The 72,089-nt window shown below is 34.2% G+C and overlaps 4 protein-coding genes across 12 annotated transcripts in view; 1 reads left to right on the top strand and 3 right to left on the bottom strand.

The window, feature by feature from the left end:
* LOC117929689 (LEAF RUST 10 DISEASE-RESISTANCE LOCUS RECEPTOR-LIKE PROTEIN KINASE-like 2.4) overlaps positions 1-6,703 on the top strand; it is an 8,359-nt gene extending 1,656 nt beyond the window's left edge. The window contains exons 1-3 of one of the 3 annotated variants that reach the window (XM_034850067.1): positions 2,905-4,395; positions 5,183-5,218; positions 5,405-6,703. In XM_034850067.1, coding sequence (XP_034705958.1) covers positions 3,609-4,395; positions 5,183-5,218; positions 5,405-6,573 — 1,992 coding nt within the window. In that variant the 5' untranslated portion in view covers positions 2,905-3,608 and the 3' untranslated portion in view covers positions 6,574-6,703. Of the gene's footprint in view, positions 1-2,903; positions 4,396-5,182; positions 5,219-5,404 lie in introns of those variants that run through there. The other 2 variants (XM_034850066.1, XM_034850068.1) reach the window with 2 other exon arrangements.
* A 2,405-nt stretch (positions 6,704-9,108) lies between these two features.
* On the bottom strand, positions 9,109-12,398 carry LOC117930450 (uncharacterized mitochondrial protein AtMg00810-like). The gene is made up of 2 exons (XM_034851111.1): positions 11,865-12,398; positions 9,109-9,162 (listed from the first exon to the last, which is right to left on the bottom strand). Exons 1-2 carry the CDS (start codon positions 12,396-12,398, stop codon positions 9,109-9,111), a joined length of 588 nt encoding a protein of 195 aa, XP_034707002.1.
* Positions 12,399-29,202: 16,804 nt separating this feature from the next.
* On the bottom strand, positions 29,203-45,982 carry LOC117930743 (chloroplastic group IIA intron splicing facilitator CRS1, chloroplastic). 7 transcript variants are annotated; one of them, XM_034851424.1, is made up of 9 exons: positions 45,133-45,982; positions 43,669-44,200; positions 42,130-42,260; positions 40,601-40,951; positions 40,375-40,531; positions 33,637-33,929; positions 33,451-33,510; positions 33,008-33,204; positions 29,755-29,841 (listed from the first exon to the last, which is right to left on the bottom strand). In XM_034851424.1, the coding sequence occupies exons 1-8, from the start codon at positions 45,928-45,930 to the stop codon at positions 33,040-33,042; spliced, it is 2,487 nt and encodes an 828-aa protein (XP_034707315.1). In that variant the 5' UTR covers positions 45,931-45,982; the 3' UTR covers positions 29,755-29,841; positions 33,008-33,039. The 7 variants fall into 7 exon arrangements, 6 of the variants coding, with proteins under 6 accessions (XP_034707317.1, XP_034707315.1, XP_034707316.1 ...); XM_034851426.1 differs by lacking the exon at positions 33,008-33,204 and having other exon boundaries at positions 29,754-29,841; XM_034851425.1 differs by lacking the exon at positions 29,755-29,841 and having other exon boundaries at positions 33,080-33,220.
* A 1,742-nt stretch (positions 45,983-47,724) lies between these two features.
* Positions 47,725-59,958, bottom strand: LOC117930782 (delta(7)-sterol-C5(6)-desaturase-like). Its single transcript, XM_034851510.1, has 3 exons — positions 59,604-59,958; positions 56,683-56,988; positions 47,725-48,374 (listed from the first exon to the last, which is right to left on the bottom strand). Exons 1-3 carry the CDS (start codon positions 59,818-59,820, stop codon positions 48,082-48,084), a joined length of 816 nt encoding a protein of 271 aa, XP_034707401.1. The 5' UTR covers positions 59,821-59,958; the 3' UTR covers positions 47,725-48,081.
* Positions 59,959-72,089: the final 12,131 nt, after the last annotated feature.

Genomic DNA, 72,089 nt, shown 5'->3' with positions numbered 1-72,089 from the left:
CCATAAAATTGAATATATGTTAAAGGTGTCTCTTCAAAAGACATTTTTTCATAATTTTTTTATTAGTCATACACATTAAAAAAAAATTGAATTTATATTAAAAAAATATCATTTCCACAATACCATAAAATCAAATTAATACTAAAAGTGTCTCTAGAAGAAACATCTTTGATAATTTTCATATCAGTCACATAGTGAAAAAAATTGAATTTACATTGAAGGAGTCTATATAATTCCCCAAAATTAAATTTATGCTAAATGCGTCTTTTGAATAAACACTTTTTACAATTTTTATATTAGTCACCTATCAAAAAAATTAAATTTATACTAAAAGTGTCTCTATAAGGAAAATCTTTCAATATAAATTTAATTTTATGGAATTGTGGAATATATATTTTGAAAATACACTTTTAGTATAAATTCAATTATTTTAATGGATGACTGATGCGATAACTGTTGAAGGTGTCTCTTCAAGATACACCTTTAATATAAATTTAATTTTGTGAAATTGTAGAAAGTGTCTTAAGAAGACATCTTTAGTATAAATTCAATTTTTTTATTATGCAACTTATATGAAAAATGTGAAAAATGTCTATTTAAAATACACTTTTAATATAAATTCGATTTTGTAGAATTATAAAAGGTGTCTCTTAAAGAGACACTTTTAATGTAAATTCAAATTTTTTTAATGTGTGTTATTGATATAAAAATTATGAAAGGTGTCTCTTAAAAAGACACCTTCAATGTAAATTCAATTTCTTTAAACGTGTATCATTTATATAAAACTGATGTAAAGTGTCTTTTCAAGAGATATCTTTAAAAGTGACAAAAAATACAATAAATTTGGAAATAGTTTTCATTGTACTATATCTTAAAAAATTAATTTTAAATTCACCGTACAATTATCAAAAATCCCCTTATGGGGTCTTTTTATTAAGTAGTGCAAGTCATGGGATTTCACAAGTGGATGTAATTGTTAGAAAGAACCAATATATTGTTAGAACAGCTATTGTTCATTGGGTTTGGACATTGGATGTTGCCCGAACTCCTTTGGTTACTACGGATACAACTATTATTTACCAAGTTCGGATACTGGATGCTTCCCAAACTTCTCTTCTTTGGCCATTGTTGGTGCAACTACTAATATTTACCAAGTTCAGACGTACACTAGATGGTACTTGAATTTCGGTTCTTTGGTCACTGTCGGTGCAAATATTGTTTGTTCTTTGGTCACTTTTTGTCTAGTTTGGATGATGGATGCTGCTAAGAAAATATTAAAACTATAACTCTACACTGCTTGCCACATTAGGGGACTCGAGTCCCGGACCTCTTATTGCCCCCCCAAAAAATGATAACTCCGGACCATTGGGCTAAAGCCCACATTTGTTTCTAGGGTTGCCCCACTTGAATTAAATTGTTGGTTTCACTGCTACTAGAGCTTCTAATCTTTGGTCACTATTGATGCAATCACTATTTGTCAAGTTTGGACACTAGATGTTGCTCGAACTTTTGTGCTTTAGTCAATTTTCTATTAGGTGAACCTTTGCTCCTTGGTGGTTTTGTTGTTGAGTGTTGGGATAATTTTGGTTGGGTTGATTTGGACATTAGGGTGTTGGCCAAACCTTGGCTCTTAGGTTGCTCCACTCGATTGTTGAAGAAAGATCCAAGGAACCTTAAAGTTCCCATTTCCACAGTGAAGTGAAACTTCAAACAAAGAGTAAGAAATGAGAAAATGAAGTAAAGAGAGAGCATTTTTGGAGGAGAGATCACCCCCCTCTTCCTCATTTTTTATCCCTTTTATATAGCATCTTTGAAGAGGTAAATTAGGAATGTTGTTTAGGTCGATCACATGGGACAAGTGACACATTCTGGTTGGATAGGCAATTCCATAACATATAAAGTGAGGTTGTTGATGGTTCCTGTAAGGGGGCACCTATACTCAAGGTGGTAGTTTCGTTGCCCTATCAATCGAGAGGATGGCCAACTTCGAATGGTCATGCCTAATCATGATGTCCGATCAAGACATACGATTTGCATTCCGGAAATTGTTTGGAAGACCAAGGTGATTAGTGTTTTTAACCATCCCCCTTTTTTTCTACATAGTGCCCACAGTGACGAAGCCATGGGAGGGAAAATTTGTTTTGAATAATTTTCTTTCCTTTCACACCCCTAATACTTTGCATGTTTATATGTTGGCCATTAAGTTGCCAAGGAGCTCTTAAGCTTTTGTTTGGCTATTAGGATTATTAGAGGCCTTAAGAATTAAGTTGTCACAAACCTCTTAGGCACGTGATCTCAATATCTTGGATTGGTATTGGGTGATACACAAAAAAAATTAATTTAAGAGCTCAAAACAATTTTAAAAAATTATGAAAATTATTATATAAATAAATAGAGTAAAAAAATAATAAAATAAACTTCTATTATATTAAAATTATTCAAATTGTAATAAAATCATATTTCGGGATTATTTATAATAATATTAAAAAAAATTAAAATATTTTAATTTAATCACTTGATGGTAAATGTTTCTTATTGAAGATGAAGATGAAAATAATAAAAGATAAATTTATTTTTTCTAAAAAATTGTTTAATATTTTTATTTTAAAAAAACATTTTCAATTATTAAAAAAATAAAACCATGATTCATCTTTAAAAAAATAAATATTATTTTTCTTATCAAATATATCCATTAATTTTAATTTTTATATAAATATTTATTTCCTATTTATTTTATATAAACCCAGTATTCATTATTCATTTTCTATCATTCTAATTTTCATCAAATTTATTTGATTACACTAATTATACCGTCATCACCAATAAATACTACTTATTTGTCCCATTGCAATAGGTTCTATTGCAATTATTAGAAAGAACCAATGTATCAAGTCCATATTTTTAGCATAGAGATGTAGACAGTGACCTAATCTAATGTATCAAGTACATTGAGTTGTTTCATCCTAGAGCTTGATTGACTCCAAACTCCATTTTTTTAACAGCATATATAGTATGTTGAAGAATACCAATAGACTAAAGTCACCTGGGTTGAACACGTTTAATAGTTTGAGGTGCCACCTTTGGTAAAAAGCTAGAATAGAAAAACGCATTCATTTATTGGAGGTATTTTCTTGGTATTTTTCTTTGGGAAGTGAAGATGTGGCTGGTACCACATATGTTTCCACATTTCTACTCGTCTTGAATAAGGAAAAATGAATGGATGTGGGTCAGCACACGCCACTCTTCACATGCCTACTTCTTTTCACATTGAAAAATGGGGTTCTCTTATCCTGAGATTTATCAGAGGCAATTCTCAAAACTTCAACCATTGACTCTTTTCTGGGTGGTTGAGATGGATTTTCATGTGGCCTACTGTCTATCAAAGACCCCGGTTGGATTATCTAGCTTGTCTTCATTTACACGAAATACAGGAATGGAGATGCTTTGGCCATTCATGACCAGTGATACCCAACCAGACAGTTAAAAGTCAACACAAGAAAATTAACAAAGATGATTACTTTTCACTTGAAGACTCGTTCACCTCCAGTATCACTTCTCTTTTAAACTCACCTTTCTCCAGACCTGAGGCAAATTATGAAGTCAGCCAAATGTTTCACCAACTCTCTCGGCCACTCCAGCTTCTCCTTCTCGCCTTCATGACTGTCATCTTCTTAGTTTTTCCAGTACCTTTATGGGCTAGCGATGTGCGATACACAGAGTGCGGTCGTCCAGTCCAATGCGGAAGCATCCAAAATATTGCCTACCCTTTCTGGGGGAGTCCCCGGCCACCATACTGTGGCCTTACAGAGTTCAAGATCGAGTGCCAAGACGAAGTCCCAGTGATACAGATTATGTCTGAAAGCTTCCGGGTGTTGAAAATCAATCATGACAATCATATTCTGAGGCTTACTAGGCTAGATTTATATAACGGTACTTGTCCCTCAAGATTCTTGAACACCACCATGAATTACCTGTTTAGTTATTCTCCCCATTTCGGGAACCTCACCCTCTTCTTTGGTTGCTCATCTGCAAGTCCAGCCTTGGCCTCAAATAAATTTAGCTGTCGCAGAAATAATACATCCAGTATTGAAACTGGCTATTTCACAATTGGCTCCATTCCAACTGATGGAAACCTTGGCAATTGTAATGTTAGTATCACTGTTCCCGTGCTTCCATCAGCAGTGTCGGCTCTCATAAACAATTCGGCATCTCTGGAACAAGTTTTGAATGATGGATTCGAAGTGCTATGGATTATTGACGACACAGCTTGTTCAGAATGTATGGGATCTGGTGGGCGGTGCGGATATAATACTAGTCATTTCCAACCCATCTGTTTTTGCTCTGATCAACCTTATCTATTGCGGTGTCCAGCCCTACCGGGCACAACTGTACAAGGTACATATGCCTTTTCTGAGAAATTTCATGAGTTTAGGCTATTTTCTATTGCTTTCTATGAAGATATTCTATGAAAGTGCCCTGCTCTGCCTTATCTGCTGCAAGTTTAGCCCCATAAGACACAATTGCACAAGCTACATATTTATTTCCTATTCTTTTAAATTTCCTGCAGCAACTGTAATTTTAGATTATTCTTTATCCTGATGCTATTAAGAAGATATTCAATAGAAGTACAACCCCTTTCTCCCCCTTGGTTTAAATGCATTTCAATCTTGGATGGAAAATCTTTGCCTTTTGTTTGTCCAAATGGATTTGACTCAGGTTATGCTGCAATTAATTCGTTGATCTACCCAATTGATAGTGGCAATTGAATTCTGTTTCCTCCAAAGGAGCTTGGTTAAGTCTCAACAAGATTTGAGTGCCCAACTGACCTCCTACTTTGCATATACATCGTTTCCGTGATCCAATAGGCTCTGAGACACTAATTGGATGGCTGCAAGTAGGCTCTGGGTCATTTATCCTATCAAAGAAATAAGTGCCCAAAAGGTTACTGCAACCATTCAATTTCATTCTCATTAGCCAGAGGCCTCTGTAGAAGTATAGCACTTGCCATCAGCACCTGTTTGATATAATCCCCTGAAGACACTAAATCCATTGAGGGGTGTAACTTCAGCTACAAACAAGGACTATTCATTCACTTTTCCCTACTGCTAATCCATGACAGAATTTTAATTAAGAATTTAGTTGATGATGTATATTATTTGATTCTTTCATGCTCATGTTGCAGACCACAAGCCTGATGTGGGAATCTTGATTCTTATAGGTAACTACATCCATCTGAATGATTCTTCCTCTTGTGCTTTCATTTAGCTTTTTGATGTGGGAAGCAATGTTTTCAGGAGTGTTTCAAGTAAAAACTGCCTTGTGGTTTACTTCTGTAGAATAGAGATTAGTTTTTTTTGTGTACACATCTTAACATCCAGAATTTCATTTCTTCCTTTGCCCACAGCTGCATTGTTGTTTGGGGTTTGCAGTATTATGGTGGTAGCAGTTTTTATATGGAGCTTAAGAAGAAAATCTTCATCAAATACATGGAGAGTCTTTTGGAAGAAAACAAGGAATTCTCAAAATGTAGAGGCTTTTCTAGAAAAATATGCATCCTTGGCTCCAAAAAGATATAGTTATTCAGATGTGAAGAAAATGACCGACTCATTCAGAAATAAATTAGGCCAAGGAGGCTATGGCATTGTGTACAAAGGAAACCTACCTGATGGTCATCTAGTGGCAGTGAAGGTCTTGAGTGAGCCCAAAGGCAATGGAGAAGAGTTTATTAATGAGGTTGCCAGCATTAGTAGGACATCACATGTAAATATTGTAACCCTTCTAGGCTTCTGCTTTGAGGGACACAAAAGAGCTCTCATCTATGAGTTCATGCCCAATGGATCACTCGAGAAGTACACATATGATGAGAATAAACCAAGGAAAATGCCCCCCCTAGGATGGGAAAAAATCTATCAAATTGCAATTGGCATTGCTCATGGTTTAGAGTACCTACACAGTGGCTGTAATACCCGAATACTCCATCTGGATATCAAACCACAAAGCATCCTTCTAGACCAAGATTTCACCCCAAAGATATGCGACTTTGGTCTGGCAAAACTGTGCCCCACCAAAGAGAGCTCCATGTCATTGTTGAGTGCAAGAGGAACAGTGGGGTATGTTGCACCAGAAGTATTCTCAAGAAACTTTGGAGTAGTCTCCCACAAGTCTGATGTTTATAGTTTTGGAATGATGATTCTAGAAATGGTTGCAGGAAGGAAGATCATTGACACTGGAGCCAGCTGCAGCAGTGAAATATACTTTCCACACTGGATCTATAAGCATCTGGAGCTCGAAGATGATCATCTAAAGCTGCAACATAACTTCAGTGAAGGAGGGGAACCAGTTGCAAGAAAGATGATTTTTGTGGGGTTGTGGTGCATACAGACCAATCCAGCAAATCGACCTTCAATACATAAAGTAGTAGATATGTTAAAAGGTAGTCATGAAGATCTTCAAATCCCACCCAAGCCTTTTCCTTCTTCTCCTGTAAGAACACCACCAGGTACTCCAACTACATCCTCTACCAATCTTTTCCAAAGTAGTGATGAATGTACCTCTACTATCACATTGGCATAAGCCATTTATTATGTAAGCAAATGTAGAATTCTCTCTTTGAAAGAGCAAAACTTGACTGTACATGTTAGAGAAAATTGAGATTGCTTTACTAGTTATATCATATATGGGAGGAGAATCAACATCTTGTCAATGTCTTTGAATTTTCCTTTTTTTTGTTTTTTTTGTGTGTGTATGGAATTGAGATTGCTTTACTGGTTATATCATATATGGGAGGAGGATCGAGGATCTACATTTTGTCAATGTCTTCAATTTTATTTTATTTTTTTTTGAATTGAGATTGCTTTACTAGTTATATCATATATGGGAGGAGGATCTACATTTTGTCAATGTCTTTGAATTTTATTTTTTATTTTTTTTATTATTATTATTCTTATTTTTATTTTGTGGAATTGAGATTGCTTTACTAATTATATCATATATGGGAGGAGGAGGATCTACATTTTGTCAATGTCTTCGATTTTTATTTTTTTATTTTTTTATTTTTTTGTGGAATTGAGATTGTTTTACTGGTTATGTCATAATATGGGGGGAGGATAGCACTGGGTCACAGCAATTCCACTGCTGCCAATTTGTAGGCACTACGCATCTTCACATAGCATTCTACTATTTTAACAATTTTTAATCATGTTTTGAACCTTTTACAAATATTAAATATGTGTAGTGTTACAATTTTTTAAAATTTTTACTAAAAATAAAAAATAAAAACATGTTTTGTGATCATATAACAAGAAACAATGGTAAAAGCAATGATTTTGGGATTATTTTTTTAAGTGAATCTCGATGATTTGTTATGTTCGACTATTCTTTTAGTAAGACTACGTTTAGTTCTTAAAAAATTTGAGAAAAAATATGAGGTAAAGAAAATAAAAAAAATAGATTCAAAATCAATAAATTATTTTTGAATATTAATCCACACTCATTTCACTCGTTTTCTTCTATTATATAAATACTAAATAATTTTAAAATATATAAAATTTTAATTAATTTTAAATATATTTATTTTTTCTTTTATAATAAAAAACATAAAAATATTTATTTTTCTTAATTTATTTTTTCCTTCTACTTTTCAAACCAAACATAGTGTAAAGAAAAAACAAAAGTCCAAAGATAAAAGCAAACATAATGCTTTCTAGTAGACCTCGTTTTGGGTTGCCATTGCTGGTGGACCTTTGAGTTCCCATGCGCATACCGCGCATAAGATGTTGATTTAAGTAGTAGGACTTGGCTGCAAGCTTATCTTTAACGAGCCAGCCAAATTGGAAGAAGCTATTATAAAAAATAAAAACAAAAAACAAAAATTAAACATTAATAAAAAAAATTAAAAAATATGGATGCGAGTGCAGTTGTGGCGTGGAAATTAATGCTGTGGGAACAGAACAATTTTTTCAAAAGGCTCAATCAGTAGGCACAAAAGCCACCAATTTGGACTAAATCAAAGCCTATCAAACTTGGCCTCCAATATTTGGAAAATTCAGACACTGGACAAGGCTTCTCACAATCAAAGCATAGGCTTGTCAGCCAACATACTCATAGTTTTCCACGTTAGAGACCCTTCAGACTCCACTCCATTAGTGTTTCAAACCAAAGATTGGTTCAATTTGTTAAAAGTCATAAGCATGACAAATATTAAATTTATTGAGTGGCAATGTCTTAGTAATAGGTATGGAATTGAATTTTAAGATGTATTTTCAACAGAAACATATTAAATGTACATGCCCATTTCAAGCATTGCAAGCAAAGTGTCCATACATGTCACAGAGATGATGAGCTATTGAATTAATTACTCCTTAAGGTCCATGCCTCTTCTTAAGTCTTTGTGCATAAAACGTGATCAGCCATGCTTTATGAATATGTCAACTGAATGGATCAAGTCAATATAATTAGGTTCCCACTTAGAAAACTTAAAGAAATTAAAGGAGAAAATAATAAGATATTTGTTTCATCATACCTTATTTATAATAAGAGAGGAGACCAATGAAAATAAGAAATGAAAATAATATAAAAAGTATTTGATGAAATTTTAAATCAAAGTTAAGTGTATTTAGTTAAAACTTCGGAGAAGTGAACGAAATTAATCTTATTTCTAATAAAGTTTAGCTAAAAAATAATGAGTCGAAAGTGTAATTGCAAGCAAAGTTTTCTTGTGAAGGTAGCTTATGGAAAAGTTTAAGACATTCATAATATTATATTTGTTAGATTTCAGATGGTTTTGGAGCCTATCCGCATCTGACATCCATATTTGGATAATGGTTTTGAATTCAATTCAAAATATGTGTTTGAATTGATATGCTAATACTTCATACTGTTTGAATGGAATTCAAAATATATTATTTTGAATTCATATAGTTGGATAGAGAGACATACTTGCATTTGAATTCAAATAGATCATAGCCTATCACTACTCACTAGACTGCACTCTATAAGTCATGAGTTAGCTATTAGTGAGGGTTAGCATCCATCTAGAATGAAAGTGAGTAATTGAAGTCTAGAGTGGTTCTCTTTCAGAGTCTTTTATAAAGCAACTATCTTTTAGTTTTAGTCTTGGAGGACGAAAAGATTCAGAGAACTCTTGTAGCTCTTTATGTATATCTATTTTTTGCAGGCTCAAACAGCAAGCATAGTTGAGATCAACCTCGCTTTCACTAAAAGGTATTTAATCATATGATAATTGTTTGTATTATTATATCTCTGATGTTTTATTACAGAATTTATCTCCTCATACATGAAAACCCATTTGAAGAGTCCAACCTTAAGATGTAGCATTATTTGTAGCATTCAAATGAAATTAAATATGTGGCACACTTATTTTGTTATGCTATAATAATCACTTATGTAGTTACAATACTTGACAGTTTTTACAATATGGATCTTAAGTATAAGGTATGATTATTGCCATATTTTGAAGAAAAAAAAAACAAAACAAAAAAAGGCCAATTATTGCGTCTTAAGCTTGAATATACTATTAAAAGCACCCTTCAACTAAACAATTGTATATCATTTCTAACTTTCTCATGTTTTCTTTGAGTTTTTAATGTTTACTGACTTAAGAATAATGATGACATTAAAATCCTCTTGGCACATCCCAGATGTGAGGATAAAGGGTGAATTAAACTAAAAAACCAAAATTGCAAAGAATTCTAAGTGTAGTCTCTTTTCGACCAATAAAATGTTTTGAGGTGGTTGAAGGGGTTAGAATGTCCAATTGAGTTAAAACAAATTTTGTTGGATTCCTTGCTTTCCGAAATTAAATTTAACCAAATTTTGAAATTTTCGGAGTTCATTTGCTTGAGGAATAAATTACATAAATATGAGAGATATTCCAACTCAAAATGGTGCCACCAAGGGCTTCATGAGAACACCACTCCCTAGTGATCGCCCTCTTATTTTAAGGAGCATGTGATTGCCACCCATAAGTGACATTTTTTTATGCTTAAACCCTAGGAAATGGGATAGGCCTAATAGCTTACTAATTCCAAACCATCCTTGGGCCTTTTTCACATGGAGGAGAGATGTTCTCACATGAGGAAAACTTAAGGCTTGCTGAGAAAGGATATAAAAGGAGCATTGACATCCATTAAAGGGGTTTGGATCCTCTCCCTAGGGACATGCTAGCTAGTTGGTTCTTAGAGTTTACATTGGCAAAAAGAAGACCTTGGAATTATTTACATTCTTATTTTTATTAAGGTTATTTTAGAGTTTACCTTGGAAAAAAGAAGACCTTGGAACTTTTTTTTCATGTTTTAGGTTTTTTCTTTACATTCTTATTTTTATTAAGGCTATTTTCTTGTCTTGAATTTGATTTCTTTCAAGAAGTATTAAATCTTTTCATTATTATTGAATTTATACAATATCAATTTTGAGTTTTAAGATTTCTAAGCTTAGTTGTCTAGTCTTTGTTCTATTCATTCAATTTAACTTTCTTTCAATATTTAATGAGTAGTCACCTAGATTGAGGAAAGGGGGCCCTAAGGCATCCCCTTCCACCATTGGAATGGCTTTACTCATGAGATTTTCATAGTTTATATTCACTTGATTTTTGGATTCCTATCATCTAAATTTTGAAACCATTTCTTAACATTTGGAAATTAGATTTTAGGTGTTGTTTAAAGTATTTTAAGTGCTTAAGGGTTATACCCTTTTGACTTGGAATGATCATTATTGAACTTTTAATGTTGCAATTTAATAAATAGAAGACTATAGGGATTAAGCAAAATAACCAAACTTTTTAGATATTTGGAAATTAGAGTTTAGGGGTTGTTTTATGGTATTCCAAGTGCTCAAGGGTAATATCCTTTTGACTTGGAACGATCATATTGAGTCCTTAATATTGAGATTTAGCAAATAAATCAGCTTTTATGAAAAGGGTATATATACATGGGGATCTAACTAACAAGTTGAGATTTTCAATTCAATGTGAATGATATTGGACATTTTTTGACAAAGGAAACATTAGGATATCTTACTTGAAAAAATAATAATAGCAAAGGTCATTCAATGGTGAGAAAAGGGAACCCATAGGGTGTACCCCTTTCTCATCTATTAATTACAAATTAGTTAAGACTTTTTAACCAATTCTTGTTTTTCTTTCACATAGCTTTCTAACCATTTTTTTTTGCCCAAAACAAGAATATTTGAAAAACTTTTCCACCACCATTTCTTTCATTTTTTAAAAAAAATCTTTCCACTTCACTTGCATTCCAAGATCACTTCCCTAAGGTTTGACACATGACCCATTGGGTTTTTAAAGCTACAACTACACCCCTATGCTTAGGGAATTGCCTTACTCTTTACATTTTATTTGATGTAGTCTAGTTTTTAGCATAGTAGATAGTGTCAAAATATTATGTGAATGGCCGAATGCCTTAGCCTTGAGTTTTGTATATTATATATAGACTTTACAAGGATGCTATACATGGAAAGCAAATAAAAGCAAATAAATTCCCGCATGATTCTAACCTTATACATGTAAACTATAATCTGTCAAATAATGTATGCTAACTGTACAGAATAATAAATGGAGAAATAAGAAAACAATTGTGGGCTAAAATAAGGAAAGAAGTGTGGACAGCAAAGCTATCCTTTGACAGCCCCCCTCAAATTGATGTAGGTTGATCAACAAGCATTAATTTGCTACTTAGCAAGCAATGTCGATGACGAGGGAGAGCCTTGGTGAAGAGATCGGCAATTTGTAAGTCAGTGGAAATATGTGGAAGAGTGATAACACGAGTTTCAAAGGCTTCACGGATAGAGTGACAGTCCACTTCAATATGTTTTGTGCGCTCATGATAGACAGGATTGGTCGTGATCTTAATAGCACTTGTATTATCGGCATGTAGAGGTGTAGGATCGGTCTCAGAAAAATATAACTCTGCAAGCAAACCTCGAAGCAAAATGATTTCAGAACAAGCAAGAGACATCGTCCGGTACTCAGATTCCGTAGATGACTTAGAGACTCTGTCTTGCTTCTTACTTTTCCAAGAGATCAATGCATCACCTAAGAACACACACCAACCAGTGATGGAGCAACGGGTGTCCGCACAACTAGCCCAATCAGCATCACTATAAGTAGCAAGGTGAGTAGAATTGCTTGTAGGGAAGAACAAGCCACGAGTAGAAGTGCCTTGAACATAGCGTATGATCCTATGGACAACAACCAAATGAAGATGACGAGGAGTCTGAAGGAACTGGCTGACTTGCTGTACAGCAAAAGAAATGTTTAGTCTAGTAATGGTGAGATAAACAAGGCTACCCACCAACTTCCTGTATAAACTGGGATCAGCAAGTAAGTCGTCCTTCTCTTTGCGAAGCTTGACATTTAATTCCATGGGAGTATCAACAGAAGTAGCCCCTTGTAGACCAGTTGTAGCCACCAAGTCACTCGCATACTTATGTTGATTGAGGGAAATACCAGAGGGACTATGATGCACCTCAAGACCAAGAAAATATGTGAGAGACCCAAGATCTTTCATATGAAAGGACTCGAAGAGATGAGTTTTGAGTTGACCAAGTAAAGCAGAATTGGAACCAGTGATCACAATATCATCAACATAAACCAAAAGAACAACAATACCCATGTCTAATTTTCGAAGAAACAAGTAAGTGTCATACTTACTCTGCCTGAATGAAAATTGTAATAAAATGGTGCGGAATTTATCAAACCAGGCTCTCGGAGCCTGTTTGAGACTATAAAGAGAGCGACGAAGCTTTCACACATGTGAAGTCAGAGAGGGAAACAATCCCGGGGGTGGCTTCATATAAATACACTCTTTAAGATCCCCATGAAAAAAAAAAAAAACATTTTTTACATCCATCTGATGTAGTGGCCAATCACTGGAAGTAACAAGAGCTAGAATCGTACGAACAGTAGTCATTTTAGCCTCAGGAGCAAAGGTCTCTTCATAATTAACACCATATTCTTGATTATTCCCAAGTGCAACAAACCGAGCTTTGTAACGATCCAAACTTCCATCAGATTAGACCTTGACTGAGTAAACCCATTTGCAACCCAGAGGAACAATAGTGGGAGGACAGGGCTCAATGTCCCAAGTGTGATTGGCCTCTAGAGCGGCAATTTCTTCCTGCATAGCTTGTCGCCAACAATCATGCTTGGCAGCATGTGAGTAGCATGTAGGAATATCAAAATTGGACAATGCAGCAATAAGGGCTTAAATAGAATTGCCAGAACTGGAAGAGGGAAATCCATACCTATTCGGAGGTACAGACACTCGAGGAGAGCGACGTACTAAAGGTGTTGGAGGTGCTGCAACTGACTGAATCTAGAGCATGGTAGGATCAGATATCGGGTGAGCCACCGAAAGAGACTGTGGGTGGGAGCGTCTAGTATACACAATACCTGGTTGAAAGCGAGAACTGACTGGATGAAGATCTGAGAACTGCTACTCAAAGGAGGGGAGGACCACGGTAGAAGAGGACGACACAATAGAAAAGGATACAGGAAAGAAATGTTGATTTTCAAATAAAATAATATTCCTAGAAATACGTGTACAATGTAATGTAGGATCATAGGAAACAAATCTCTTTTGACACATATTATATCCCAAGAAAGCACATCGAACAGATTGAGCAGATAATTTATGTCGCTCATGAGGAGATAAATGAACAAAGCATACACAACCAAAAATATGAAGGTGATCATAACTAGGTTATTTAGCAAATAAGTGGAAATAGGGAGACTCTATATGTAGGACTTGAGAAGGTAAACAATTAATTAAGTGAGTAGCAGTTTTCAGAGCCTCTACCCAAAACATGGATGGAACAGAATATTCTAACAAGAGAGTATGTACCACATCTAGGAGATGGCGATTTTTGCGTTCGACAACTCCATTTTGTTGAGGAGTAGAAGGACATGAACGTTGATGAATAATACCCTTAGAAATCAAGAATGCTTGAAACTCAGTAGACAAATACTCACCAACGGAATCTGTGCATAATGTCTTAATAGAAAATTGATTGTCAACATACACTAAAAACTTAGTGAAAGTACGAAAGACCTCAGATTTAGAGCGAAGAAAGTAAACCCAATTAAATCTGCTATGATCATCAATGAAAGTCACATAATATTTAAATTTCTCATGTAAACTAATCGGGGAAGGTCCCCAAACATCACTATGGATAAAATCAAAGTAATGAGATGCTCTACTTGTATGCAAAGGGAAGAGAAGAGTTTTACTTTTACCAAGTTTGCAAGAATCACACTCAAGAGATAAAGAAGAATGATCCTTATTACCAGGTAAATCAGAGTTCAATACATGAGATAAGATCTGAGTATTGGGATGGCGTAAACGACGATGTCACACCATACTAAGATCTGAAACATTATTACAAGCAAAAGACTTAATAGAAAAAAGTGGAGAAAAATATGGAACAGGTAAAAATAGTGGAAACAAGCGCCCCACTTTAGGTCCCTTCGCTATCGGCTCCCCCGTTACCTGGTCCTGCACAACACAACCATTACCAGAAAAATTAATAGCACAATTGTTATCAACTAATTGGCCAACATAAATAAGATTCGTGGAAAGCTGAGGAGCAAGAAACACATCAGTGAACTTAGAAGAGGCATCATCGATAGCAGCTATGGGCAAAGAGCTGTCATTAGCAGTCTGAATGGAAGATTGACCAGCGTAGGGCCAAACATGACACAAAGCGGTGGGATTATTAGTCATATGATTAGAGGCCCCCGAGTCCACGTACCAAAGTTTAGTAGAACTATTACCTTGGAACCTCATTGCTGATAATGCTGAAATTAACATCCGTTGCACCATTTCTGGGGTACAAGAGGTGTAGGAACAGAGCACGCAGTTGAAGGAGAGTCATGTGCTGCAAAAGTTGCTACAGGAGGGAAAATAACCAAAGTCTGAAATGCTTGGGCCTAACAATTCTGATGGCAAATACGACATTCTTTAATAATGTGACCCTTCTACTTGCAATAAAAACTAAACTTCTTAGGACAAGTGGCGGCAATATGCCCATATTCCTTGCAGTAGAAACATTGTAAGTTTTTAGAATGCATAGGTAGTCCGTGTCCTTGGGGAGCATAAGCTACAGTTGCCGTCTCGGAACTGCCATGAGATTGCTCCAGAATAGCTTGAGTACTAAGGCATTGTTCTTCGCGAAGTAACTCACCAAAACAAATATCAAGAGAGGGAACATGAGATCTGTTCAGTAAAGAGGAGCGGACAGATTCATATTCCGAACGTAGTTTCATAAGAAACTGATCACACCGGGTAGTCGCGTGAATAGTCTGAATAGTTGAGAGAGCGGCAATAAGAACATCTGTTGTAACCAAATCAGCATATTCATGCCAAAGAGTCAGAAATGTTGAGTACTAGTCTTGGATGGAAAGACTACCATGTTGAAACATTGTAATCGCATGTTCTAATTGAAAGCGATGAGCATCATTATCCTGATGATAAACTTTCTTCAAGTAAGCCCACATAGATTGAGCAAAGCGATGGGACCGAAAATGGGTGACAATATGAGGCTCCACTAAACCAAAAAGCTAAGACATGATGCGTGCATCAAGCACAACCCATGAAGGAGAAGACCCAACATCCTGAGATTTGTCAAAAGTGGATGGTTTTTCAACATCTGTGTCATCAATATGACCCTAAAGGTCTTTTCCCTTGAGAAAAAGTTCAAACTGAAATGCCCAGGTAGAATAATTTGTGCCTGTAAACTTAACATACACAAGTGCGGAATCCATAGAAAATAAATAGAACCCGAGACAAAAGGATGGACCAAAAAAAAACCCAAAAGAAAACTGACCCACGACAGCCACAGAAATACCGAGAAAAATGGTTGTGGTTAGGTGCAACACGGATCAACACAGACTTGACCAAAAGACACGAGAGACACCTCCAAAACCGAGAAGATAGAAAAGAATTTAAGGGAAGAAAAATTAGCAACCTTGCTCTGATACCATGTCAAAATATTATGTGAATGGTCGAATGCCTTGGCCTTGAGTTTTGTATATTATATATAGACTTTATAAGGATGCTATACATGGAAAGCAAATAAAAGCAAATAAATTCCCACATGATTCTAGCCCTATACATGTAAACTATAATCTGTCAAATAATGTATGCTAACTGTACAGAATAATAAATAGAGAAATAAGGAAACAATTGTGGGCTAAAATAAGGAAAGAAGTATGGACAGCAAAGTTGTCCTTTGACAGGTAGACCACGAGATATTTGGTTCCTTTCCTAATGTAATGTAAAGTAATATTGGGAAAGAACATACTAACAACCTTAAATATATGCAAAATCAAAGAATAGAAAAGGGAATAATTTAGTATCATCATGCAAATGGTTGATGATAACACATTGTTATTGAAATTGCACAAAACTTCCTTTAGTTCTCCTTTTTTTTTTTTTTTTTTTCTTTTTTGGGAAATGGTGAGTGAATTTTCTCTCTCAAGTAGTGGTAGTGCTTGTCCTATTCTTAAACAGCTTGAGTTTTTTATAGCTATTATGCTCATGAGGCCTATAGGTTTTTCCTGCTACTTTATAGCTTTTTGTCATACGTTTCCAAGGGTGTTTAGAGGTGTTTATTTAGAGTTACCTTTTCCTTCAATTAATTTTTCTGTTTCTTAGGCTTTATCTTCTCCTATCACAAGGAAAGAAGAAAGATGATCTCTGGTTTACTACAAGAATTTCGAGTAGAGTTCAATATCCCACTTTCATTAGGCCTTTGTTTAATTGAAAATGGTGAGGTGTACCTTATCGTTATTAGTCTCATCGATGACGAGTTGTTTTTTCCATGAGTTACTTTGAGGTCAAACTCAGGTTGTGTTTTCCTCCCTTGTTCAAGAATGTTGTTTTCCATCTTTGACTAGCTTCGAACTAGTTATACACTCACACCATGTGATTGATCATGTTATTGGTGTTAAGAAACCCTTAGATCATAGTTAGATACTACTGGGAACTCAGGATTACTCTGTTCCTAGGCCTTGGATCTCATAGGGTGCATGCATCTATCCCTAAGGTTATCTAAATCTAATGCAATGAAAATTAATGGCTTCAAAAACCATTTTAGAATAAAGATTTAGAGATTGAGAGACTCATACCTAGATTTGAATGTTTCTAGATCAAATCCACAAGGTGAAGAAGAAGTCTACAGTTTGCAAAGGTCTCACACACCCAAAGTCTTTCCTCTAATAACTTTGACCACAACCTTGGCACTCCAAAAGGTGCGCTTTGGAAGAAAGAAAGTTTTGGCTCTATCTCTAGGGAAGAGGAAAACGAATAACTAGAAACCTTAACCCCTAAGAGGGTATTCATAGGGTTCTCCTATTAAGCTTAGGTGACTTGAGCTCATGTGAGTCACTTAATCTAGCCCAAATCAGGTCTTAATTGATTAATTAACCTAACAAGGCTATATAATTAATTAATTATCTTAATTCAGAGACCATGTTCACTATCCCTTATGCAAACTTGCATAATTACCAAAACACTCTTATGCACAAAAGTGAACCTAAAGCTAATTCATCCCTTGTAAACCATGTTATCATGGTATATGAGCTTAGAGTGACCATTAGGACCTATAGGAGTATTGGCTCTCTCATAATCCAATTCTAAAGTTGATTTAGCATCTTATTACAAAGAATCAACTACACTCTAATAATACCTTATGTAAATAATAACAAGACGAAGTTCGGGTCTATGACCTACTATTTACTACATGTAAACTCCCCATGAACTGGTGTCCATAATCTTATAAGATGGTGTTATCACCTATCAAAATTACCACTCCAACTCTTGAGTTATAAATCCCACTTATTATGTGATCAACTGACATACTCTAACCCTAAAGAGTGTATGTCAGATTCCACTAATGGAATTACTATACCCACAGATTTCATGATCACATGTCTTTGGGATCACCCAAAGGGACACATTGTCTTAAACTCATGAGATATCATGGTGTCTCTATTAAGAATACCCATTGCTACCAACTTCATCAATAGTGACACACTCCTTAAGGATATATGATCACTTTAGGGTCTCACCCACAAATCAAAATCTCTTATTGATTTTGGCATAAACTCAATATCATCTCAAGGCTGAGAATCTATGCAATATAGTAGCTTGGTGAATTATGACAATTGATAGCATTATGTCATAATTCACCATAGGTCATGTCTAGTATGCATTATATACACTAGTGCACTCACCATGGAGAACTCGTCTCAACAGTAAAAATGAGTCATATCTTCAATTATGAGGTAGTGCACTACAATCTCTACTAGATTGCCTAAATTCATAAATTAATTATGGACAACTTATGTACTTACAAGGAAATCATGACTTATATCTTTTATGCAACTCTTAATGCACATAAGTCATGTACAATGTAAGAAATATGGGTTGAATACTTAAATCAATTTCAATGTATAAAAGGGACAGTAAGAGGACAACGAAGCATAACTTTGTTACATCATGTCTTGCTTTTAAAGGCTCAATCCTAACATATGTTATCTAACAACCTAGAGAAGCTAGATCTACATGATAGAAGCGATATGAATATTACTAATTATATATCTAAGGCTAAAAAAACTTACCTTTGATTTAAATCAAAATACAAATGATGAAAATGCTCATGATAATCTTCCATCCAATAACTCGCTTTTTGGGCCTTGGCACTTTTGTAGGGTGGCTACATAACTTTCTTAAGCAAAAAAAAAAAAATGAAGGCTCTCTTTAGAAGATAAAAATTTGAAATTTCTTTTGTCTAACCCTAAACCCCTAAGGGAATTTATATAGAAATCCTTATGAGCTTAAATGACTTGAGTTTATCTTGAGCTTATGTCACTTAATTTAGCCCATTGGATCCTAATTAATTAATTAGCTTATTAAGCTCCAATAAACTAATTAGCCCAATCCAAAAAAGCAAAAAAAAAAAAAAAAGTTAATCATAAAATCTTATGTCATTATGTACTTTCACCAAAACGCCTTTATGAACATAGATGATTAATTCTCAAAAAACTTGCCAACAAAGAATATGAGCTCAAATGGGAACCTCTAATCTCTAGTTGGTAGGTTCTAGTTGTTTTGATCATTTAGTCCATTGAAGCACTCTATGATTAGAATATCAACTTTGTTTACCATTGTTTTTAACCTTTCTTATTTCTCTTCCACTTCCTTCTCATACATTGTATCACTTTTTCATAAAACTTCACAACACACAATATCAATTTAAAACAAAGTATTTTTTGGATAAAAGAATGTTTTCTTTCTATTTTTCAATTTTCAATTACACATACACACACGCACACACACACAAAGAAGATGATCTTGTCCGAAATGAAATTAACAAATCAAGGAATCAGATTAGTAGTCTTGGGCAATGATGTTGATTTTTCGATTCAATTATTTCGATTGTAAAAATGTAGCAATAGATCTGTTTTGAAGACCTATTAAGCTAAATTCATCCTTGATACCGTTTTTTGCCTAAACCAAAAATGATTCTTAATTAAATTTAAAAGAATAAAAAAACTAGCATAACAACTACGTCATCTTCACAAGGACTACTATGTATATTGTGAAACCAATGTTTGGTTAATCTTGATTTTGATGATAACAAAACAAGGTTTAGAACTAATGATCATATTTCAAGTGTGATTAGGCAAGACGATTTCCAAAGTGGCAATCACAAAGACAAATCAAGCCAAGGAGAAATCATGAAGAAGAAGACCACCTCAAAGAGAAGAGTTTTTCAAGACCAAAGCTTCATAAGATCTCTTTGTAAGGTTGTTGGTGCACTAGGACTTTCATGCATTTCATTCTTTATTTATGCACCAAAATCATCCAAGAGTATTATTGCTTTAAATATCTTAAAAATTGGATGATTTCATGTTTTTAATTAAAACCTTGTATTAAATGATTTTCAAACTTGTGTTAAAAGGTTTTAAGTTGAAAAAGGTTAGGTGGTGAGCCAAAAAAATGGCTCAACCAGTTCAATCGGTCGACCGGTTGTGCTCGTCCAGTTGAGGATCAGTTGAAGAAGGCCAAAACGTTTCTCTCTCTCCCAGTGGCCTTCTCTTCCTGGTCAAGGTTGAACCTCAATCGATTGAGGTTCGGTCGAGGTCCAGTTGAGGTCTGGTTGAGGCCCAACGGTCACCTGCCAAGCATTTAATGCTAATGGCTAGTCAACCGGTCAACCCCTAACTCGACCGGTCGAACCCCCAACGGCTAGTTTGACTTTTTTTCTTCTATAAAAAGGCTTCAATCTTCATTGTTTTAAGAGTTTAACCTTTCCAAATATTTCTTGATTATATTTGAGCCTTGGAAGAGTATTTTTGAGTGCACAATTATTTCAAAACTTGCATATCTTTAGTGCACCATTCAATCCTAGTTTTTCTTGTATCATTTGAGCTTAAAGTTCTTGTGCTAGGATTTTTGAGAGATCATTATATTTGTAAACCTTTGAAAGGAAGTTTCTCAAGTGTGGGGTATCACTTGAGGGTTGTTCAAGAGAGGGATATCTCTTGGGAAGTGTAAAGGGTGCTTGGAGCCAAAAGTCCAAGAGGGTAAATTGGAACCATAATCCATTTATATTGCTTGAAGGCTTGGTTTGGAAGCCTTGGATTAGTGGAACCTCGAACTCGGGATTGAAGCTAGAGGAGAGTGGATGTAGGCTGAGTTGTGTTGAACCACTATAAACTCTTGTGTTTGCTTTCTCTCTTCCCTAATCTTTAATTTATATGCAATTGTCTTTATATTGCTTATTATATACTTGCATATAATTGTCTCTTCATTCACATAGTTTATATTTGCAAAAAGAGACTATCACCCTATTCATCCCCCCTCTAAGGTGATTACCATAGGTTGGATTAGCCTAAAATTCCTAACAATTGGTATCAGAGCAAGGCTTCTTATTTAAGACTTTACCATCTAAGAAGTAATGGCTAATCCATCAAGCTCATCCCACATTGGAAGTTTTTCAACCAACCGACCTCCACTTTTTACGGGAACCGATTATCCCTATTGGAAAACCAAAATGACTTGGTTTTTCCAATCTATTAATCTTGATTTATGGGATGTCATTGAAGATGGTCCCCACATTCCTTCAAAATTAGAAAATGGAGTGATGGTTCCAAAGCCTAAGCATGAATGAGATGAACTTGATAGAAAGAAAGCTCAGTTAAATGCCAAAGTCGTTTTTATCTTACATTGTGCTATTGATAGGAATGAATTTAATTGTATTTGGCATTGTAAGTCGGCTAAAGAAATTTGGAGACTATTAGAAAACACTTATGAGGGAAACAACCAAGTTAAAGAGTCTAGAATCAATATCCTTGTGCATGATTATGAATTATTTTCTATAAAGAATTTTGAATCTATTGTTGAGATGTTTTCTAAGTTTCTTGTGATTGTGAATGAACTTGAAGCCTTGGGAAAGACTTACACCGAAGTAGAGAAAGTCATGAAGATCTTAAGGTCTCTACCAAAGAAATGGGAAACAAAAGTGACGGTTATTCAAGAAGCAAAGGATTTCACCAAGCTTTCACTTGAAGAACTCATTGGGTCACTCATGACCTATGAGATAGAATTGTACAATCATCAAAGAGTTGAAGAAAATGAGAAAAGTATAGCCTTCATGACTTTAACAAATGATGATGAAGAAGAAGAGAGTGAAAGTGATGAAGACTCCATGGAAGAAGAATGCACAAATGAAGATGTCAACATGTGCTTCATGGCTTTGGAAGAACATCAAGATGAGGTAAACTCCAACTCTAACCATTTTAAATTTCAAGATGCACTTCAAGAATTATATTTTGATCTTGAAAAACTTGTTTTCAAAAACATTTCTCTCAAGAAAAAGAATTCTTGTCTTCAAAATGAGCTCAATGAGCATAATGAAAATTTTGAAAATATTGAGAAGGCAAAAATCTCTTTTGAAAAGGAAAATGAGGAGTTAAAAATTCTCAAATGGCCAAAAGACCTTTGATATGATTTTTGTCAAAATGAGGCTAGCCTATAAGCTTTTCAAAAATCAATTTTTTTAAGAAAAATAAAATAAAAGGAAGCCTCTAGTTTTTCACTTTCAACTATTTGCAATTTTTGTGAAAAATGAGGTCACATTAGTAATATTTGTCCCTTAAGAAAATCTCCTCATGTTCTTCAAAACTCTAAATTATTTTGGATTCCAAAGGGAAGAAAGACTAACCCTCTAGGACCCAAAAAGATATGGGTACCAAAGGTTACTAAATTTGTTTTGTAGGAATCCATACAAGAAGGAAGATATGCTTACCTTGGAAAGAATGCATTGATGATATTGGTAATGGTATCCCTTCTAAAAGCTTAATTTGTCAATATCATTTTTGCTAACACTTGGTATATTTTTGGCATATTAATAATATATCATTAGGTATCACTTTGATAAAATTAATATATTTGTTAAAACAAGGTTTGGATTAAAAAGAAGATTTTTTTACACCTAGTTAAAACTAAATGATCATATGATTGTATGCCCTAAAAATGTTATTCAATGCATGTTATATATCTTTTTAAATGCATATGTTCTCCCATATATTTTTCCAAATCATGCTTTAAATTGGGAATGCTCTAAAGATGAACAATCTTTTATTTGGAAACTATTCTCAAATGAAAAAGGGGGAGATTCGTTTTCATGAGAAATCATATCATGCTTATTGTTTATTTTTTAAACTTTTGATAACATGTGATTCCCTTTATATACTTTATTGAAACTTTTTATTGATAACAAAAAGGGGGAAAAGTAATGGTAGGTTACTAACTTGGGAAGATATTTCAATATTGTTTTAGCAATCCTATTCATATTGATGCTATGTGCTTTATTGGTTATATTTGTATGCATCATATTTAATAATAATGTCTTGCTAAATGCTCTTTATGCTATTTATGTTTGATTATATCATTTTGAGCATCCTTAATATACTCCTTGAAGTTTCTAAACTTAAAAATTTTCTAAATTCAAATAAGCATATATTGAGGGGGAGCTTTTTAGCAACCTTGGTTTTGTCATCATAAAAAAATGGGAGATTGTGAAACCAAGATTTGGTTAATCTTGATTTTGATGATAACAAAATAAGGTTTAGAACTAATGATCATATTTTAAGTGTGATTAGGCAAGACAATTTCCAAAGTGGCAATTATAAAGACAAATCAAGTCAAGGAGAAATCATAAAGAAGAAGACCACCTCAAAGAGAAGAGTTTTTCAAGACCAAAGCTTCATAAGATCTCTTTGTAAGGTTGTTGGTGCACTAGGACTTTAATGCATTTCATTCTTTATTTATGCACCAAAATCATCCAAGAGTAATATTGCTTTAAATATCTTAAGAATTGGATGATTTCATGTTTTCAACTAAAACCTTGTGTTAAATGATTTTCAAACTTGTGTTAAAAGGTTTTAAGTTGAAAAAGGTTGGGTGGTGAGCCAAAAAAATGGCTCAACCGGTTCAACCAGTCGACCGGTTGTGCTCGTCTGGTCAAGGACCGGTTGAAGGAGGCTAAAAAGTTTATCTTTCTCCCAGTGGCCTTCTCTTCCCGGTCAAGGTTGAACCTCAACCGGTCGAGGTCCGGTCGAGGTCCGGTTGAGGTCTGGTTGAGGCCCAACGATCACCTGCCAAGAATTTAATGCTAACAGCTAGTCAACCAGTCAACCCCTAGCTCGACCGGTCGAACCCCCAACGGCTAGTTTGAATTTTTTTCTTCTATAAAAAGGCTCCAATCTTCATTGTTTTAAGAGCTTAACCTTTCCAAATATTTCTTGATTATATTTGAGCCTTGGAAGAGTATTTTTTAGTGCACAATTATTTCAAAACTTGCATATCTTTAGTGCACCATTCAATCGTAACTTTTCTTGTATCATTTGAGCTTAAAGTTCTTATGCTAGGATTTTTGAGAAATCATTATATTTATAAACCTTTGAAAGGAAGTTTCTCAAGTGTGGGGTATCACTTGAGAGGTTGTTTAAGAGAGGGATATTTCTTAAGAAGTGTAAAGGGTGCTTGGAGTGAAAAGTCCAAGAGGGTGAATTGGAACCATAATCCAATTGTATTGCTTGAAGGCTTAGTTTGGAAGCCTTGGATTAGTGGAACCTCAAGCTCGGGATTGAAGCTAGAGGAGAGTGGATGTAAGCCGGGTTGTGCCGAACCACTATAAACTCTTGTGTTTGCTTTCTCTCTTCCCTACTCTTTAATTTATATGCAATTGTCTTTATATTGCTTATTATATACTTGCATATAATTGTCTCTTCATTCACATAGTTTATATTTGCAAAAAGAGACCATCATCCTATTCACCCCCCCTCTAAGGTGATTACCATAGGTTGGATTAGCCTAAAATTCCTAACATATATCTATATTCATTCATTAATCAATTAGATCTTAGATTAGAACTATTCTTTGTAAAATTGAAAATTTAAACTTAGATAAAAACTAAAAAAATCAATTCAACAATTGAACAATCAATGATTTTTTTGTCCAAAAAGATAAAGACCATTAATTGAAAAAATCTTTCTATGCACAAATTTTAATAAATTAGAATATGATTTCTTGTTTATATGCTTCAGATTTCTTCTTAGAGGTCTAACTTCTATTCCATTAAGCATTGGTTCATTCCTAGTTCACTCTTAGAATTAGACATACATGATTTACTAAAAAACACCAGAGCAATTTTAACAAGAGCATCAAATGTATTCACCAAGCATCATATATGTGAATTCTACAGTAAACATCAGAAAAATACTATAAAAAATGATAAATCTCATATCTAAAAAGATAAAGTTGAAATCATTATAGACAAATGTACTCGTTTTTTATCCTTAACCGCAAAAGGTCGATTCTCCATATATTGACTAAAGTTTTGTCTTCTATTCCATGATCTTCAGAGGTGAAAACCATGTTTGGAAATAAATAAATTTCATAGAAAATATCTTTAGAGAGAAAATTACAATACTACTCTTGAAGCCTAACGAGTTTATATATGATCTACTTCTTAATAATCTCCAAAACTAAACTAACAAGATATTTATACATGAAGACATCTCATTTTCACCCAATAATAACTTGTCATGTCATCTAAACTAATCATAGGAGAATCTACATAACTAAAAACAATAGTTCTAATATAGTTATTACAACACTCGTAACATTTCAATGCCACAATTACAAAATTCGATACCAAAATGATAAGGCACTTTCATCTTTATTTCAACTCTCGGTGTTGACTCAATCCTCTTGATATAGTTCGATAAGTCATGATACACAAATTGGTATATCTTCATTTCTCGAATTGCATTTGCATGTCAAATTTATGTATGAAAACTTCCATTAAGATAAGACTGATTGAAATAAAATTCAGTAACGTTTAATATCGCTCAATACCATATTTTTCACATTTCCAAGTATTGAAATAAGATTTGATATAACAATTGTTGTTTCCCTCATCATAATAGCTTTGCCTTTTTGTTGAAATCAAAAATAAATATCAAAATGGAAATTTGATATCCCACGAGTATATTGAATTGTCATCAATCTTCATTGATTCAATACACCATTACTTTATCGAAAGGCATTCCAATACTGGTAGGGGGTGTTTGGTACACGAGAATAGGGAGTGAGAATAGACATCTCATTCATTTTCTCCCTTATTCCTATGTTTGGATAAATGTTAAGAAGACGAAAATGAAATAAAAAATTATTCCGGCAGAAATCAAATCCAACTTATGAGTCGGATTTGCATTCATTAAAAGTATGTGGTATTCTGATTCATTAAACCTATTTGATAATGTAAAATAACCTAAATTACTATTTTACCCTCTTATCTTGTTCTTCAAACCCGATGTTTATCTTCTTTGTAAAGGTAGAGATTCATTCATCATCCACTTCTTATCTTCTTTGCAAAGCTAGAGACCCACTCATCATCCAGTTCTCTGCAACAAGTGATTCTTCCAAATTGAATCAATTAAACTTTCCACGATATTTAAAAAAAAAAAAAAAAATCAATTTCTAATTTATAGGGTTTTGGATGTTCATTTTGATTGTTGGATCTAGGATTCGTCATTGTTTGTTGCAACTAGGTTCTGAAAACTCCTTTCTACATCTTCGATCAGGTTTACCTTATTTTCTCTTTCTTCTTCTACTTCTTTATATGTGTTTCTTCTTCTCCATAAATCGATTAATTTTTTTTTTTATTAATTTATGTTTGGAATCTTTGATGTTTCTTTATCTTGTATTAATGGAAATTGGAGAGAAAAATTGAAATGGTTGGAAAAAGATTTTTCGATTTCACGTGTTTACAATATTGAAAATTTTTAATGGTTAGGAAAAAAATAAAAAGAAAAAAACAAACAAAAACAAAATTTTTGGTTTTTTTTCCCTTTGTTTATTATTATCGGCATCTTCCTTTCCTAGTTAAAGCTATGGATTCTGTCGTCTCGCAGAAAATCTGTCGTGTTTCCGGCTCATTTTGGAACTTTAGCACGGGCCATAGTGAAGATCTCTTCATATCATTGCTATTTAACAGTAAACAAACCATTAAGCACCGAGAAACCAACATTGATTAATTTTTTTATTCCAGTTGCTATTGATCTATATCGGCCCAACTTTAAGTTTGATGTAGACAGCCCAAGGAGATATGGTACTTATATTTCTAGAATGAAGTTTGTGTTTTTTTATTTCCTTTTTTGCAAATAAGAAATAAGTATTTGGTACCTTTGACAATTTATATGTTCTTATATTTTTTTTCTTTTTTTTTTCTTAGTAAAATATAATTCTATAGCTTTTTTTGCATGACAAATTATTTAAAATTTTGATAAAAAAAAAACTAATATTTAAATTTTTTTAAGGTTATAGACTTTATCGGATATGATACTTGTTGAAAATTAGAATAAATTTGAATTCTTTTATTTCCTCTTTTGAAAATAGGAAAAACATTTGCTAGCTTTGAGAATTTAAATATTACAATAAATAATTTTTTTTTGAAAAATATAATTTTATAACTACTTAAGCATGACAAATTATTCAAATTTTTAATAAAAATAATAATTGAATATTTGTGCATTAGGGTTATACGATTTTTTATGGTTAATTTTTTATTTATTGAGTATATATATATATTTTTTAGTCTTATTATTTAATAACAAAAAACCTCTCAAATTTTATTTTTTAAAAATAAAAGTAAAAATAAAAAATATTTTAAATTATATGTAAGGATATTATTGTAAATTTATTTCTTTTTCATTTCCATTCCTATTATTATCAAACATTGGAATGGAAACAAATAATCATTCCAATCTTGCATTCCTAAGTTCATCCAAATGCTAGAAATGGAATCATCAAATTCATTCCATTCCACTAAGAAATAGGAAAGGAAACAAAATATTATTTCCATTCCCTATTCCGACGTACCAAAATTAACTGTTTCATCACCAACTGCTCACTGATCTTTAATCTATCTTGATTGCTTACTTTAGATTGATGTCAAGACTTGAAAATATCTTATTTTTACACATATACTAACTAATTTCCAATATCAAATCCAAAAATATAGGTTAAAGAAGGTAATTTGTATGCATTTGTCTTAAGAAACTATCCTTTTAGCTTCAAAAAACCATGTAAATTACATACAAATCATTAGATCTTTAATTGACAAATCTACAATCAATTACATTCTAATCATGGTCAATCATTAGTTGGTCAAAATCTATAGCTTTCCGAACAAAAAAAAGGGACTAACAAACCTAGTAAAAGTGTTAGGTCCCCCATAAAGATTGAATTACCTATTGTCAAAATTTTAAATGAAATTTCTACAAATCTAATGCTAAATATGATGATATTAAAACTAAAACTCAATTAAGGTATTTAAAAATGATGAATAGATAACCATAAGATAGAAAATGTGATAAAAAAAAACACAAAGTAAAAAAAAAAAATAGAAATGGATATCTAGACATATTTTTGCATTAAAATTGAATCAACACTTTAACTAGGATCCTCAACAAAATAAATACAATTTTATTTTTCAAAATTTAGATTCTCTAAACTTTAAGATCTAATTCATCTTTAGATCTAGTCAAAAATCCACACATACATAATCTAATTGAACCATATTGAATCTTACTCCTAGAACAAGCATTCCATGTACATAAAGCATCATTCATATCAAATTTAAGAGAGATTTCAAGTGAATCCATACAAAGAAGGAGAAAATCATGAATCTTATAATAGAAAATGAATTATACCTATACGTGATGCACTTTTAGTGTAGATCCTCTCCCAAGGGCACTCGTACGCCAAATGTGAAGTGTTGTAGCCATTAAACATGGTAAATTTTGCCTTTTTCATCTTATTTGACAGTCAAAAAAATGATAGAAAGTAGAGAGAAGAAAGTAAAAATTCAAGTTAAAGGGACAAGATATCCCATTGCCACACCACCCTAAAACATTAATAACCATCCATGAATGACCCTAATGAAGTCAATTACGAAACTGAAGTTTACATTTATAGTTAAAGGTAAAAACATTGGAAATCTTTATATTAGCATCGAAAATTTTGATAATTCAAAGACGGATGTCGATAACAAGCGATAACAACCTCAAAGTCTCAACTTCAGCATCAGTGTTGAAATAGCTTCAACATGGTTATGGTATCAAACTCAATATTGATCCACTGTCGCCCTCTATCGTATTTAGATTCTAGCATTGATTTCTCACAAGCTTGCATTCCAAAGTCCCTACCAAAAATTGATACCTCAAATCAAGTAATTATTTTTTGCCACCACCTTTCTTGTATCAAATTTGGTAATTGCTTAGGATATGCTATTATTGTATTGCTTATTGAAATGGGACCAATACTTCGATACATAGCATAATTCTACTCTCCAACTTCTTTTATGTGTTCATTCTTTTGCTTTCCATTCATCATCGAAATACCAAGATTTCATCCCTATTTTACTGCATAAAATCCTCAATATCCTCATTAGCAACGAGGACTAATAAAAACATAAGTTAAGTGGAATGATTTGTATACTTTTCCACCATAAACAGCGCCTGCATTACATGCTCAGATCAATGGGGATATACAAAAGCTTAGAGATGCTGCTCATCACAATGGGGATAGATAATGAGCAAGAAGTGAGAAAATATTATAAGAGCAGAGGCTAACTGCAATTGGATAAACGACCAGAAAACAGTGTAAAGTATATTCAATCAGTGGTTACACTAAACGTGCATAGACTGAGGCAACTGAAGATTCAATGGTGCAAATAAAGAATGTACAATCAGACAACTAGAAAAGCACAGCCATTCCATCCCATGCCCTTAGAGCTATGTAATCAGATGTCATTAATGTTCTTGAACTTATTTATTGCTTTCTTGAGGTATAGCATTTGCTCCCCAGGATGACTGGTGGTAGTATCCAGTTACCTTTCTCATCCAGAGGGCCAGGCCTGACTAATTCACCTGTTGCAACCAATATAGGCCGTATGCATCAAAGATCAAATCTCATATGCCCTAAAACTTTGCATATGATTAAAAAAGATGTCAGAAATTGGAATAAAACATCTGCTTGTAGTCACCTGTGTGGTTGCATTTTATTCCATGATTATTGGTCTAACTGCAAACTAAAAATTATTAGATATAAGGCTACTTCTCTTACCACGCCAAATGGAAGGATATTCTTTTCTTCTTCTGTTGGCAATAGGTCTTCAGCAGTCTTCTTCAGCCTCAGCAGAAGCTAAAGCAAGACATGGGGTATGTTATACCTTCCACATTCAACACAATCAAGAAATTAGTATCATCCAATGAGCTATTCAGTTGGTTTGAGCATTATGTGATTAAGAGGAAGGTCCTGTATTTGGGTCCATACTGAATATATTTACCAATTGGAAAAAGGAAAGGAGGTATATGAATCTATAATTATTATACCTAAATAATTACGATACATGGGAGGGGATATGAATACAGCCTACTTTCTGACACCAAAATCAAACAAAAATAAAGAGCGGTAACAATTCCAAAATCAAAATCATAAGTAGCAATGTAAGCCAATCAACCAACATATTAAACCAAAATTTCATGCAAAAGCCCAGACAAAAATGATGTCAGAGACAACAGTACTTGCAAGACATTGAAAAATTCACTTTACTGCATAACAATGCTTCTGAAGAAGATTTCTCATACACCTAACCACTACACACTCTGCTGAGATGTCTACCCTAGTACAAATCACTGCCCACAAAAGACATCCTGTTGTATTTGCAAGTAGCACAGAGACATACACACATCTCATTCTCTGTCTTGAGCATAACTATGATGATAATCTGTTATGAATAGCTAGTGTTGTACTAACTGTTCTGGATTTAAGCACTTTAACCCTTTCATATATTCTCTATATTGCCTGCAATGCACTCACGCATTTTCAATCCTCTGATCTTGCTGAATCTTTATCCAAGGATCTTCTCTGTCCCTCTAGATCCTCTCAAACATCTTACCCAACAAAGACTTTAAATGACAAATTCCAACCTTCCAAAACCTTTTCCATAGCAATCAAAGGTTAATGTCAAGACCTACACAACTACCATGCACATTGAATTCAAGACAATAATTTTAAATTAACAAGTGATTTAACATATCTTAAGTCAGTAATCACTCAATAGCCCGAGTCTGACAATGAATTAACACATGCTTGCAAGAGGTAAAATTTCATGTACCTGTTGTGATCTCATAAAGGCACCTCAAACTCATCTTGGCCTCATCTCTCTCTGAGAAGTTAGCTCACCCCCTAGGAATCCCTCATGTCAAGATAGGTACTCTATTTTAGTCTAAGGAGAGAGGCCAACCATCTCATCCTCCATTGTCTTATTGCACGGTGTCGGGGGCAGAAATTCTTCCCTTTGGTCGGTGTGTTCTGGATTTCTCCTAGACATGATAATGATAGCATTCCAGGGTTCTGAGAGAGAAACTAGGGGGGCAGTGCTGCAGTAGAGACTAATCATACCATTCCTTAAACAGAGGAAACTTTCTTTTCACCTGTTCATGATGTCACAAAGCACATGGACATGATATGCACCTCACCTTTCTCTAACAAGTTAGCTCCCTGTTAGGGGTCCATATAAAAATGTGTACTTGGTTTAGTCTGTGAAGAATCCAACCATCTCTTCCTCTGCTGTCTGATTTCCCTGGGTCTGTGGCAGAAATTGTTCTGTTTGGAAGGTGCTTCCTAGGTTTCTCATGGGATATTCATACATGATGTGATAGTGTTCTAGGGCTCCAAGAGAAAACCTAGGGCAGAGAGTAATCGCTCCATTCCTTAGCTGACATAGAGTGAGAAGAGTGCCAGGATTTTTGCTAATTGATTTGAGGAAAATAGATGTGCTATATGATGCTGCACATACCTCACTTCACTTTAGATATCTTGTTACAGTTATTGGGAATTCCCATTAGTTTGATTAGAATGGGTAAGTGAGGAGTGTACCAGTGACTTGAAGGGCCAACTGATCACAAAGATGAAAGGACACTGCCCTTACATCCTTTAGAATGGTTTAGACTAAATTTCATGGTTGTTCTTTGAGCAACACAGGGCAAGCAGGAATTGGTAGAGTATTCAGAGCAAAGCCAACTTGATTCTTCTTGACCATTGAGATAGAGGCCCTTGCTTTATTAGAAAGATTTGGTTGAGACATTGTCAATTCCCATTCACAACCCATGATAATATGAGCTTGAAGCTTCCTTCGTAACTCCCAGAGCTTCTTCGTAGTGGCTCCGTACGATGCGTCATTTCATGGGGAACCTTAAAGTCATGACTTTATGTGGTTGATTTTGGTGTCTTAAGAAAACAAGAGGCTGGGAAATTGGATCCTTCAATTCAAAAAGTTATTAAACCCACAAGAGAGCACTAACTCTCCTCTATGTTAGGGAGGCACTAAAATGGAGATGCAAGTACCTGACCTGGTTGTTGTGATGTCCATCAGATCCTAGGACTTAATGAATAGCCAACTATCTTTACATCAGAACAGCTAAGCCCACAACATAGCAGGATGAATGAAAGTGAATGAGTGTAAGCTTTGTTGCCTGAACATGATTGTAGCTAAACCTACCAGGTAGTGCCATCGTACCACAATAAGCAGGCTGAGCCTGTCTTGAAAAGCGTGGTTCCTAATCTTAGGAATATAACTTTTTTCACTTATACATCCAAACTTTATTTAACAGGAAGGTAAAGGAAGCATCAGGGAGCTATTGTAAGAACATTAAGGAGGCTGTTCTTTCATAAAATTCCAATAATTTCTCCTGCTCCTCAGAGGCCCACAACAATGGAGTTGGTGCTCCCAGCGGGGCATTGCTTTATTAGGAAGACTATATATATTTCTATTAATAATATTTCTCTCATTTCTAATAAAAAGGGGAAAAAGAAGAAGGAAGAAAGAAATAGTCATGGCCTAACCTAGGCATATCACAACCCAAAATGTCATAAGACATGAGTCAAAGGAGCTCTCTCAAGAACTCAAGTCAGAAAACATTACCTGCATTTATCTGACCCACAAACAACTACCATATTTCCTTGCCAGCAAATGTGATCAATCTTCATTTCTAAATTTGTATTGTCATCATTCTATTTCATAGGCTTTTCAAAGGGAAACTTATTAGCACTACATGAATCATCTACTGGACTGTGTATGCTATTGATCTAGGCATTGTAACCATATCCCTGTAACTCCACCACACATGCTACTGTGTTTTCTATAGACTACCCATGCCACAAAATGCCTGAACATAGGTTGATGTCCAGATTGACCCTATTGTCCAATCCATTTCTTCCATTTCTGGAGAAATCTCAAGTGGGCTAACCTTGTTTATACATCTAGGACATGTAACAATTTCCAAGTTGTGTGTGTGTGTGTGTGTGTGTGTGTGTGTGATACTAAAACTTACCAGAGACATTTTGAAGATTCCAAGAACACTTGCTAACTTGGAGGATGGTGAGCTGAGGACTCCCCTCTGATGGCATACCCACACCTTTTTACCCCTTGAAAATAGGATTCATGATATGGCACATCAGGTGGCTCATGCTTTGTGAACTTTTCAGATTCTCTTTGATCAATTCTTCTGCTTCCTTTCTGTAGATCTGACTGAAAGTTTCATAAACTAATGAATTTATCAAGTATCCTGGTTAAAGTTTTCAAATGTGATGCAATGCATGAACAAATCTGGCATGTTACAAAAAAATATTTGGGATATCAAATAGAGGTGTCAACCAGAAATACACAAATTTCCTTCCATGAGGTTATTTTGCTCAAGTTGATATGATACTAGCTCAAAAAGACAAAAAGAAAAAATTAAAAAGATTCTAAATGAACAAAGGCTTAGAGAAATACCAGTTTAAGCTTCAAATCTGAGATTGCCTGCTGTCTCTGATATGCAAAAAATTTAAGTGACTGAAACAGAGAAAAACAGGTTCAACTCAGTCCAGTAGCCTTATGATGAAATGATGATCACTTATGAAGGGTTTTCTATTAAAAATGGGAAACATGAAGTAGTGAGAAACAGAGAGCTTCACGTACTCCAATTCTCTGCATTTCAAGGGACCTATTTAATGCTTCTCGTTTAGTCAGAAGATTCTTGGGCACCAACTTTATAGGGCGTCTGTAGTTTTTCCCACGATAGATGATTATAGCATGGCCTTCTTTTAGCTTGTCTATTGAAACTAGAACTCCTCCACTTTCTGATTCAAGCAACTTTGCAGTATAAAGGACCTGTGAAAATGATCTCTGCATTGTGATCACCTTGACTATTTCTCTATGCTTCCAGTGTTGATGGAGGCCTTCAATTACACCATCAAAGACCCCTCTTCTTCCTAAAGCCAATATTCAAATAAAAAATTAGAACATGCCATCTGGCATGTGACCTAAGAAACAAACTCCAAGACTGGGCAGCCAGCAGCATAGAGAATATGGCAATTACGGCTCTGATTATTTTAACAGAAGTTGAGATAGGAAATTCATACTTCAATTGATTCCCTCAGTTAAAAAAGATTTTTAAATCTATATGATGCCCCAGATGTTTCATTGCTGTCCAGGTTATCACTAGTAATCTTGGTTAACCTAACCTATATAAAGGCACCCCAGTAAGGATCAGTCTTGTACCCAAGCATCAATCTAGAGCTTGAGATAGGTTTAAGAGAGAAAGGTGGACTTCTTAATGGATTTCACTCCACCTTTTGTCCATTTGAATGAGATTTTCACAGAGCTCTGAATGCCAGGTCAAGTCTGAAACCTGAAAGAAGCTTCCCTGCAAAGGGTAAGAGGGAGAAAGCCTTTGATGGCATTGAAACAGAATCAATAACAGTCCAATATAAAATTATTTAGTAGCAGGTACGATTGTCTGTCTTTCTCATGCCTTACCTTTGATAGTTCCTTGAATTGAAACTTGTCTTATTGGAAATCTTTTTCAAATTATGTCATAGGCAGAGATGACCATAAGAAATTTTCTTTCATTATGATCAGACCAAAGTAATCTCCTTGCTCCTGTCCAGCAGGAAGAGGATGCATATCACTTGCAGTTCTTACAATGCAAAGCCACTTTTGTGATATGTTTCTATTTTTGCAGGATATGGTTTTCATTGAGATAAACTTAAACTCACTAAGAACCTCAACCTTGTCAAAGTAATGTTGATGAGAGGTCTGCAATGCTAGTAATTAAGGGACAAGATGTCCTATTCAAGTGCCCTAGTCATTAAAGAAATCAGAAAACAGACTCGTGTGAGCTCTTGTTCCTTTGACACTCTAGATTACCTAACATAGCAACTTCTCTAAGAATGAATCAAATTGTTTGTACAGCAGAAATAGTTTGCTTTTGCATATACCTTCCAGTCTTTGTTTTCAAGATAGAATGGATCTGGACCAGAACAGAGTTTCTCTGAGTGCTAGCTGTCAAAAAATAACTCAAAATCTTATCTGTTTAGTATTTTTGGAAATATGGTCCAAATTTTAATATGATTCTCATTGGATATCCAATCCAGTAACCTAATACTATCAAAATAAATGAACAATGTATATAGCTTTAGATTATATTTTATATGTAATATTATACTGTTATATAGCCTATGCTAATAGACAAACACACAATATACCTTTAAAAATATACACTAACATATAGTTATTTTGCAGGCAAGTAGGGGTAAGAGTCAAATGGTAATCAAGTGAATACACACAAATAAAAAATAAGTAAAGTACTCTTTTGCTCATCAAAAAATAAATAAGTAAACAAATAAATAAAATAACTGTTTGTTGAAAACTTATAAAGTTTAGGACATCTAATTTGGTGCAGAAAAAGTTAGGATAATTCAATTTTATATATTTGTATTTTAAAAAAAGTTTATTCTTAGTTTAGAAGAAGTTAGTTGTACAGTTTGTTAGTTCTAGTTTGCAGCTAGAATACAATACACATAGTTGTATATAATAGGCTTATGTATTCCTATTTTTCTTAATAAAAATAATACGATTCCTTTATTCTTTTCTTAAACTGTGTTCATGGCATCAGAGCTGGTTCTTTTCCAGGCCCAGTTACTTGTTTGCAATCTGGTTTCATCACCAGATTATGGACGATTATTACTCTATTTCTTTCGTCCCTTTGGGATGATTTAGTTGTTCAAAGGAGAAGTCAGGTGTAAGTGAAGAATAATTTTTCTCACAAGTCTGAAGGTAAGAAAGTAGAAGAATCGTGATGATGGACAGGACAACTGAACCTACTATGGTTTCTGAAAATTCTGCTCTTAGTGTTTCTATTATGGAAGGTTTGTCAACTGAAGTTTGGACAGTAGCTGTTAGCCAAGAGAAGAAGTTTGATGAAAATAAAAGTAGGCCATGACATACTAGGGAAACCTGCTAGAAGCAGCATGGTAAACCATCGAATTGGAAAGGGAGAAAAACCTACATAATGAACCTGAGGAGTGCAAGCACTGGCAGAAACTCAAAGTAGTATTGAGCCATTACCAATGAGCAAAGAGCAACTTGAACACTTGTACATGTTGATGAATCAGTCTTCTCAAAATCCCTCATGCACTTTAGCCCATAAAGATATTTTTCCTAGAGCTCTAAGTTCTATTTCTTTTTATACACCTTAGATTATTGATTCAGGTGCTTTAGATCATATGACTAATCAATTTCAACTTTTCTCATCCCATACTTCATGTTCTAGAAATTTAAAGATTGGGATTGCAGATAGTACTTTGCCTTCGGTTGTAAGGAAAGGTACTATATTTTGTTCTAAGAATCTTACTCTAAAATTAGCCCTTTATGTTCTGAATCTTGCATTGCAAAATTCTCACATTCTTGCTGTAAATTTCAGGACATGCATTCCAAGATAATGATTGGCAATGCTAGAGAGGTTGATGAACCATATTATTTTGATGAGGATTCCCTTGAGAGTAAACAAGCTCAAACTGCAAGTAGTAGTGAAGTTTCTTTTTCTGATAAGAATCAAATAATGTTGTGGCACTATAGACTTAGGCCATCCAAGTTTTCAATGGGGAAAGTTGTCAATTATCTAAACATCATCGTGTTTCTTTTCATTGTAACCTTTCAAGGAATTCAAGCCTGTTGCGTTTGTTCATAATGATATGTGGGGACCTTCAAGGGTGACAAATTTAATAGATACTAGATGGTTTATCACATCCATAGATAATCATACTAGGATATGTTGGGCGTATTTAATGAGAGAAAAATTCAAGGATAAGAGAATTTTCAAAGAATTCATAATATGTTAAAATTCAACTCTAAATCCAAATACAGGTTTTCAAAACCGACAATGAGAGGGAATGCTTCAATACCATTCTTGGACCTTGCTTGAAAGAACAAAGCATTGCTCATCAATCCTCATGAGAATAGTTGAGTATAAGAACATGCACATATTAGAAGTGGCTAGGGCTATTATGTTTACCATGAGAATTCCTAAGTACCTTTACAGAGAGGTAGTACTTGCAACTTCTTACTTGATAAATAAAATGTCTATTAGGATTTTGATATTTCAAACCCCATTATAGTGCTTCTTGAAATGTTTCCCTCAAACCAGAATTATTAACTCTCTCCCATTAAAGCAATTACTAGGGAAGATTCTTTTTTGAAAATTTTGGGTTCATTACCCATGCCTATAATAAATTCAAATTTAGGAGGAGAAACACTAGTTGACCAACCCATGCCTATACAAAATTCAAGTTTGGGGGGTGAAACACTAATCAAATAGCCTTGCATCGAACTTCGTATCTACTTAAGGAGGAAGAAAGATCAAGGTTGGAAAATCAACCTCCTACAACTCACAAAACATCACATTCAAGTGCATATGCCATGGCAAAAACAAGTATTCCAACCCCTAAATCACTTCAATTTGTTATTCTCACTTCTAAATCTCTTTTCTCTGATAATTCTAGTGCAGAAAACACCTTTAGTGATGATTTAAATGTTCTAATTGTTGTTAGGAAAGGTACTAAGGTTTGTACTAAACACCCTATTGTTAAACATGTCTCATATCATAGACTTTCTCCCACTATGAAGGCCTTTACTACTAATCTGTCTAGTGTTGAAATTCCAAAGGATATACAGGAGGCTTTAGCTGTTCCAGGGTGGATGCACTAAGAGGGAAGGAATCCATGGATTGTATATGGGTATTTACTTTGAAATACAATGCAAATACATCCATTAAGAGTTACAAAGCAAAACTGGTTGCAAAAGGCATCACATAGACCTATGGGATTGACTACCAAGAGACATTTGCACCAATTGCAGATATGAATATAATAAGAGTTCGCTTGTCCCTTGCAGCCAACTTGAACTGGTCTTCACAACAGTTAGATGTCAAGAATACTTTTCCAAATGGTGAATTAGAAGAAGTTTATATGGCCTTGTCTCCAGATTTTGAAAGAAGATTTGGGAGTGAAAAGATGTGTAGTCTGAAAGAATCACTCTATGGACTGAAACAATCACCAAGAGCTAGGTTTGACAAATCTGCTAAGTCCATTAGAAGCCATGGGTACTCACAAAGCCAAGCAGATCATACTCTCTTCTACAATCATAATGGGTGATGACAAGTTTGCTATACTAATGATCTACATGAATGACTTGATATCTAGCTGAATTGGAGTGATTGAAGAATTTTCTAACGAAAAAGTTTGAGGTACTTCTTGAGAATGGAGCTTGCTAGATCAAAGGAAGGTATTTTTGTGTCACAAAGGAACCATACACTGGATTTGCTCAAACAAACTGAATTGCTAAGATATAAATCCCTCAAGACTCCAATTGATCCTATTTGCAAATTAGGGTCACCAAAAGAGAGTGTGTTAACAAAGAACAGTATCAAAAGCTTGTGGCATTGATATATTTCTCTCATACTCAGCTAGATATAGCTTCTTCAGTGAGTATTGTGAGACAATTCATGCACTCTCCAAATGAAGAGCATCTTAAGGCAATCTATTGGAATCTTAAGTACCTAAAAGGCAGTTCATAAAAAGGCTTAATGTTTAAAAGCAACAATAACCTTCAGATTGAAGCCTACACCAATGCTAATGGGGCTGAGAGTATAATGGATAGGAGATCTACTTCATGTTAATGTTCTTTTATAGGAGGAAACTTAGTGACATGGAGGAACAAGAAGTAGTCTGTTGTTGCAAGAAGTAGTGCTCAAGTTGAATTCAAAGTAGTCGCTCATGGCATTTATGAACTTCTTTGATTGAAGAAACTGCTTGAAGACCTAAGACTTCCTAGTAAGAATCCAATGAAGCTTTACTATGATAACAAGGAAACTATTAATATTGCTCACAATCCAATTCAACTTCATAAACTAAGCATGTTGAAATGGACTGTCACTTCATCAAGGAGAAGCTGGAAGTAGGACCAATTTGCACGCCTTCTGTACCTACTGAAGCACAGTTGGCAGATGTTCTGAGGGACTTCATAAATAGATGTTTAAATACTTAATTAACAAGTTGGGAACGATAGATATTTTGAAACAACTTGAGAGGGAGAGTAGAAGATTTATGAAGTTTAAGAATAAATTTTATTCTAATTTAGTATAGAAATTGTAAGGATAATATAGTTTCATTTAAAAAAAAAAAGTTTGTTCCCAATTTGTAGGAAGTTAGTTGTATAGTTTGTTAGTTCCTAGTTTATGCTTGAATTTAGCATACATAGTTGTATATAAATAGGCATCTATTTTCCTATTTTCTTAATGAAAATAATAAGAATTCTTCGATCTTCTCTTAAATTGTGTTTTGTTAAGACGTGTGGAGCCTAATTATTATTCTGACGATATTCGCCCTGACACAGATTGACCTTATGCAGAGACAGCACATGGATGAAACGAAATTTTGTAAGGGTATTTTAGGAATTTTACACATGTAATTTGGTTAACCTAATTTTCTTATGTTTAAGGTAGCTGAATTGGACAGATTGGGGTGAAATTGAGAGAGATAGAAAAATATAGAAAGAAAAACTTAGAGAGTAAGGCATTTGTGATTTTTTTGTAATTTCATTTCATCATAGTGAAAATCTGCAACGACAGCAAGTAGATGTAGCTCTCACATTGAGAGTAAACTATTATAAATCTCGTGTGTTCTTGTCCTTTAATTTTTTTCATATTCGTTTATTGTTGCTTTTGGAAAATAGGATTAGAGTGTTTTAATCCTAATATGGTCAAGTTATTTTGCAAGCAAATAGGGGTAAGAGTTAAATGGTAGTGAAGTGAATGCACACAAATAACAAATAAGTAAACAATTGTTTGCTTATCACAAAAGAAAAAAAAAAAAAAGGTAAACAAATAAATTAAATTACAGAATGATGCACTACTAATGTTGATTTCAGATTACCGATGAGGCTTTACCAGAATGCAGATTTGCAGATCGAATCGGTGGGAATAACCTAAAAAGCTTTCAGGTTTATAACAACAGAGATTCTACATGATACACTAAGAAGAGAAACATGTTTCTGCAACTCAATCATAAATTGAAAGCTAAATCCTGGATGAATACTGGTGTAACTAAATAGACTTTAATGGTTTACCTTTTTCCGTTAAATCATGAACTTGTTTTCAAGAGAGGTCTAAAAGGAACTAAATCAGAAAAACAGAAATTCTGAAAAGAAAGTATCCCCTAATTACCTATTCTAATGCATAAAACTCATTTGAAATCAGCTAAGCCTGTTACTTCAAAAGTTTGAATATCTAGAACAAAAACTCTGATTTCTATGGGAGAAATAGAACAAAAGTTTGAAGTAGAGAAACAGATCTATTTGGAAAGTCAACCTTTTCCTTACCAAGAAGGAGACTGCTATCCATTTTCTGTCCTATCTTTCTGAAACATTCTCTCTCCTCTTCTGTTATCATTTCTTTGTCTGCATCATGATCAGCAGGTCTCCAAGCAGAATTCAACTTTGCTAACACTTTGGCTGACCTCTCTATCTTCATTTTAAGCTGCAAAATCCATCATAAAGATTGTCAAGAACAGAGCATAATGAAATAAGATGATAGCTTGAACCTTACAATGAAAAGCTTGCGCTCCTGCTTTTTCAGTTCCTTCTCTAATCTTTCTTTTTCAGCTTCCAATTCAACTTCAATCTCCGTATTTCCATCTTTCAGGCCCCTGAATTCTGTTTCTATATTCTGGAATTCTGATAATGTTCCAGTAGTGCTAGTGTTTGCCAGCGGTTCATCAGTCACAAAGGAAGTTTCAATTGCTTTCAGCCTGGCATCTTCTTCACGAATTTGGCATCCTTTGAACTCCACTTCTCTCTCAACTATTAAATTTGCAACTCTACAAGGAAGAAAATCTTTGCCTCTATAAAGTATGATAAAGAACTTATTACGCAGTAACAGAACTCCTCCAGTGAGACACTGCATTAATAGGACAATGATGTTAAGTATATAAACTAATATAGCTTTATAGGCATACTGTATACTTGCAAGTCACTGGATGATGAGTGAACGAGTGTTACTGAGTCTCAAAATACAAAGATAAACCAATACTTCAATTAGTGAATGTTTCAATAACTTTTTCTTTGAATCCCGCCAAAGTACTGCTTTTTTTTGTTTTTTTTTTTTGAAGTTTCCAAGAACATGTATTGTTGAGTTGTAAATAAAATAGGAGAATTATTTTCCTATTATGTTAGTTTCCTATTTCTGTAAATAGATAGTTTTATGATTTAGGAATAAGTTAGTTCCCTATTATGTCTCTTGTTTCATATTTCTTCTCTTGTAATCTCCTATATAAACTGTGTATATAATCAATCTAATAGACAAAACTTATTATTTTTCATCCCATATTTCATGTCATGTATATTAACCAACAATTAGCCCAAAATCTTAAATTGTTAGATTGTGGGCCAACAATATATATCAAACTGGATAATAATTTGCATGTGAGTTCAATAAATCGGCAAAATAAACAAACAAAAGAGTTCAAACCCATGGCCTCCTAAAACAAAGCTCTAATATCATAATAAACTAACAATTAAACCAAAAGCTTAAGCTTGTGGGTTATTTATATGGAAAGAGAAAGGGAGGCAGTGTTGGAAGAGGGAACGTGGTCGATGCTTGTGTATGAGAAACCTTGCCATATATGTTGATGTTGAGCAAAACTTGTGCAGGCATATGGTCCAACTTTTCAGGTGCTAGCATACTCCTTGACAGTCCCACACAACAAAATTCTCATCCAAGCATAACAGAAATTTAAATTGATGGTCTTCCGCATGGATCACTACAGGATGTCTTAGCAGTTCCCATACATCAGTAAAGTAATGCTAGAGTGATTTGATCATGAAAGGCAAAAATTAGCAGCTGTTATGCTAAGATCAGGATGAGTTCCATGTGAGGGATGTTTGAGAGTTAAGCTATCTTGGTAGAAAAGGTAGCCAACAAACATGCACCTAAGGTTACTCAGCAATCACATGCATAAGCAAGGTCACTTATCGAACAAGTACAGACTCTCCTAACCCATGTACATAAACAAACAATCAATTTCTAGCACATATTCTCACATTTACAGCATGAAATCTCTTTGTTACTAAACTTGCCTTGAGCTCATTTGCCATTTGCTCATTCTTAGTGTTTGGAATTCCCCACTTTATTGCAATCTTTACTATCAGACTTTTCTCCCACAATTTCAATATAGCAGCAGCTAATCCTTGAAGCTTTCTGTTTCTCCCTTCAGAAAATAAAAGGAAAAAAAATTAAATGAAGAAACTTGAAAATGCACACAAGTAGTACATGCCCATGCACACACACAGAAACACACACAAAACACGACTTTGCATGGCAAAGTGCACCAGCCATCATGCATAAATTTCATGGTTCTTATTCTTCCATGTTAAGGTATGTGCCCAAAATATCCAACATTTTCTTTTCCTCTTTTTCTCAAACTATTACACAAATTCTTACATTTATTTCTAAGGCAAGTTCTAGTGCAGTAATTTCTATATTAATATTTTACAAGCACAAATCAGGGGTATAACTAATAGTTTTCAACTAATGAATTGTACTCATGCACCATTTACCTATTTTCTCAGCATTCCATATCATATCATATTGTCTATCATAAGTTTTTATACACGACAAAATAAATGAAAAACATGGATGCATATATGAAAGACATGTTATTGCATGAATGACACACAAATAATACATAACCAATTTATGAAAGATATTAAGGTTAAAAGAGGTAAATTGTTTATCAGTATCATTTACATGACAGCATTAACCACTATAGTTTCAAAAAATTAACTCAACAAATATGATACATTAGTGCATGGTTTGTCCTACAGTCCACACAAAAAGCTTTTTGAATTTTACCTATAATTTTTAGTTCCAAGATCCAGGGCCAGAGCTGGGCTCAGGTTTAGATTCTACTTGCACAGATCATTAAGAATATTGTATAACAGAGTAACTTAATTGTGTATCAGAGGCTGGTGCATAACTGTTCCTTCTCTTCTACTCATCTATTTTATGAGAGCTGCTTCTCTTCTTTTTAACAGAAATGAAATACTAGATATATTGCAACTAGTGAAAATTCACAATAAGAAAATCCAATGAGGAAAGGTTTTACTTGGAAAATGCTTTGAGTAGAAGAACAATAGGGTATAATTAGCTTGTATCCAAATTTCATAACACAAAAGATTCTTTTCTCTCTTCAATTGAATCAATCCACATTCTAATACAAATGATTCCCTTCTTATACATGCCCCTAGAATTTATATCCTTGGAGACAGACACAGTGTAAATGAGATCAGTATTCCTCTTCCGTGGTTGTATTTCTCCTTTTCTTCCCCTTCTAATAAGAAACTTGGTTTCTCTCTTTTCCCTTTTTATAAAAGAAATTATACTTATTCCTTCCTCCCCCACTGAAGTCTTCCTCATCAAGGAAAAAATAAAAGCTTATGACCCATGGATAAATCTTATTAACTCACTTGACATATTTATTTGGTTCTCTTCTTGTTTAAGCTAGTTTACTAATTTACACATGTAGTAACCGTGTTGTAAAATGCATAATTCATTTTGCTAAAAACATGCTCCGGGAAAAACAAGCATATAAAAATTTAGGTAGTGGGATTGGTTACCAAGGACAAAATGAGTTGGTAGAGCGTAAGCAAGCTTCCGCAAGTATGTCAATTCATCATCAGTCAGCTTTGATCTAGTCTGAGGTGGGGAAAGCCTGAATGGAGGCCTAAATCCAGGAAGCACTTCTGGAAGCAAGTCTGCATCAACTGGAAGAGGTTTTGGCCTCCACCAGTCAATAAATCGAGGTCCTAAGCCATCTAGTAATCTATCCGCTTCCCTCTCATACAATGACCCATTTACAGGTTGAGAATCCACCATTTCCTCCATAAATATGCCAGTGGGTGAAGAGTCCTCTTCTCCATCCTTCCTGCCCAACTTTTCACCAGTGGTACTTTCATGAAATTTTATTTCAGAAATTGTAAGGTCGTCTTCAAAATTTGATTGATTGAGTTTTGAGTTAGAAGCATCTGCACTAGCTACAAGTCCTGGACGCATCTTTTGAAAATGTTTTGAAGTTGACTGATAATTGGATCCCCTATAAACAACAAGAGTGTCTTTCTTACTCCAAATAACCAAGCCTCTGGTCTTGATCTGCTCAACAAAAACAACAACAAGAATAATAATAATAATTAAGATTGCAACCATAAGAAGCTTCCAAAAGGAAAACATGAGAGAGAGAGAGAGAGAGAGACTAGTAAATATAAATATAATAGCAGCATAAACAAGATTTAGGAGTTCAGATTAAGGTAATGTTTGTTTTTTTACTTAATTCTAAATAGAACTTATAACTAAATAGTGTTTAATAATATTAAGTATTAAGTTATTTGTTTTTTAAATATTTTATTTCTATTAATTATTCAGAAGAAAAGAAAAATCAACATATTACTTTTTGTATTTAGAAAAGGCAAAATATTTTACCTCTTTCCATTCAGTTAAAAAATTTAAGAAATAAGTAATAAGTTAAGAAAAAGTACAAAACACAAATAAACTGAAATTTGAAAGTTACTTTCAGCAAAAAGTTAAAAAAACAAATAACGCCTAAGATAAATTCATATTCAGTTTACTTAAATCATTTAAAGGGAGAAAAATGAAAAGTTCACACCACATATACAAAAAATAACCAGACCAAGATGAGCTTTGGTACACTTGGTCAACTTCTACTCTGTTGAATGACATCTTGTCCTTCCTTTTACTTGATTCTCACCTTCATTCAGCAACTTCATACACACAAAAAGAAAATTCAATCTAGGAACTGAACCAATCATGCGGAGGCTCCTAATTGTTCGTGCATACTGTCATAGCATAATTTTGTGTTAAAAGAACAGCTAGAGGCTGCACAAATTATGGAACTCATAGTACCAGGCAAAGTTGCTTCAGCTTACCCAAAAAGTGGCCTTCAACAACGATGTACACAATAACAGATTTCATCGAAAAGAAAATATATATATATAACACACTATTTGATTTTTCAAGCACATATTAGCATCACAAAAATCAAAAGCAGACAGAGAAAGAAACTCAACCTCAAGAATCTCCCGCGCTCTATCCATATTCCGGCACAAAGGCATGTCGAATTTGACCATGGCAAGTTCATCGCTCTTCCAAACCATGTGAATTTGATCGACAACACTCTCAGTCACCCCAGCTTTCTTGACCTTCACCCATTTTCTCATTTTCACAGCCTCGCCTCTCAATCTTTCCAGCAACATTGGATCAAGAGTCAATTCCGCGGCAGTCATCACTTTCTCCTTCTTCGTCCGACGAAACACAACCTTCTCCGTCTTCAACCACGGCATTTTCCCGCCGATTCTCGAATTCTCATCTCCCCCAATCCCTTCAAGTGAAACCCCAAATTCAAATTCTTCTGTATTTTCTTGTGTCTCGTCTGAAGTGTGAGTTTCTTGAAGTTTCACAATGCTTTGCATGATCTTTTTCATTGCCTTCGCCCCTCTTCCGCCGCTCACTTTCTCGGTCAGAGACCGGTCAGGCTTTTCAGCTCCGGCACTGCCGGCTACTTTCTTGGGTCTTGCTTTGGAGAGGTCCAGGACTTCATTGGGCTGGAGAAGAAGAGGACCTTTCATCCAAGGAGCTGTGGGCATTTTAATGGCGGCATCGGTACCCGAAACGGGCTGTGATGAGATTGAATGATCTGGGTGGTTCGTGGTGGCGGTGGTGGTGGTGGAAATGGGCGGAGGCTTGAAGGAATGAATCCGTTGAAGGTTTAAGATGCGAATGGAGGAATTTGAGAGTGAGTTGGAATTGGAGGGAAATTGGGAATGGTTCGGTATAGGGGAAAGAGAGAGAAAGAGAGCGGGAGACATGGATGAGATGTCCCAGACCTTCGAGAAGATTGGTGGAATTTGAGTTTTGCCATCCAACGTCTACTGATATTTTTGCATAGCCACACCACACCCATCCTTTTTGTTTTTTCCTTTTGACGCAAAATTTTAATAATATTAAATTGTTAATCGAGTCAGATATTTATAATTACACTAAAATAAATTGAATTTTTTTATATAAATAAAAAAAATTAATATTAACCCCCCATAAATAATAAGAAAATCATTTTTTTAATTAAAACTTTTTTTTATTTTTTTATTTTCCATTTATAAGATGAAGCTTTTCTAGGTCTAAAGCTTATGGGTAAAAATATTTTCAAAAAACAATTTTCAGGTTGATTCCTCTAAACTATTATAAATTTAAATATATTTTTAAAATTGTCATATTTTTAAAATTAATGTATTTTTTTTTTTTCAAAATCCGGTTTCAAGTTGATACAAACATATTTATTGTTTATTGATTTTCACTCAAAATCTAAATTATATAAAGTCTATTTGTAGGTTCATATTCATATTAAATAACGGGGCTTTTAGTTGGAGAAGTTGTAAGGAAGGCATGGTAGCTGATTCCATAACCAAGAAATGATGCTTTTCACGTGGATATATTAATTTTATGGTAAGATATGAAATATACATACCTATGTATCAAAATTTTATTTTTTATCAATTTTTTATTTTTTAGTATAATCATTTTACAAAATAATTTTTTTATTATAAATAAAATTTATGATTAGTAAAAAAACAAAAAAAAAAGTTTATAAAATAATATTAATATATGATATATAAATTATTTTTATATATTAAATAACATAATATATAAAAAAATATTTGTAAAATTCAAATATTTTTAAATAACATAATAAAAATATTTAAATGTGACATAATTTTTATTTTCTATTCCATTCACAAATTAAATATAAATATAATATAATATAACATGCTACCTTTAAATGTTTTATTCATAGGATTATGTTTTACTAAAGAAATAAAATAAAGCAAGATAGCAACACTTACTCTCATGGATTTTATGCATGCACAGCTTGGTTTCCTTCCTTTCTGATTTTATTAAGAACAAGGATGACTAGGGATTAAATGACAAATCTCCAGATACGGTTGCCTCAACCTTTGTACCAACTAGATTTAACTTGAGGGCTGCTAGTCATTGTCTACAATGTGAGTAGAATCAGTGGGGTTATGAAAGTCGTGAAGTTGGAAATTGGAAACCTAGCCAGCAGCTGTTTCATCTCTACCAGGCCCCCAAGCTCTGCAATCAACCCATTGGCATCGATATCAGGTAGGTTTCTTCAATGATTCAAACAAATGTAGTCAGATTTTGTCAATCTCCTTCAACCTGCACAAAAAAAGCTACATACTACGTATGAGGTTCAGGGATTGCCTAACCCTGGACATAAACTCTTAACAGTGTTTGGGATCATAGACCAAACTGAACAAACTACCACGGGCTCCAAGCAGTTGGCATTTTGGACAAGTGGTCTTCTGGCAAACAGGTTACCTATAAATTTTATGAAACCATCATCCAAAGACACTATTATTTCTGAAATGTTTTTCTTTTCCTGTTCAGATTAGAATTTTTGCCTCTTACAATGATCTAATTTTGATAAAATCGGTATATTTTTTTCAGCCAAGCCAGATAAATTGGTCAGCAAACTACTGTCATGAACCAACTTGTTTTTGAGATTGACTCATTTCTTGGTTTTAAAACATGCACATAAATCAGTCATGCTGAAAGAAGATTTCAGTAGCAGGATCCTTGAATTTTCAAAAGATTGAGATCAAATATTAACATATTAGGAGGCACTTTGATGCCATTTTGTTCAATATCACATTATTGGTTTGGAAAACAACGGCTATTATTCCATTCCGAATGTGGTCCACAAATTGTGCAACAGAGCTTTGTCTGATTGAGAGCATGCACCAGGGTTCAGGATTAAATGAATATCAAGCTCAAGGGAATGAAAGCTGACCGAGAAACCCACTTTCCTCTTGCTTGGCTAATGCCAAATTTCTAGTCATTGACACTACCGACATGATTTACACAGAAAGAACAGAGTCATCATAACATCCAACAAAAACACAAGGACTGACCAATCTATAGATGTAAAGGCAACTGCATCAAGTCACCTTCTTGGGTGACTCCTCAGGGTCACAAAGAGTTCCAAACATCCAATCCATCCATACTGTATAGTGACCATAGTTATGCCGATAGGTAGTGTGGTGAATGGTGTGGTAGGCGGCACCCATTACTGGCCAGATCTTGCCATCAATGCAGTCATGAATGTTTGCTGTCCATATGGCCTCAATGAATACGAGCAGTACGTGCGTCAAAAAATGGGTCCGAAAAAGGAAGAGTGCTAGAACATGGGGCAATGCTTGCAATATCCCATCTAGTGGATGAAATGCCAAACCTGATATAGAAACAGGAAACCAGTCATTAGTTCATTTAGTTACAGTGAAACTTTTCCAAGAGGAGCTTCAGATTCGACAAGCTGAAGTTGTAAGTGAATGTTTCAAGGAAATTAAATTATTCCATTTTGTTATCCATTAAGGGGGGGAAAAAAGAGTCGTTACCAAATCAAGCATCCAGCCAATCCCATTGCCGAAATTCACTTTCTAAGAAGAAAGAATATTACTATACATTAGCTATTTGAGGTCAGAATATGAGTAGTTGAAGATCTTTTATCCTATTTTCAAGGCATGCTCCACAGTAAAATTGTGGGATTTGACAACATAGCTAAATTGCATCCAAAGAGAATTTTACTGAGTGATCTACTTATACAACACAATTAACCTTAGACGTTAATATCCAAGAACCTTAGTCTAAACCTCTTTAGTTAGTAGTATTATTTATGCATGATCAATAAAGAAAATACCAGGACACCACCAATTGAGGCTACTTGTTTGTTAAATGCAGAAAGAGTGGGTACTAGTTCCCAACAAACCACCAATCCTTGTGAACACCCAGAATCCATCTTAGTTAGCATGATAAGCTACACATCAATAGACCCAAGGGTATAAAAAAGAAATGGGAAAACTTCAACCATTTTGCTATGATACTTATTCCTAAAAATGGTTAGACATGTCTAACACCTAATGCATACACATGCCTGTTACCTAACTATCAAAAGATTAAAAAAAAAAAAAAAAACACTTCAAAAAGATTATACACCTGACCTGCTACAGGCCCAAGTGCATGCACATAGAGATGTGAGGCAACTTTCAAAAGATTTGATCAAGACTGAACGAATGAAAAGCACATACACCATCTCAATCTACTTCCTCAACCCATGCAAAAAGAGAGTACAAAATCAGTTTCAACCCAAATTACCTTGTTAAAGAGAATCTAAGATGTCACATCACATTACAAGTGAAAACATAATAATTATATTATTTATTTTTATGAGTTAATAATATATGGAAACAAAATATGAACTCACAATTTGCTCATGAGCAGACACTGATAGCTAAAAAAAGAATGTACCCACCAAAAGATACAAAAAGGAGACAAGGAATTGACTATTTTACCTATGATGCTTAAAAAAATTTTAGGTTTAGTTTTGTTTATGTAAATGAGTTTGATTTGTTAAAAATTAATGGATTAAGGTGATGAGAGAAGTATTTGCCTGTAAGGACAAAGGCTGACAATGATCTTCAGTGGAAGAATTCAAGTTTCAAGGTAAAAAGAACAAGACTAAACATGAAAATGGGAGAACAGGAAGTTGAGAAATAGAAAAAAAAATTGGAAAATGGAAACATCTGGCATCCCATCTTTATCAAAGCAAGAGTATCACCAAACTTGCGCCTAGGTCTAATGTAACCTTACTGATGGGTGCATGGAACTCCAATAAGCACACAGTCCAGCAGTTTGGAGGAAGTCATAACGTTCAATAATATCCCTGAGTCCTAATTACACAACCCATAAAATTTTGAGGACATTTAAAATTGGAATATCTGCACCCCTTTCAAGCCTTCTTTGTGAAAGGTCTGCTATTTCAAACACAAGGGTCTAAAAATTAGGTGGCTGTGCATTATTTAGATATGTGTGAAAATGTGTCCAAAATTCAGTTTGAGGGCTGATGTGGATTCCAGGTTGTAGGTCCTCATCAATTAGAAGAGCGTAAGTACAACAAAAGGTTAAAGCACATTTGGTTTCCAAAATTTACTTGCCTCTTTTGTTCTCTTTATTTGGGATTTCTTTGGTGCTTCTATGCTCATTAAAGGATTTGTTGCTAAATCAGTGTGGTCGTTAGGTGGTGAAAAGGAGATTGGTATGAAGGATAACATTTTTTGTGTTTGTCTTGTATTACTCGGAAGGAGTGGAATCAGAGAATTTTTTGAAAACCTAAGAATCTCAGATCTGACTTTGAAAGACTTCAATTACAAAGTTCTGCTTTAATTGGTCCAGAAACACTTAAAGGGTGATCTATATTTCTTCTCTGGGGTTCCTTCACCGCTTTGGGAAAGAGGTTAAGCCGCTTTAGGGCCTTTGTCTTTGATTCTATGTTGTTTCTGCTTTTGCAATGTGGCACCCCCTGCATACTTCCTCCATACCAGGGTTGTTCTCCCATTTCCTTCTAGGAGCCTATACCTCTAGTTTTCCATTCCAGAAAAAGAAAGAAAAGAAAATTATTTATGTACATAATGGTTTCAAGACTGCAATAACCTACTGTCTGAGTTTTTTAATGGGCTTCCACAACATGGGTGGGCTTCTAACCCATTCTATCTAGATCCTTTCCTATTGTAGTCTAATTATGGAGAGTTTTTCTTTTCACTGGGTAAAAATTGGAGTGTTACAAAGTTTCATAGAATCTTCAGATGAGGTTTCTCTACAAGAGGTTAAAGTTTATTGACGACCCCTATCCTGGCACCAACATAGCTCTAAGGAATTATCACTCCACCCATAAACTGACCCCTACTAGTCAGGATAAAGCCTACTGGTTTGGTTCTGGCTATGAATGAGGCCATCAACGTCTTTATTATTTTTCTCTCTGAACATAAATCAACCATCTTCAAGATGTATCAACTGAAATAGGAAACATGATCATTTGGAACAATATAAAATAAATTGTACATATTTTTCTGTGGAAAGGTAATACTATATGTCCAACATGTGGAGGGAAATTAACCGGTAAACAAATTGTTGAATATAATGTATTTATAGTGTATAATCTTTCCTTGTTAATATAAGTCACATGTACGGTAGTTAAGACTCCTAGCCTTGTATATATATATATTTCTCAATTGTAAGTAGATATTACATGAATGAGAATTAAAGTCTTTCTTCTTTCTCTCTCTCTCAACATGGTATCAGAGTCAAGGGAGAAAACCTAATTCTTTCCAGTTTCCCGTGTCATCAACTCCGCAAAACCTTCCGGTGATCGTGTTTCATTCCGGTCACCTTCCCCATCTCCCAATACTTTCCGGTTAGTCGAATCGTCGTCAGAAAACACTCACCGCGAACTTTTCCGGCGACGTCTCTTTCCGACACCGACCATACCAGAAGGAGCGCCTGGAGGAGATCTCCAACTTTTGTGAAGGCACCGGAACCAAAAGATCATCCACGCGCCGGCCACGTGCAATTTTCCGTCCGGCGACTGCATCTCACGCACCGGCGCGTGAGGGAGCATGAGGACTTTCCCGGCCACGCGCCTTCTCCTCCAGCCTCGCCTGACGCCGACTAGCCTTCCTTCATCCCTGGTTCTGCCATCCAAGCCCTGCACGTACCTCTTTTGGGGTTTTTTGCCCCCTCCGACCCTCCAAACAGTTTTTCCGGCGAGCTTCGGCTACTTTTTCTCCATCCTAATCCCTGCACGTGCCTAAGGAAGTGTTTTTCTACCTTTCCAGTGGTGCCACGCCGCGATCTGAAGCCGTCTCCCTTTCCAGTGGTGCCATGCCGCGATCTGCAGCCGTATTAGGGCTCTCTTCGATCCAAATATACTTCATTCTCCAGATAAGTAGATATGGCTACTAAAACTTCCATTTTTTCCTCTGTTATATCTGGATCTCCAATGATTACTTAGGAGAAATTGGTTGGCAGTGACAATTATCTTTCCTGGTCTGTCTCTGTTGAACTTTGGTTTATGGGTCAAGGATATGAGAATCACTTGATTACACAGGAGGCAGATATCCCTGAGGTTGACCGCGTACAGTGGAGGAAGATAGATGCACAGTTATGTAGTGTATTATGGCAATCGGTTGATCCCAAGATTCTTCTTCATCTTCGGGTCTACAAAACTTGTTTTAAATTTTGACTCGAGCCAAAGGATTATATACGAATGATATCCAGCGTCTTTATAAGGTGGCTTTTGCTATTGTCCATATCAACCAACAGGACTTGGATCTATCTACTTATATTGGTCAGATTGCCTCTCTTAAGGAGGAGTTCTTGACTGTGATGCCTCTTACTCCTGATGTTGGGGCTCAACAAACACAGCTTAACAAGTTCTTCATGGTTTTTACTCTTATTGGCCTCCGTCCGGATCTTGAGCCTGTCCGAGATCAAATTCTTGGTAGTTCATCAGTTCCGTCCTTGGATGATGTGTTTGCTCGCCTCCTCCGTATCTCCTTCACTCAGACTTTGCCATTTGATAGCACTTCAGATTCTTCTGTGTTAGTTTCTCAAACTAGCTCTCGAGGAGGCCGCAGTGGTACCCGAGGTAGAGGTCAACGTCCTCATTGCACCTATTGCAATAAACTTGGCCACACTTGCGATCGTTGCTATCAGTTACATGGACGACCTCCTCGCACTGCCCATGTGGCCCAATCCTCTGATTCTCCGCTGCCTCAGCCTCCGAGCTCTTCCGCATCTCAGGCTTCTATTGTCTTTGTTGCCCAGCCTGGTAATGCCTCTGCCTGCCTTACCCACACATCTTTTCTTGGACCCTGGATTCTAGATTCTGGAGCTTCTGATCACTTATCTAGTAATAAGGATCTTTTCTCCTCTATTACTACTACCTCTGCTTTACCTACTGTTATCTTAGCTAATGGTTCTCAAACTGTGGCTAAAGGTATTGGTTTGGCCCTTCCTCTACCTTCTCTACCTCTCACTTCTGTCCTTTATACTCGTGAATGTCCTTTTAATCTTATTTCCATCAGCAAAATCACTCGTACTCTTAATTGCTCTATTACCTTTTCTGATAAATTTGTGACTTGCAGGACCGGAGTACGGGGAAGACGATTGGCATAGGACGTGAGTCTCAAGGCCTCTATCACCTCACCTCGGATTCATCTCCTGCAGTTTGCATTTCCACTGATGCTCTTCTCCTCATTCACAATCGTCTGGGCCACCCTAATCTCTCCAAGTTCCAGAAGATGGTCCCTCATTTTTCCACTTTGTCGTCGCTTCCGTGTGAGTCATGTCAACTTGGGAAACATACTCGTGTCTCGTTCCCAGAGCGTTTGAATAATCGGGCAAAGTCTCCTTTTGAGCTTGTTCACACTGATGTTTGGGGTCCTTGTCGGACTGCGTCTACTTTAGGATTTCAGTATTTTGTCACTTTCATTGATGACTATTCTCGATGCACTTGGTTATTTTTAATGAAAAATCAAGCTGAGTTATTCTCTATTTTCCAGAAATTTTATGCTGAAATCCAAACCCAGTTCAATATTTCTATTCGTGTGTTACGCAGTGATAATGTTAGGGAATATTTTTTCAGCCCCATTTACTTCGTTTATGTCTCATCATGGGATTCTTCATCAGTCTTTCTTGTGCTCATACTCCTCAACAAAATGGGGTAGCTGAACGCAAGAATCGACATCTTGTTGAGACAGCTCGTACTATCCTCCTCCATAGTAATGTTCCTTTTCGTTTTTGGGGGAACGTTGTTCTTACCGCTTGTTTATTTGATTAATCGTATGCCCTCCTCTGTCTTACACGATCAGATTCCTCACTCCTTTCTCTTCCCTGACTAACCACTTTATTTCCTTCCTCCTCGTGTCTTTGGTTGTACTTGCTTTGTTCATATTCTCACTCTTGTACAGGACAAGCTTTCCGCCAAAGCCATGAAGTGCCTCTTCTTGGGATACTCCAGACTTCAGAAGGGTTATCGTTGTTATTCCCTTGAGATTCATCGATACTTTATCTCCGCTGATGTCACCTTCTTTGAGGACTCACCATTCTTTTCCACCACTTCTGAGTATCTTCCTGTTTCTGAAGTTTTGCCTATTCCCATTGTCTCCCCACCTGATGCTATGCCTCCTCGACCACTTCAGGTTTATCATCGTCGCCCTCGTGTCGTTGCTCCTCTCCCTTTTGCTGAGGCACCTGCTGACTCACTTCCTATCCCTTCGGCTTCACCTGCCCCGGCTCTGCCTTCTCCTAATGACTTACCCATTGCTGTTCGGAAAGGTACTCGCTCTACTAGTAATCCTCATCCTATTTACAACTTTTTGAGTTATCATCGATTATCTTCACCCTATTCTGCTTTTGTTTCTGCTATATCCTCTGTTTCTCTTCCAAAGAACACCCATGAAGCTCTTTCCCATCCAGGCTGGCGACAGGCAATGGTGGATGAAATGGCTGCTCTGCACTCTAATGGCACTTGGGATCTTGTTGTTTTACCCTCTGGTAAATCTACCGTTGGCTGTCGTTGGGTATACGCAGTTAAGGTTGGTCCTGATGGTCAGGTTGATCGCCTTAAGGCCCGCTTAGTTGCTAAAGGCTATACTCAGGTTTATGGTTCTGATTATGGTGACACATTCTCTCCTATTGCCAAGATTGTCCGTCTGCTTCTCTCCATGACTGCTATGTGTTCTTGGCCTCTTTATCAGTTAGATATTAAAAATGTCTTCCTTCATGGTGATCTTGCCGAGGAAGTTTATATGGAGCAACCTCCTGGTTTTGTTGCTCAGGGGGAGTCTGGTTTAGTGTGCAGGTTACGCCGTTCTCTATATGACTTGAAACAATCTCCTCGAGCATGGTTTGACCGTTTTAGTTCTGTTGTTCAAGAGTTTGGCATGCTTCGCAGTACAGCAAACCATTCAGTTTTCTATCATCATAACTCTTTGAGGCAGTGTATTTATCTGGTTGTTTATGTGGACGACATCGTCATTATAGGCAGTGATCAAGATGGTATTCAAAAACTAAAGCAACATCTTTTTACCCACTTTCAGACCAAAGACTTGGGGAAACTCAAGTATTTCTTGGGAATTGAGATAGCTCAATCCAGTTCTGGTGTGGTCCTTTCCCAAATGAAGTATGCTTTAGACATCCTGGAAGAAACCGGTATGTTAGACTGTAAACCGATAGACACACCTATGGATCCAAATGTCAAACTTGTACCAGGACAGGGGGAGCCTTTAGGAGACCCCGGGAGATATCGACGACTCGTAGGTAAATTGAACTATCTCACCATTACTCGTCCAGACATTTCTTTTCCTGTGAGTGTTGTTAGTCAATTCCTACAGTCACCATGTGATAGCCATTGGGATGCCGTAATCCGCATTCTTCGATATATCAAAAGTACACCAGGCCAAGGTGTGTTGTACGAGAACAGAGGTCATACTCAGGTCGTTGGTTACACAGATACAGATTGGGCTGGCTCACCCACAGATAGACGTTCCACTTCAGGGTACTGTGTTTTTTTTGGAGGTAATCTAATATCTTGGAAGAGTAAGAAACAAGATGTAGTGGCCAGATCTAGCACTGAAGCCGAGTATCGAGCTATGGCTTTGGCAACATGTGAACTCATATGGTTGAGACATCTTCTTCGAGAGTTGAGATTTGGAAAGGATGAACAGATGAAACTCATCTGTGATAACCAGGCCGCATTACATATTGCATCCAATCCAGTCTTTCATGAAAGGACCAAACATATTGAAGTTGACTGTCATTTCATTAGAGAGAAGATCGCATCAGGATGTGTTGTTACAAGTTTTGTTAATTCAAATGATCAACTAGCAGACATCTTCACTAAATCTCTCAGAGGTCCTAGGATTAAATATATTTGTAACAAGCTTGGTGCATATGACTTATATGCTCCAGCTTGAGGGGGAGTGTTGAATATAATGTATTTATAGTGTATAATCTTTCCTTGTTAATATAAGTCACATGTATGGTAGTTAGGACTCCTAGCCTTGTATATATATATATTTCTCAATTGTAAGTAGATATTACATGAATGAGAATTAAAGTCTTTCTTCTTTCTCTCTCTCAACACAAATGACAAAATTAGAGGGGTAAAAGAAATATATGATAACTAATCAGAACCTCAAGTGAGCATCATCTCCTTTACACAAAATGTTCTGAAGAAACTCCCATTGATTTTTCTCCCAAGAGCAATAGATGCCCCAGTAGGAGAGCTCCAAATCTGCTCAAATGGACCAAAAAATTGATTTGATCTTTTTGCCATAGGTTATTTTATGAACAGGAGTCTGCTTAACACCAGCAATAACATAATTCACTAATTTAACTTTCTTATCAACATTCAAAATCTAATTGCATGTCAATTGGTGAACTATTATCCCTATGGCATGATGGATGTGAACTCAAAATAACAAGCCAAAGGTGAATAGTTCAATTGCCCTAAGCAAAAAGACTTCGAATTTTCTTGGTTATAATTGGGTGACTTTAGTTTTCATGAGAAATGGTAAAGATAAAACTTGGAAAATGAGAATCTTCCTGCATTTCCTTCAATTGCAAAGAAGAGAACTGACTCCTGAAGTGTTGAATTGCCCCACAACATAAACAATGGAGAGGGAACAGATTACATAACTTACCAGCAAAAGGAGAAAGGGTGTTCTGTTTGTTGTAGATGTGATGTGTTGCATGAAGATACTTGTAGAGAGGCTTTATGTCATGCAACTCCCTGTGCATCCAATAAATACCAAACTCCACAAATACAAGATATGCTGCTAAATTAACAAAGTAGGCAGGCCAACCGACATCACTTATGCTAGAATAACACCTTGTCCAACCATTTTCTACCATGTACTCAGAGAGCGTTGGAAGAGCAGTGTACCATGGCATAGCCTTCATGGCAACATATATTTGCAAATACATGGCTCTTGTTGTAGGGATGGCATCTGTAACAAAAGTATTAAAACAGATCAAACAAATATTTCAACATAGAGTCGGGTAGACTATATTCTTTTTCTATATATCATCATGCTATGAAGTATAATACAAGCTTGACTCCATAAATTTCCAGCCTTCAATTTGGCTTCCAAAAATTCCTCCTAAGAATTAAGTGATATTATTTTAGAAACATTATTCCCTTGATAAGTTAACAATTTTAAAAACCCATTCTGATGTTGGACATAGATATCCTGAAGTTATACAATGAACCTACAAAAAGGATTTAATTGCACATGCTTTTGGATAGTTAAAACATGAAATGAAGCTGTGTTGTTAAGTTTTGTGTAAATTCTGTGTTTTTAGATCATACAGCAATAAAGTTAACTGAATTAATTCTTTTTTTTTTTTTTTGATCAGATTAACTGAACTAATTCTAATTGCAGAAAAGATGAATTATCTAAACATGAAGGACAGAAGGGTTACTTTACAAGAAATTCAGCATATATCATGCTCAGGAAATGAACCTGGAAAGCTATTACTAAAGCACTGCTGTTTGAATATAAGATTTAGTCACAAATTATGGAGATAATCCTTCAAAAGCAGTGCTCGTTGGTCTGTGGCACCTTGTTTGGGTCAGAGACATCCCTATTTCCAATTTGATATTCCCTTAAATCCAATGGCTCCAGCCTATAACCTTAAGGCCATGTATGGTATGTAGGCTAAGAACATTGGATAGGATAAAGAATGTTATTCCCACATTTGTTTGAGAATGGGATAGGATAAGTGGGCAGGATAATTTACCCAAGGCTTTCTCATTTCCCCTTTTGGATTTGACGTCTCATTAGATAGATGAGGATACATGTCATGTGTATTATAAATTCTCCTTTCTCCACAACTGTCCACTTCTTCAAGCTATTTTTTCTCTCATTTGATTATTCTGTGATGCAGAAAATTGGGAGCCCAAGAAATTAAATTTCAAGTCTAAAAAGGAAAATAATTATATTTATCTTAAATTTTAGATAAGTTATATGTACATAGCAAATAATTTCATATATTTAATATATAACATAATTTATAAAATGATTTATGAATATTTTATTTTACTTATTAATGAAGAATAAAAAGATTCATTAGAAACAAAGCTGAGGGGTGGTCTCCAAGTGACATTGAAGATGAATTTTTTAAAACACCAAACATAGGTATGAATATATTTGTGACTTTTTTTAATACCAAACATAGCAATGAAATATGTTTTCCTCCTGCCTTTATTCCAGTGGTGAACCATATATTTATGTAGAATATAATACGCCACAAAAAATAATAGCATATATCCTTATCTAGAATAAGGAGATTTACATTTCTAATCATTTTCTGCTAAAGCTAATTGGGCTGCCAGTTCCCTCACAATAGCCTAGGTGGTAGCCGAAGAAGGTTACTTACTATGACATGCTTAAGAAGAAGAACAAACTAGTAGATACATATTTCTTGTATCAATCAATTGAAGTCCTCATGCGGATCAGACAATTGAAGTCCTCATGAGGATGTTGGTCCTTCATAATGGTGATTTCTTCAGCAGCTGGCTAATTTAAGGGTAATTGATGACATCAATAGGACATTGATGAAATCACCATTATGAAGTGAGAAAACTCTGGTAGCACCGAATTGTTTGCCCTTCTTCAATGCCTCATGGAAAAAAAGAGATTTGCACAACCTTACAATTGTCCTGGGAGAGTTAATTAATTATCTTTATTAAGTGCTTGTTAGGAAAACCAACAAATCATACTCATAATTTACCAATCAACTAAAATAGCTTTTCATTTAGTTGCAGAGAAATTGGACAATAAGAAAAGAACAAAATAATTGACCCGTAATTTTGAGCTTCTCTGTTTCCAAAATTAAGAAGCTCAACTCACCTTAGCCAAATTGTATTAAACTCAGTCAGGGTATGCATCCATTTACTGGGGTGGAAAACAATAAAAACTTCAGGATTTAAAATTTTAATTTCTTTCTACGTTTTCAGCAACCAAGCAGAGAATGAAAGGAAAAACTAAAACTCAGTGACCAAACAAGAAGATATAACACTCCATCTGAGGTCAAACATCTTAAAACAAAAATAAAAGTGAAACAACTGTTACATCCACTCATAACATGTTCATTTTTTTGCTATTCAACAACTTAACAGAACCAATTCAGAATCATGCAGTTCAAAAGAAATATTCCCAAGGGAAACAAATAATTCAACGACTACATATTAAGATAGATATAAAGAGGGCGTCCAATCCACTAAAATACAAACAAACAGAAATCGAAATTAACTATAAAACAAAAACCATCTCGCCAAACATTGACAAGAAAATCCAAAAGCAGCAATATACCCATAAAACACCAAAGATTTAAAGAGGAAAAAGAGAGAGATAAAAATGTACCCATCAATTAACTTAAAAAATTAAATCCAGATCAAGAACCAACTTAAAAACTAAACAAAACCCACCTGATTCCAAACACACACACATACACACATTTCAAACACACAAAAAAAAAAAACAAAAAAAAGTTCAGAAATTTGTCGTGGAACAGACAAAAAAATTCTACAGCAATTAGAAAGGAATAGATAAAAGCGTACCTTTAGGTACATAAACGTTGCGCTTGAGATAATAAATGTAGAAGCACCAGAGGAATCCAGAGACGAGGTAGATTAGGGTTCCACCAATGTAGTTACGGAGCCACGTCTGGACGAAGTGGGGCCAGGTCTCCCAGAGTTTGGCCGGCAAGAATGTGCCGAGAACAATGCGGTTGTAGAAGGAAGTCTCGGCGACGAAAAGGTGAAGCTGATCGTCCATAAGAATGAAATCCCGGAATCACCGGCACCAGAGATTTGGGCGGAGACAACCAGAGGGTAAAAGACAGACTGAGCACGGGGAAGAACGCAGTGATGCGTGCTTAAGATTCCTCTGCTCATATGCCTTTCGGCCTTTCCAACCACTTCTTCAAATGCATTATTTAGGGTGTAGCTCGGACCACGACCGCCAACCTGGACCTCCCATCATTTTAATTATTTTCCATTTACAATTTTATGGAATCTCATCAAATAGAAAAACCACCTGTCCTCCTACACAACCAGTAATAATTTTTCAAATTATTCACATATTTTAATCATGTGGGTCCCATATTGTCATACTTTGAGATCTTCAACGACATGGACGGTCATGGTTCATGAACATTCTTGGCTGGAGTTTGATGCGATGGGATGGCAACACCATGGAAAATTAATCGTTGCCCCCGTCTTCTTTTGTGTGGGTCCCTTCTATGGTCGTGGACATTGTGGCTTACGTTGACAACTATACCCTTTTGATTTTAGTGCCCTCACATGAAGGATAAAGAAAATCTTAGACCAACTTCATGTGTTTTTTTGGGTAGTTCTGGTAATAAATAAAGTTGTCTTAATCACACTGGGCATGGTTGTTAAGACGGTGGTGTTTTTCTTTTTTTTAACGTAAACAAAAATTCGAAAGATTACGGTGTTTGTTTTTTTAACTTTTTCAAATTTTCAATGATTGAAAAGTAATAATCTAGATTCTATTAATTTTAAATAATCTAGAATCTATTAATTTTAATTTTTTTATTCGATTAAAAATAAGTTGTTAATATCAATTATCAATTGATATTAACAAATTCCTTTTAATCGAATAAAAAAAATAAAATATTTTGAAGATGTTTGTTTTAAAAAAAATTTATTAAAAAGAATTTGATTTCAAATTTTAAATTGTTTATTTTTCTATTTTTTTATGACTTATTATAAACTTTTTGTTAAATAAAAAAGACAATATATGAATTTTTTTTACTTTTTAATATTTAATAAAAATAAAATATTACAACAACAAACAATATAATACTTAATTCTATTAAGCATTAAAGTTATATTTAGAGTTAAGTAAAAAAAATCAATATCACCTAAATATGAAATCGATGCTTATCAAAAAACAATATTAATTAATATATGTCATATGTATAATTTGAGTTGATTGTTTCATATCCAATGTGTTGAGTCCTTACTTTATATATTGATTTATTTTTAATTTTGATTCATTTATTTGTATCAAATTTAATTTGCTTGCATCATAATCTTATGTATTTATATCTTTATTTAATTTTTGGTCTGATGTGATATATTTTTGGTATTGGGTCTGATTTGGTACATTTTCTTGTTATTGTTGATCATATCATGGATTGACAAAACATAGAGCCATGTGGATGCTTTGAAAATATCTTCTTGTCTTGCTTATCAGTTTTAATAATTTCTTTTATTAATTTGATTAATGAATAAATAGTATTTCTTTTATTATGAAGGGTCACTACTACCAAATGATGAAAAATTCATAATTGTTTTAAATTTTCTTTTTTTAATGATGACAATTATGAGAGAAAAAATGATATGGAAATTTCAACCAATGATAAAATAAAAAATAAAATAAAAATAAAGGAGAGAGAGAGAAAGAAAGTGGGGTTTTGGAAAATATGATTTAAAGGTGTTATTATTTTTAGAATAAAAATAATGAGAATATCTACACAATTTGAGCTACTCTATTTATGTCCTGTGATTAACTCCTTAGAATTTTCAAATATTTTCTTTGCCTTTATCAACTATACTACTTAGAGTTTTGGGTCAAAATGACCCATTTATTTAAAAAAATATAGGATACAACTATTTTATAAAACTTATGTTTAAATTGGTATCTTTGGTACCACGTAGGAGTCATGTCATAAAAATATATATATTTTTTCATAATTTTAATTAAAGTCTCAATTGACAATTAAGGCTTCATTTTTGAATTAAAGTCGCAATTGCCAACTGAGACTTCAATTTTTTGAACTAAAATTATAGTTGTCAATTGAAGCTTCATTTTTGAACTGAAACCTCAATTGGAAATTGAGGTTTCATTTTTTAACTGAAGTCGTAGTAACCAACTGAGGCTTTAGTATTTGAACTGAAGTCACAGTTGCCAACTGAGACTTCATTTCTAAACCGAAACCTCAATTGGTAACTGAGATTTCATTTTTGAACTAAAGTCGCAATTGTTATTTGAAGTTTCGGTTAATTTTTTTTTAAAAAAATTAAATTTTAATTAAAAATTATTAAATTATAATTTATTATTGAAATTAAAAATAATACTTTAATAATAAATTATTTATATTTAAACTTAAGAATATGATATTACTTCAACAAATATGAATTGATAAATAAAATATATTATAAATGAATATTTTATGAATATTTTATTTATTAATAAATTAATAATCTTAAAATAATAAATTTATATAACATATAAATAATATATAAAATTGTATAATTTATTAATTTAAGATATTTAATTTGTTGTTTTTTAAGATATTAATTTATTTGTATTATGACAAACTTAACTATATCGAAATAATAGTATACTTTTAAGTTGCAGTTGTCAACTGAAATTTCAATTAATTTTTTTTTACTTTCAAATTTAATTAAAAAATATTAAATGATAATTTATTATTGAAATTAAAAATATATACTTTAATAATAAATTATTTATATTTAAACTTAAGAATCTAGTATTACTTCAACAAATATAAATTGATAAATAGAAGATATTATAAATGAATATTTTATTTATTAATAAATTAATAATCTTAAAATAATAAATTTATATAACATATAAATAATATATAAAATTGTATAATTTATTAATTTAAGATATTTTTTTTAAGATATTAATTTATTTGTATTATGACAAATTTATCTTTATCGAAATAATAGTATACTCTTAAGTCGCAACTGCCATATATAGATTTTTTTGACAAAATTAGTTAATGAAATTAATTAGAAAAAGTCTACTACAAAATGTAATTTTTAGTAGTTTAATTAAAGTCACAAAAAAACCCAGTAAACATTTATATAATGGAATATATATAATCTCGCATGCTTCCATAAAAAGAGAGTTTATGTGTAATTGGTACTCTCTTTATTTTTTTGTCGTTCATTTCTAACTGTAGCAGGTACTACATGTAACACATGAAGAACATCTGTTCGTGATGGAGTTGGAGCTGTAAAAAGAGGTGGTGGTGGAGGTAGCAATCTAGGTCGATGTAGGCGCTTACCCCTTAGAATGGCTAGGGGTAAATCTAGCTGAGTAGATGTGTCAATCTGTATAGGCATAGGGGCAAATATAGATGACTCTGGTGATGATAGAATTGATGCCCTAAACTCAAGTCCTAGTGGAGTAGCTAAGGAAACATCTAAGTGCAATGAAAGAGGATCGACATATGGGGTAGTAGGCATTGAAAGTTGGGCTGAAAAGGTAAGTGGTTGTACTAATAGTGGGTCTGAATAAGTAGGGGGTTGCACTGATGGTGGGTCTAAAGAGGTAGGGGGTTGTAATGTAGATAGGTTTAAAGAGATAGGGGGTTGTACTAATGATGAGTTCGAAGAGGTAAGAGGTTGTGTTGATGGTGGGTCTTAAGAAGTAAGAGGCTAAACTGAAGGTAGGTCTAAAGAAATAGGGGGTTGTATTGATGGTGGGTCTAAAGAGGTAGAAGATTGCACTAATGGTAGGTCTGAAGAGGTAGGGGCTGCACTGATGATAGGTCTGAAGAGATGGGTGACTATATTAATCATGAGAATAAAAAGGTAGAGGGCTGAAATGATGTTGACACAGACGAGGTGATGGGTTGACAACTAATATATCTACTTCCCCCTCGAGATGTCGATCGACCTCGAACAAGTGGTAGTCAAGCAACTGTCGACTAAGCTGGTGACCTACCTCCTTTATGTTCTACATGTGGAATACAATAATCCTCTCGAATAATGCACATAACATCAGTAACCATACGAATAATATCAACAATACCAGTGCGACAATCATCACTATCAAAGTCCTCTAATGCATGACCTTCTCGAGATATGATCGATATCATCGTCTTAATCGGTCATATAAAATGATATATAATTATTTGTTGGAATAAATACTATACACAATATGTACATAATATTAAAATGATACAAACCAAGAAGTGGGCAAATAAGACAGTAGTCTGGTACCGTAGAGGTCCAAAATCATCGATAGGTCTAATAAAACGACTTGTAATACGATGGTACCATGTCATGTATGGAGCATGGTAGTCCATATGAGGCTTTATAGGCTCCGTAGTGAAAATGTGGTCCCTCTTAGTCTCCCATAATGCCACGTAGCGCTCATGATACAACCTCCAATCAAACTGAGGTCGACTGCATTGATCTATGGAGTGAATGTCAGAATTTATATAGGATGTCAAATGAATACCCTGTATAAGTCCAAATTGTTGCAACACATGCTCAGGACGATGCCACTCAATAATATATATCTATATATATAATAAGTGGGGACATCGTCTGCCAAATATCTTGATGAGCTAAACAAATGTCTGGAAGCAATGGTAGTATATCATTTGTGTAAGGCTGCCATAATACATGATATATTCAAATCTTAGTATGTATTTAATAAAGTTTAAATTATAATATTAATATTAAATCTTGTTAAAGAATACTAATATTTAGCTCAAACCTAATCAGATCGTTGTTTATCAAACTCATCTCTGTATGTGGCCAACATGATGATGAGTGTCTGTATGAGGTAAGGAAACTCTCCACCTACTCCCTAGTGAATTTGGCGGGAATCTCTCATCTATAGGCATTGGTGAATGGGGAAATGATCTACTAGGAAAGCCCACATATAATCGTTCCCATTACCATAACTAAAAATGAAACAAAATTATGTTTAAATGCACATAATTATGACAAAATTACATAATTAATAAGACTTATAGTTATACCTGCAACAACTAAAATGACCATGCAATAGTTTCTGCACTATCTAAGTTAGCTTGACATAACTCTCAATAAAAATGTGCTAGTGTTGCACTCCTCCAACTATATTGTGCAATCTCTTAACATGGGTAGAATTGCTAATTGGAGGTAGGTTCTCTTTTTATCTGAAAATAATGAACCATCAACTAAGAATAAAAGATATGTTCTAGCATGGCATTGTAACGTGACCTCACCTAAAACTTTTGGTGGTAAGTGAGAGAAATGGGTAGTAATAAAACGAACTCTACGGGATGCTCCACGAATATTAGTCTCTATCGGTCGAACACCCAATAACTCATCACAAAGTACCTGCCAATTGATATTTGTAGTACCAGTGACAAGATGACCATGTACACGTAATCCAAATAAGATGACTACATCCCACAATGTGATGGTTATCTCACCAACTGACATGTGGAATGAGTGTCTCTAGGCACCATCTCTCAACCAATGCAATAATCAAAGGCCAATCAACCTTAACATGCCCCACTTGATGAAAGGCATAAAATCCTGACTGTATAATGCACGACCGAACACGATCATCCAAAACCCACTCTCGACGAAACCTGTGTTGACAAGTCAAAACATGACCCATATCTAGATCAACACGAATGGTGGATGATCAATGTCGATGCTGAAGAGTAAACACAAATGTATTCTCAAGATCAGGACGAATAGGAAATGACTGAGTATCCATGTCTACATGGACATCAATACATGATATAAGCAAAATATGAATGAATTGAAAAGATACAACAATTTTTAACAACATGAATTTCATGATTAAAATTTTAAAAATTTGAGCAACATCTCCCCTAAATAGTAGAGATTCAAATTTTTTTTCAAGTAACCTGATATAAGAAAAATATGAATGAAATGACAATAAACAACAATTTCTAACAACATGAATTTCATGATTAAAATTTTAAAATTTTGAGCAACATCTCTCCTAAATAGTAGAGATTCAAATTTTTTCCATGTAACCTGATATAAGCAAAATATGAATAAATTGACAAGAAACAACAATTTCTAACAACATGAATTTCATAATTAAAATTTTCAAAATTTGAGCAGCATCTCCCTTAAATAGTAGAGATTCAATTTTTTTCCATGTAACCTGATATAAGCAAAATATGAATAAATTTACGAAAAAACAACAATTTCTAATAAACAAACGTCAATAAGATGTTCAATAAGATAGTTTTTACATATATTTTAAAACGATTAAGGTCAATACTAATAAATAAGAAAATAACAGTACAATAAGATGTTCATGAAGTACATCAACTCTTCCTATCATTGGTTTCTCTATTAGGACAAGAACGTCGATTGTGACCCGATTGCTTGTAAAGTCCACATGTTTGTGGAGTTCTAGTTTCCCTTGCATCCATCTCATTATGCAAACGACTTGATTTTGGTCGACCAGAAGTTAAACGCTTCATTGAGTCCGAAGGTATAATTATCAGTCCATTATATTGAGGTCACTCCAACTCATCAAATATGAGATAAAACAAGGGAGCCCATGTTGATAGGTAAGCACATGTGGTGTAATAACCTTGTACAAAATGTTGAAAATCACTTGACCAACAATGACATGCAGTAAGAATGTGCGAACAAGGGAATCCTAACAAAAGTGTTTTGTTACATGTGCAAGACCTCGTTTGAAGGTTAACATGATATGTGCGAGGTTTCCTATTATTGCTTTCAACAAAGTGTCTAGTTTTAACGTGAAAACGCCCCTCCACATGATCATACAAAACAACCTCATGTGAACTTGCCTTAACAACTTTAGCCTTTATCTTGGCATCAATATATGGAGTGAATTTTTCACCCAAAGCAAGTCGATTGGCACCATGCTCTCGCCTAACTATGAAGTAATTGTTAACCTGATAGAAAGTTAATTGGACTAAAGCTATTATTGGTAAGTTACGAGCACCCTTAAGGACACCATTAAAAACTTCAGACATGTTAGTTGTCATAATCTCATATCTCCGCCCACCATCATGTGAGAGCACCCATTTTTCAAGAGGAATATGCTCCAATCAATTTCTAGCCTTGACATTTATCCGACCAATTGTATCCATGTGAGAAATATTTTTTTTAACTTTACTCTCCATGAAAACCCTACACATGAGATCCTTTAAAGTTTTATCTTTGAACTTTGTGTTGAAGTTACTCGTTAAATGACGCATGCAAAATCTATAATAAGCATCTGGCTCAGTCCATCCTGAATATGGCTCATTTACAGCAACTATAATGCCAAGATGATGATCAGAGATCAGACACAAGCCTTTCCTTTGTATTACTCCAACTCTGATACATGCCAAAAACCAACTCCAACTTTCTATATTCTCTCATTCTGTAATGACAAATGCAAGTGGAAACAATTGGTTATTACTATCACATCCCATAGCAATCAGCAAAGTCCCTTAATATTTTCCATACAAATGTGTCCCATCAATACTAAGAATTGGTCGATAGTGAGTAAACCCTTTAATAGATGGAGCAAATGCCCAAAAAACACGCTGAAAATTTTCTTCATTGGGGTTGTTTCCAGGAACCATTTTGGAATACACAATACATCCAGGATTTGACTGCTCCAAAGCAAGGAAGAAGTGAGACAATTTTGCATAAGACTTGTACCAATCACCAAATAATCAAGTCATTGCTTTCCTTTTTGCCTTCATTGTTTTTTGATAAGAAATCTGGTAACCAAATTGTTTGACAATAACAACTTGAATTGCAGCAACTATAATGGTCATTTATACATTCACCAATGTTTCAATATACTCAGATACAAAGCTAGAATTCAATTGAGAATGATCTTGATTTATACATGGATTGACACATGTATGAGGACATTTGTACTTTGTGATTCTAAACATACCTGTATCTTTCACCGTCATTGCCCTTAGTCACCATTGGCACTCTGGTGCTTTTTTACATTTAAGAACTAACACACTTGCATTTGATATATAAATAGTAAACTCTTGGTGCAACTTTATGGAAAGCATCTTCACAGCATGTTGCAAATCTAATTTTGAGGAAAATATTTGGCCAATTGATAACTCCCCATCAATATTTCCTAAAGTTTGATTTTTCCATGGAGTCCAATCACTTACAACACAATTAATTGCATCGTCCATATTTAAAAATTGTGATGTAGGTGGCATATGGTATGAAATTGGTGTAAATGTTGCCTCTAGGTTGTTATTAGAGATATTAACTTGGGTGCCATGTGAGAAGGCAACTGGTAATGTGTTTTCAACCTCAAACTCAACCTCAGAATTATTAGACCTATCACCAACTTCAAGGTTCACATATCTTGTGCTTTCACATTCCACAACTTGTTGGACCATCACCAAATCAATATTTTCTCTTTGACAACAATTTTCATCATCATTGGGTAAATGAATCTCATTTGTATTGATTGCATCATCTCTATCATTTTCCTCATCTCTTTCATTTTTGTCATCAACATTAGTATCACTTGCCAACATTCATGTCAAATGGCCCATTTAATTACTCAAATGATAGTGATTGAGAGTTTGCTCTATGAATAATTGAACTAAAGACATTCTATACCTCGATGGCACCGCTAGCATACGTGCAATTGTCCGATCATTTCTGACCACTATGAATAATGGTAGTTCATTTTAGAGTGGTGCCGACATTTCAAGACTAATTGATAGTGAATGTCAACACCAATGATAACATATATCATATTCAACAACACCACAAAGGTCATATGAATGGGCACATCTATAGGCTCAATCTCTACATTATTTCCAATATATCTCAATTCCATTTTTGTCCTCAAAATTGTTCCATTCCAATAGCATAGCACTTCTGTTGTGGAATCAGTCATAATCGTCTTTATATAGATAATAAAAAATGGTTATTATATAAAAATAATAATATTTATTCAAGTAAAAAATAATACTCTATGGTCAATGATTTATAAAAGACAAGAATAAACCAAATAAATATTGGAATGGAACAAAGCTTCATGTCTAAATATCAAGTTCAACTCAAATGAAAGCAATTTATAAGCAAATAAGTGTATAAGTAAAGAGTAGGATGATATTATGAATTAATATCATAATATCAATAAATATTTGAAAATGAAGAACTCATGGTAGCAAATTCATATCTCATTTTATATTAAAAAAATAATAATAATAACATAGGGTTTAGGTTCAATTTCTTTTATTGATTTTTAAATAAGAAATCATGAGTATGTCTTAGATGACCTAAATGATGACAATAAATTGTAGCATTGGTCATAATACTAAACATTAATATGGGTATTAGGACCCTTGTCTAGGGTGGTAGCATATTCAAAATGGATAAGAATTATTTCATCATTCCCTAAATACTAGCTTCTACCTAATGGTTTTTCCATTCACAATTTGTACAACCATATGGAAAAAAAAAATAATGAAAGGCTACTAAGGAAGTTCCCCGAGTTCCAATAACATATATTACATCTAAAAGACAAATTAACTAACTTTAAAAATTGTTTTTAATTGTTTTTAAGAACAAAATTATGTTCTAGAATTCAAATATGAAATAAAATTTGCCCAAATTATTCTTCATAAAATTACTACATATATACAATACAAAAATTTATATTTTTAGAAAACTATCTAATGGTAATATTCTTGTTTGGATGTTGAGAAACCGTTGAGCTTACTACTATGTCTATTATTGCGTAATTTAATGTATTTTATTTTATTTTTTGGTCCAATAAAATGTTTTACATGTGTTTGGGTTACAAACACATTTAGTTTATTTTTCAAATTTGATAATTAGGATGAGATTAATTTTTAATATTTTATTGATAAAATTAAATTAACATTTTTATATTAAAAATTAAATTTTAAAATAAATATCTTTTAAATATGTTAACTTTTTTAAAACAAAAAATAAAAATTCATAATTAATAGAATGAAGTATGAGATTATGACAACTTAATAACTTATTGCATTACTTCTTTATTTCTTTTCCCAATTCAAAGTACAAGATTAAGCTTCCAAATTTCACTTAAATCTTAACTGGATTTTCAAATTTTATTTTATTTTATTTTTTATTTTCCAACATTTTCCAAACCTTTCTTTTTTGAGGTGTTAAATCAATTTCCAAATTTTATGTCTTTTTTTTTCTTGCATTTCAAGTGAAAATGATGGATGAATAATTGATTATTTTATTGTTGGGATTCCAAAGAGCATTTAAAAAACGATCGCCCTCCTCTTGAAGACCAACCAACTTCACAAAGAAATGAAACAAAACAAACCTATTTTCTTATTCTTTCTTATTTTTGTTTTCCTGAGAAAATTTCATTTTCCATGAAACTTTAAGCCACGTCTAGAACCTTATCTCTTCTTGCTGAAAAAATAATACTCTTGTTTGGATGTTGATAAAACATTTTAGAAAACTGTTTGTAAGCCAAACTCTTGATTTATGAGTCTTATTTGAATCTTAAGGGCTTGAATTTTTAGATGATAACAAACCATTTTTGCTAAAATAGCAATGAAGGACGTAAACAAAAGAGAAAAGCAAAAGCAACGGGAAAAAAAGGAACAAAAATACAAAAATACAAATATGTATATGTGCTTTATAGAATTTTTCTAGAAACTCTTACAGAGGGGAATTATTTCGAGCATACATAGATTCAGTTACATCTTTAGGAAGGGTTTTGGAGAAACCTAAGTGCCCTGTTTCAATTCAATGGAAGATCCCTCTATATTTTTGAAAACCGATATTACGAGATAGGGAAAAGGATAAGAAAGTGCCAAAAACTTTACATACGACAAGTTAAAAGGAAAATTGAGACCAACCTCAACCTTGATGCTTTGCAGCCCCAACAATGTCTCTCTCATAGTGGCTACTGGTAGGGCTAGGGTTTGACGAGAAAAATTGAATAGAGCAATAATGGGATGGGAAACAAATGGAAAAGTAAACAAAAATAATACAAAAAATGGTATTTATGCTTATGTGGACAGATGAGGGCTACTTTGAACAATTGTTTTGGATGAAGCCCAGTTTTAATATTAAGTTTGGGAAGAAGCCCATTTTGGCTCAAAACTCTATGTAAACCATATTAGGTTGGAACCACTTTGAATTTGTCAACCCCTTGTTTGACATGTTGTTAGCATAATGAATTGGTATCTTGGATTCCTAAGCTTATTGCAAAAATTTGAGTATAAGGCAAAAATAATATTTGGGAAAAAAAAAAAGAGGAATAGTGCCCCTCATAGAATATTTAGCATTGTAGTCTTTCTAATCACGTAATCATCTATCGTGACTTTTTTTTTTAGTGTAAAAAACTCATAAAACTATAGTTAATAGCTATAGTTTTAAAATTTTCCCTAAAAGTACAAATGGTAAATGTGATTTTAATTTTTTTTTCTTAGAGCCACAATTACTAACTATTGTTTTAAAAGTTTTCTTGAAACCATATTTGGTAACTGTAATTGGGGTTTCAAAATTATTATTTTTAAAATATATTTTTAAAATTTTTTCCTTGAAATTTTGAGAAAATAACTTCACCTACTCCCATAAAATTTTATATATTTATGGTAAATAAAATGTTTATTTGTTTTATAAATTTTATCACATATGAATTAAAGAAAATTATTTTTTTCACATTATTTTATTGTTTATATTATTTTAAAATTTTAAATTTTCATATGAAAATTAGAGTAAATGATTATGATTTTAGGTTTTTTCTTATGAATGTAACTTAAGTGTGATTTTAATTTGTAATTTGGTTAAAATGTATAATTTTTTTTAATTATATAAAAGAAAAATTGGTTATGGTTGTAACCATTCGTTTAATTAAAAAAATTTCATTTAAGCCTTAGGATGCATTTGAGGCTTATTTGTTTAAATTATCAAGGAAACAGGTGAATATGATACCATCACTAATTTGAATTAACATTTTATATAAACTTAAATGTATCAACCAAACTATTATAGTTGTATAAACATGAAAAAAGTTATCAATGTGTGCCACATGATGGAATCTTTCTCTTTCGCTTTGAACATCTACGATAGACAACCATATTTGTTGGATCCATTTGTGCTATCTGAAAAGTCTTCATCTCTATAAACTGTGATGTGTCATCTACATGAGTTGTCAAGTAAGATGGAAATGATAGAGGTAAAACTTGACTTACACGTGGAGCCCAATGTCTCCTAGGTACTCATACATGTAATCGTGTAGCATAA

Source organism: Vitis riparia, chromosome 14, assembly GCF_004353265.1.
Source record: "Vitis riparia cultivar Riparia Gloire de Montpellier isolate 1030 chromosome 14, EGFV_Vit.rip_1.0, whole genome shotgun sequence".
NCBI classification, from domain to species: domain Eukaryota; kingdom Viridiplantae; phylum Streptophyta; class Magnoliopsida; order Vitales; family Vitaceae; genus Vitis; species Vitis riparia.
This window is presented reverse-complemented; position numbering and strand designations above follow the sequence as displayed.

What these genes read in the sequence shown, in the direction of transcription:
- LOC117930450 (XM_034851111.1), bottom strand. Translation starts at nt 12,398, where the DNA reads ATGGAATTAAATGTCAAGCTTCGCAAAGAGAAGGACGACTTACTTGCT. An exon ending in TTAAGATCACGACCAATCCT is followed by an intron (nt 9,163 to 11,864) that starts GTCTATCATGAG and finishes TGCAAAAAATAG; the next exon opens with ATATACATAAAGAGCTACAA.
- LOC117930743 (XM_034851424.1), bottom strand. Translation starts at nt 45,930, where the DNA reads ATGTCTCCCGCTCTCTTTCTCTCTCTTTCCCCTATACCGAACCATTCC. An exon ending in AGGAGCGCAAGCTTTTCATT is followed by an intron (nt 40,532 to 40,600) that starts GTAAGGTTCAAG and finishes TGGATTTTGCAG; the next exon opens with CTTAAAATGAAGATAGAGAG. An exon ending in GGATAGCAGTCTCCTTCTTG is followed by an intron (nt 33,930 to 40,374) that starts GTAAGGAAAAGG and finishes TATTGGCTTTAG; the next exon opens with GAAGAAGAGGGGTCTTTGAT.
- LOC117930782 (XM_034851510.1), bottom strand. Translation starts at nt 59,820, where the DNA reads ATGGACGATCAGCTTCACCTTTTCGTCGCCGAGACTTCCTTCTACAAC. An exon ending in CAACGTTTATGTACCTAAAG is followed by an intron (nt 56,989 to 59,603) that starts GTACGCTTTTAT and finishes CTTTTGTTACAG; the next exon opens with ATGCCATCCCTACAACAAGA. An exon ending in CACCCTTTCTCCTTTTGCTG is followed by an intron (nt 48,375 to 56,682) that starts GTAAGTTATGTA and finishes TTTCTATATCAG; the next exon opens with GTTTGGCATTTCATCCACTA.